Here is a 72,089-nt window from a genome sequence, read left to right on the forward strand (position 1 = left end):
AATCAGTCACTTATTCATAAAGTAACTAAAAAAGAAGAGCACGTATGTTTGAATGTAATTAGTTGTTGTTTTTTTTTAAACACGCATAATACAGCAGATTTGAGTTTGCCAGAGCAGAGATGCAAGTGTAAATGCATGTAGAGGAAATATTATCAGAATATAATCCAGATTCAAAATGCATCAAATAACCAGATGTAAACAGGGTGTCAGACCTCTTTTGAGGCTGGTCATTTCATGCAACTTGAATATGAGGAATATGGATAAGGATGCTTAGACTCCAGCTGTATGAAATGATCAGGGGTAAACTGAGTGTGATATGTCATTCTTTCCTTCCCAATGGCTATGCCTGTATTCACCATGTTATATCTTCTGATATATATGATCTGATATGTTTTGGAGCTCTTGCCTTTAGCTTTACTCACTAATGACTCTTTACTACCAGTAAGTAATTAAATGTGTCAGTTAGACTGGTGTGAATTAAGCAGCCTGTATGTGCATGTGCTAGTCAGACGGATTCATGGTCTAACATGCGATCCTGAGATTAAAGACTCCAGAGTGAAGCAGGGAGGAGCGAGGAAAAGATTAAGGGGGGATTGTGAACATGAGCGCAACACCAAACAACATTAGTGACATGTTCTCACCTTGTCTCACCGCTGATCTGCTGTATGAAGATAGCATACTTTGATATGAAGTCTATTTCATCATATCAGCCAACGTTTAACAGTAAGGAAAAGAATATTCCACAGAGCTGATTCAGTTAAGCTCTTTGACATCTACTGGCTCTATTGCTGACAGCCATATGTTAGATAGACAGGATTGTAAACTCATCTAATATGAGGTCCATGTTAATATCTCTAATTGATAAACCTGAAGGATGACTATCCATGGTGGATCAGACATGGTTCTTGTATAATTCTCTTCTACCTATTGTTTTCTATGTCTTTGTATTCATCTCCATACTTTTGCCCTCTCTCTCTCTCTCTCTCTCTCTGACTGTCCCTCCCCAGTGAGGGACTGCCGAAGTTGAGTCAATTAAAAGCGTGCATCTCTGCCGGAGTGGGAGGAGGGACTCCCTAGGGGGCAGACAGTATGGCTGTGCAGAGAAGCACTCTCCCTCTGTGAAAACGCCTCAGATGGGACTATGACAGCTGTGACCAACCTACAGCTTCAGAGGCGATAACAAGCCTTATTAGACTCTTAGACTCTCACCCATCCTACCCATACCCCCATCTACCCACACCGGTACACAATACAACCTGTACCATATAACGCAGGCCTAATTTTCAACATTCTGCTGTTCGTCTGTGAACTAGCACACAGAGCTGCATGCAAGACCTACTTACATGTAACATTATGCATTATTTACATTTAGTATCATTATGCAGATTATGTACTAACTTTTTTCAATATCTTCCTCTATAGTGTTTTAGTGCTTAAAAATACATTTGCGCTATACACTATACATCCATTTGTGAATGGGTGAAAAATGTAAGCTGCACCATAACATCTATTGTACCAAAAACAAAATGTGAAATGGCCATATACTGTATAATATAAAATATAAATCACATCCCAGGCATGTAAAGAATGATTAACATTTGATTTTATTTGTTTGTCAGTCACCAAATGATGAGATACATTCTCTTAAAAAAAGAAACAATGAAAGAGATATCCTTTTTCATCTTTAAAAACTTATAATACAATATTCTCAATATATAGATTTTTATACAAAATAAAAGGTCATAGAACAGTAAAGAAAGAGTGATCCCTTAAACACACAAAATGAAGGAAGGAGACACATGTAGTTAGTCCTCACTTCCATACAATAACATTATAAGACTGCCGTTATATATTAAATATTTAATATTAGAGCTTACTATTCTGATATCGGCATGAACACGGATTTTTTAAGCATGTATGCTGAGTCAAGATGGCTGGTACTGCAGTGAGAGCTTGCACAAGATTATGATTAATAGGCAAAGCAGAGAAAGCAGTGTGCAGTCTGACATATCAGATGACTGGGACAAATATTAAATAATGACAACAAAAATTGTACTAAGGATATCCCACTGGGTCATGGCTTAGTGTCACAAAAACCGGGCCAATTGAGTAGCTTTATTTGAGTGCAAGGGTTGATGGAGTAAGTTATCCTTGACCTTTTGCCATAATGACGCACCCGATTTCCCTCCTGGCTGCTTTAAGGCGCACAGCCGTGCTTAAGGAGGAAAGGAACAAGTTTAGAATGAGCATAGGGCCGTAGCTATAGAGACCACACACACACACACACACACACACACACACACACACACACACACACACACACACAGAATCAAGAAAGAGGAGTCATTATAGAGAGAATGGTTCTTTCACTGGCATAGCCACTGCCACAAATCACTGCAAGTCCTTTTCCATTTTCATTTTTTCCATTTTTTACTACACATAAAATAAGGCAGAATCCTAGACTATGCTGATGTTTACCTGATTTATTGATTTTTGTCTTTTTCATCCGTGATTACTGACATAAAATCAAAATAATGCTAAAAATGTATAAAATAATGTCTATCTCATAGCACCTCAAAATTAAACATCACATGGAGTTACAATACAACACGTCCCATTTTCGCCACGTACAAGAGAGACCAAACTGCCATTATGGGTTTCTAACAATTCCATAAATGAAAATAATAAGAAACGAATGTGTTGCTCTTTCTGTTATAATTTATTTTCTGTGTATGTCCTATTCTGGACAAGCAGACAGTTCTACTGACTCGCTGTTTATTGGATGACTGTGTTAATCATACCCATCACTCAACATACAGTATGTGAGAGAGAGAAGAGAGACCTAGTGATAGGAGGGGGGTATATTCAATCTGCAGTAATGATGCATCACTGCAGCATCACTTTGGAGATTAAAAACAAGACGCTGAATTTCAATCAAGCCGATAATGGGCCAATGAAGGATGATGGGCCAGTCTGGGCTCGTAGGGGAGCTGAAGCTATCAGTGAGAAAAGGTGAGTGAGATCTAACATAATCTCTCACTGAGAGAATTAGAGGGAGGGGGCCAGGAATCACTGCCTGCTTGTCTTTATTCCAACAGAAGTGATGTCCACAAGGTTTTTCGGAAATGTAACAATCAGAATTTCCACCCAGTTGAAACATTAGGACTTTTCAATTGGTTTATTATGCAAGCTGAATAACTTCTCTATGAGTAAACAATTCTGTGTTATTTTTCTGCATACTGGCCTCATAAGTGTATGAAGCATGCCAGCTACAGCTCCTGCCATCAAGGGGCCAACTCACCATTGTGAGAGTATGTAATGGATTTGTTTTACGCAGATAAAGTGCTCAAGCATTTAGTTTTGACTGGAGAAGAAGGCAATGTTGGGTAACACAGTTGAGATTGTCATCACGGTTCATTCGGGAAGAGCAAAAGGTTAACATTAAGCAGAAAGGGTCTAACAGAGGGCCATTTCAGAAAAAAAAACAGATAGATGAGCAGGCAGAGTAAGACAGAACTTAGAAAATGAAACTATGTTTGTTTTTTTATTTTGATTTTTGTCACGCACAGTGCATCTCCCTGGAAAGGAAGCGGTGCACCCCGCTCTAAGCAGGCCTAAAGGTAGTTTGATCTCTTTTAGTGTCCATAAGAAAGCATGGCATCTTAGCCAGGCACCCAACTCTGGTTACTGTGGCTCTGTTGTGGGCCTGTGAGTCCCATGCTCATGCCCATGCCCATCCCAACACCCATCCCCTGTGCCAGGGAGCAGTCAAAATTAAAGTCTATCTCCTCTGTTGAGTCTATCATATCATGGAGGAGAACAGACTCGACATCACAGTCCAGGCTGTCATGGAAAATGTCCAGATCTAGGTCTGCTGGTAGCCGCTCATGAGGGTAGCCGTGATGGGGGTGGTGGTACCCTTGGTAACCACTGCCTCCTCCCCCCATTCCCTGAGCTTGATGGTATGGTCCATCAGTCATTGCCTGCTGGTGTGGGCCTGGGTATGTGGCGCTGTAGCGGGGATGAGGGTGTGGTGCAGTGGCTAGGTGGCAAGAGTCCTGAGAGATACCCTGCATGCCAGCAGGATTTGGGGGCAGAGTAGTTGAGGCAGGAAGGTGTGCATGGACTGGAGGACTGTACAAATATGGAGCTTTATGGCTGTATGACTGCATGTGGCCACTGATGGGTTGAGCATGGACAGCATGGCTCTGAGTCTGATGATTCTGTCCCAGGCTGTGACTCATGTTGTGATTCATGCTGTGGCTATGATTGGGGTTGTTGGCTATGTTTGAACCAGAGCTGTGGCTGTGTGATTGGTTGAGACTGTGGGTGCTGTTGTGACTGTGAGCAGGGTTATGATCATGTGTGCTATTGTGGGTGTGCCCAGAGTTATGGCTATGACAGTTGCCCACCCTACTGCTAGAAGGAACCATCATGGGCTCATGCTCCTGGCCAAGCATCATGTCCTTAACACAGTACTGTGAGCCTCCAATAAGCAGATTATGTAGGGTATTTGTGCCTGAGTAAGTCTGAATGTTGCCGGAAAAGCTGGAGGCCTTATTTTCCTGGATGGTCTGCAATGGTGTTTGGTGGCACAGCATGCCCATGCCTGCTTGTCCATAGGCAGGGCTACTGTAGGAGCCCTGAACTTTTGACCCAGTGCTGTAGTGGTATGGGGGGCGCTTGTGGCATGGGGGCTGTTGGTGATGGTAACCTTCTTCCAATCTGATGGCTCCAGTGAGGTCCGCTAACTGTGGCAACTCCACAGGTGGGCAATGTGCCACAGGTGAGCGAGTGCTGGAGGGACTGGGGTAGATGTGTGGGGAAGTGGAGCAGGACAACCTACCCTCCTCTGTGTTTTCCAACTCATCCTCTGCCATAATGGGAGACAGACTCAGTGTGGAGGCTACAGAACTAGTCCGAGAGTGGAGATCAGTCCATGCCTCAAACTCCTCCCCAACACCTGTTGCTCCTGTGGCAGGCTTCCCTGTTGGACTAGGCTGCTGTGGGGAGCCATGAAATCCCTGCCCCACTGTCCCCACCACTGCTCTGCCTAGCACCTTCTTGCGGTTTATACGGCCTTTGCACTTCAGGTACTTGGTGCTGTTGTCCATGGAGACAGCCCGTCGCCGGGGAGCTTTCCCAGCCTTACTCCCTTCAGGGTTCAGCATCCACCAGGAGCTCTTCCCTGTGCCTTCATTCTGCACCCGGATGAAGCGGGTGTGGAGTGACAGATTGTGGCGTATGGAGTTCTGTATATGAAAAGACAAAAAAAAAAGCACAGACTATTAACATATTAAAGGAAATATAATTTTTCACTCATTCTGAACATGTAATTTCATAGAAGCAGTCATCCTGAAAGGCTTCATTGCTCAGTTTCTTTGTATTGCGGCTATTGATGATTGTCTGACATGTATTCTGTTTATTGACTGTGGGGGGGTTTCTGTGACTAGGGGATTTCTCCCTCAGACTGGTGTGGATGTCAGCTCATCCATGGTTCAGTGTGCTTAGCTTGGGTTGTGTTTGAAGCCTGTGCCAGCCTGGCCTATCGCCAGCCTCTTCTCCCAGTCTGAGAAAGGAAACAAGTTGAGTTGTGCCAGTGGTGAATGCAAATAATAAAGTCAGACAAATCTGCCTCCCACTCTTGTTCAATCTGCTTTCCTAATCTTATCCTCTCACTACTCCTCTAACCTTTATTTGCCCCAGAGAGGCTCCTCACTCACTCCCATTCAAGTGACTACATTCTATTTTATTACTTCTTTATCCAGAGTCAAATCAGTTGAAAGAATTGCACATGCTGACAAGTCGCTTTGCCAATTCCAAATCAGGTCTCAAGTCTCTGAGCTGAAGTTTGAGTCAAGTCTACTGTCTTTAGTCATGCACTTTATTAAACACACAAATTAATAGGTGCACGTTGCACAAGTAAAACTCTGCTCTATTATATCTAGGGAAATGACTGTGCATGTACTGAAAGAATAAATAAGTATCATATTTTCATTTGCTAGATATGGGGCTAGAGATATAACATGCATGTTATCCCAGTGAACCAACCTGGGAACATTTATGGGTGTGTCTTTTAAAAGATACATTGTCAATGTTTCTTACTTTGATGATGCATTTATTGCACAAATCTGGTAGACGCAGCCTGATATACTGTATAAAAATTGCACCATTTATTTAGTGGAGCATCTTCCATTGGTGATTTTGTTGTTGTTCAAAATAATACTCTTAATTGCTAATCATTTCTATCACAACCCATCTGCTTGTTTCCCACACTGTCATGGGAAGTGACTTAACAATACCAGTTTCAACTTGTAGTGTGTGTAGCCAGAAGGGTACATTTAATGATGTGTTCTTATTGGAAAGTGAATGAGTGATGATATTAAAATCATTTCGAATATGTATCCATGTTTTATTTAAAAATCCCACAGTCTATATGTGGTTGACTGAAAAGACAGACAGACAGACAGACAGACAGACAGATAAAAAAAAATACAACCAGCTTCTCCTGTCAGGTGATCGAAGAATGGCTCCTCAAGGTAGCACCTCCAACTGAGGAGGGTAACCATGGCAACAGGGTAAACGTGAACACAAAGCATGAATCTGTTGTGGGGTTTGCTTATGAGGAGGAGTTGCTTTTTGAAGCTGCAGCTGAGCTCCCCACAGCCTTTCATCAAGTCACCAGGCCTGGTAGTACTTGCTAAGTATGCACAGAACATCAGCAACCAGAAAGTCAAAATATGTTATTCCTGTGTTACTACAGATTAAAGTCCAAGAGTCCGTGTACACAATGCTAATACCATGTCATATTCCATAAACTAATACTCTTTGACTTCAGCACATCTGAACTCAAAATATTTGTCTGTTCTATATTTTCTCTTCTTGGTGATGATGATGCTCTCTATTGTGCCTCAAGTGCTGAAACAAGTATGCTCATTCCGTTTACTCTGACATGTATCTGATATTCTTGCTCTTAAAACTTTCTAATTAATTTTGCTAACTTCTTTCTGTGCACAGATCTGAATGATCCTGAATCAGAAGATGAGTCAGGGTCTGTTTGAGCATCCCAGACCTCTCACACCCCAGAAACTGGCAATCAGCACTAATCCCTACTCCATTCCACATAATCCCAGACAATCACAGTCTAATCCTAGTTGACTCATGGGCACTCCTAAATAGGTGGATACCACTGTGAGGGCAGCAATGAAGGTGGTGCATGGCCCATTACCTTTGTGACTCTGGCCTCTTGCAGAGAATAAACTATATGTGCAGAATGAATGATCTGGTGATATACTCATTTGGCTTTGAAGACATTGTTGGAAGGAAATATTCAGGTTATTTAATGCTTTTAAAATGCTTCATTTTCTATTTATTAAATTTAATAGGCATTAAATTTAACCAGATATATCATTCAGTCTCTGTACAAAGGCCCCCATGGTCCATTTATATCCCTGGGGAGCAGGTGTAAGTGAAGGAGCAGCATTGCTGCCTACTACTATTAGAATGGAGAGCTCACAGTTTATGTCAAGGGCTGTAAAAATCAGAGCCTTCACCTCCTTTCCCACCAATAAAGCACTTCCAGACAGTGTTAATTAACTGTATGCACACATACACACACCATTCTGCATACACCAATGCCTGACAACACAATCAGGAAACAAAGAGACTTGAGGACAGCTCTTGTTTAATTGAAAAAAGAGTCCAACATCCCAGTTGCCCCATTCTGAAAGTGTCTGAACTTGGCTCTTGTTAGGGATTGCAATCCTGATAGTTCTATTAGTGATGCAGCTCCTAACTCCACACCTCCTCACCCGGGTTTTCTTTGTCGTAAGATTAAGAGCTTAAGACCTACTAACCTCCCAGTCTGACAAGTTTGCACTTTTTTCCAAAGCACAGGTGGCCTTGGCACTAAATGGGCTTTTCCAAGAGCATGCATATGTTTAGAGCCAAAGGTCCAGACTTCCTGTTTTAAGAAGCCTCGCTTTGTACCTATTATTAGAAGAGAGAATTAATCTCTCCATGTCTTCTTCTTGTCCTTCCTTTCACCCATTATGTTTCCCCTATTCAAATCGATTCCTGCTCAATGCCACACTCCCACTCGGTTTCATCTAATATTCAGAATGGGAACATCAACACTGAGAACTGATTCAACCAATTTGACAAAGAAATCCAGCTTTTGAGGAGCTCAGGGTCAACACAAATAATCAACCCATGACAACAAGATGGAAAGAGTTGTCAATGGCTGTCCTGAAGGAGACCCACTATCCTGCACTGTTTAATGATTTCCCTAACATACCTTGTCTACATAATCAGTGACTTCATCGTTAGATACTGAGGTTAGAAACAGAAAAAATTAACTATGAAGGGCAGTGAAATCCATGCCATAAGAATAAGGACTGTGGCACGGGCGATTGCTCTAAGACAACGAGGGAGGCTCAGCCTCCTCTAAAAATGACGAACATCGTGTAGGATGAATTGCGCTAGGCTTATGTTATAGCCGACCTTATAACATTGCTATTTCAGATCCAGAATCATAGAAATATATGTGCTCAACCCAACTACAGTGCGAAATCATTCCGTTATAACTTTCCCCAGTTCGCCTAATGTGTGCATGAGTTTTTCCCCCTCATGACAGCGCGATGCAGCCCAGCCTCAGTGGACTTCAATGGCATTTGGGAGCTATGCGCTTTTCAATATCAAAATGCAAGACGGTTATTGGACAAATACTGCGAAAACGCCCACCCACCGGACTCCCAGCCTCACAGTGGGAGGGACATGGCAAAGCTTTCCGCGAGGAGACTGGTGATTGGTGAAAGCGGCCGGATATTTTCTTTGATTGACAGCTCGTTTCAAATATAGACAGGCAGCGGTGAATTTCAGTTCAGTCCCATGCGGATTCGCAAGTGCTGTGGTGTATTGTAAGAGATCAGCTTACATTTCGATTTCATTCATTACATACGGTTTCTACCAGCTTTTTTAGTTTGTATATATTTTCATTGTAAATAAAGTGTAAATATAGTGTTGTCAAGTTTGCTATCTTAGTTCCAGAAATTTCATTTATTTGAGTGACTGAACTTGAACTTGAGGGGGCTAGTCAGCTAGCAAGAAAGCTGCGCACAGATGCCAAGCATTGTTGATTTAATTTTGGCGAAGCCATTTGCCAGTCTTCCTTTCAAGGAAAAAATTAAAATTAAAGAGCAGGGTAGACCAACGCCTCAAATTGACTTGGTGAAAAAGGTAGGGAATAATACTCGTTCCTTTCAGCTCTCCTGGTACGAGAAAGTGAATTGGCTAACAGCAAGTGACCCACATCAACAACAGTAAATAGGCTACTTTAGTAATATGTCATGGATGGACCAAAAATATAGAATCTATTTAAAATGTTTATGCTGAGTATATTATATTGGAATATATATTTTTCTGGATATGAATTAAACACAGCTACAATTTGGAAAACATTTTTAAACAAAAACACAGCCGAGAACATTTCACACTACAGACCTGGATTAAAAGTGAAGGGTTATCAAAATTGTCAATAAAACATTTCTCAGTCAAAATAAGTAAAATATAGGGAAAGTGTCATTGAATGAAATGTGTGGCACCCAGCTCTATGTTTGGCTCCCCAAGGTCAGTGCTTGTGCCTATTCCAGAACACTCTGCTGTTACTGCTGAGGTTCCTGACAAAGAGCTGCTTTCAATAATGATCAATTTTTAAACAACATGCCACAATTTTAAAATATAAAATGTTAAAATATACCCCCCCAACACCACCATCATATATATTGGACAGTAGGCTAATGGGCCAAAAGAACCTGTTATTTCACAGTTTGTGACCCTGCCAACAATCAGCCAGATCAGAGGCAAGAGTATGGGCAAAATTGATGTGTTTTTTCTTTTTTCTTTTAAAATCTGGAAATATCGTAACCGACCAGCCTCCCCTGTTTGAAAGACTACCAGCCGCCACTGGACTGTGGTATGTAAGGAAATCCAGTCACCACTTCCCTTGGTTGTATTCACCCAGAGCCAAGATGGAGCTTCTTGTGATGATCACATCTACTCTGTCAGACCACATGTAGGTTTGCGTTAGATCTGTGACAGACCCCAGTTCACAATCTTGGCTGTGTGCCATCTGCCCTATGCCATGGCTTTTAGGCGAGCATTCAGCCCCTTCAGACTGGCATAGAGGGCAGCTGTGTGGTGGAAGGGTTGGGAATGTGAGGGTGCAGCTTGGGGCCCACTGTGAGAACCATCTAAGTAACACAATGGAGTGCCCATCCACAAATACTGCTCCCTCTCACTTCAATCTGCTACCTCCCACTGTTAACTCAAGTAGGCCCATGAAACAGGTCAAACTATTTAGGCCCAACTTGCTGGGTGTATAATCACAACTAAAAGAACAGCCTGATGGGATTGAGGCTGAAGCACATAACAAAGGAAAGAAACCACTCACCCAGTCCAGATAACTTTACTACACAAAAGAAAGATGCTATACAATAACGCATAGACCAGCATCTGCCAGACAAGATCAGGAATCTTCAACCAGTCATTATTAAGCTATTTCATATGTCAGCAGCCATTATATACTGTCTCTCTACACACCCCATTAGTTTGATAAGCATAAAGTGTGTGTGTGTGTGTGTGTGTGTGTGTGTGTGTGTGTGTGTGTGTGTGTGTGTAAAATATTAACTGCATTTACTATGAAATGTTGTTCTTTTAACGGGGGGAGGGGGGGATTGATGCAAGAGGTTTTGTTCGGCACAGGAATGAGTTTTGTCAGCAAAGCCCGTCTCTAGGCTATTGATGGAAATTAGCAGCGGATAAATATTCACATCCTGTGATTGATGTCACGGCTGGGCTTGTCCCTTTGAAGGAAAATAAAGAATGCAGAGGCACACAGATTAATGGAAACTAGGGGTAAATGTATTCACACATTTCTTACAGGGAGGGGATTCTGACAAGGAGCATAGAAATCCAGTTTGTGCAGTTAGCACAGTAACAGAAGGGGGGAAAAAAGAATTTGGCTGTTCAGTGTACAACACAATACACACAGACCTAATATGTAAATGATGGACCTAATCACTAAAATATTAAATAGTTTAGTTAATTTGCCAAGCATAATTTACAATTTACTATATATTAAGATATGGCTAGGAGAACAGGAAAGGAATTGTCTCTCAAACCAATGTACATGCTAACACATCATCTGGAAATAACACAATACCCACAAAATTCTGTGTGAATGTTGTGTTTAAATGCAAAAATTAAAATAATCTGCCAGCTCTGTGGCCAGAAACTGACAGCCATTCTGCTGCGAGGGTAATGGGGTTGGTGGGTGATTCCTGTCTGGCTGTGTGATAATTGCAGTGCCCAGGCTATGTTTCCTGCAGGCTGGGTGGATGGCGGGTGGCTGGGTGTGGATACAGTCCGGCGTGGGTTGAGTGGATAAAAATAGCAGTGCCAGCTTAGCCGAGCATCTGAGGACTGGACAGGGGATCGGAAAATCCCCCACCCAGCACAAGAGTAGCCATACTTTATCTGTAGAACAGGCCAAGGAGCAACCTGGGATCCTCGCATCTTCCAGCCCAGTCAAAAGCAGCTGGGAGTGCGTCACGAGTGCAGCATGAGGGCAGCTTTTCCAGCACTGGTCTGCCAGATCGCACCAGACCTTCCCTCCACCCCCCAGGGAGTATTCACACAACAGGTGCAGGAGTGGTACACCTGTGGGAGCTCTTGATTGCTCCAACCATGTGCACACACACATACACACGCCCACACACCTTCTTTGTGAACTCGACTCACATTTTCCACAGTGCTTGCCATATACCTTGTTAAGTCGTGCACATTTTTGAACAGGTTTTAACTGCGGGATTTTACAAGAAAAGGCTGTAAGTAAGTATCCGCGCACAGCTCTGTGTATGTGTATATGTGTGTGTATACGGTTGGTCTATTTAATAGCCCACAGGCAGTGTGCAAGGATTTGATTATATTGCAACCTTCATCTGCCATATACACACAAAAAAAATGGACAAGCAACAATAGGACAAATGCAGGCAGTCTTTTTTCCTTCTCTCTCATCATAATCTTATTCATAGTCATAAGAATTTCATTTCCCACATTCTAAAGGTCAGCACACACCTCTGATCAGACTTTAATACAGATCATTCTCTGGGTTTAATTTAATTTCACCAGAGCAGGAAACTCATTTGCAAGACATGTGTTCAGCATGCAAAATTTATACAATCACTGATTTAATTGTTTCAGTTTCAGAGGTTGGGAATATGCCGTTGCAATCAGACGCTTGGACCCCCTACACTTACACACACTCATGCACATGCAATCTATAGTCAAAGGCTCTGGAAGCTAGATGAACTCAAACCCTTATGAATATGCATATGCAATTCATTCTGATGACTTGGGCAGGCAGGTTTAACTCCTTTTAAAATCACCTCCTGAGATATAAAGTAAGCGTGTAAGGAGCAGCACACAGGCATGCTCACACATGCAGCAGATGACCAAGTCATGCATTGGTGAACAGCAAACACTTGCAACACACTCAACGTATACATGCACACACAAGTCTGGCACACGGGGCACTCTTAAAACAGAAGTACCAAGCGACCAGTTGCTAAGGAGACCCATGGGAAAGGGAGGGCTCTTGTTGCCATAGCAGCCAGTTCTCTCCCAGCCAACTATCCCTCCCCAAGGGAGTGACATGGGGGAATTTGGGGGGAAGGGAGGCAGACCAGGGGAGTTTACTGAAGTAAGGGGGGGTGAAAGGTATAGCGAACTACATGATAAATTCACCATCTGTAACAACATACAGTATATCTTAACGTTCAAGTTCATATCTGTGCAAAAATAATTTGTATGAATAATTTAGCAAGCTTTAACCGCAAACAAATATTTCTGATATACTGGTAGAGTATTTTATTTGTGAACCTAAAATTGGAGAATGATCCAGAAAAAAAAGGAAGTGCCAACTGATAATCATGGAATTCTCCCAATAATATCAATTACTGGTTTTAATTTCAGACACTGAAATTAAATAATACCCTGAATAATCTCTGTTTCTCTTCCACATACACACTGCTCACACTGAGAAACAGTTTGAGTTGATCCTGTCTTTGAGCAGTATTCAGCGCAGATCTCTTCAAGCATTCCTATTCTTCTTGAAACAAGACTTCTATAAGTGATCCATGACAATGGCATTATAAAAGCCAAGAATAACTAAAAATGATACTTATTTGAACTATTTCCTTCTGGCGGATGCTACAAAACACTGAGTGCTAAAAGAACCAGCCACAAGAACAGTTCCTTTCCAGTGGCTTTCCAAACTCATGAATGTTCATGGGCCTTCGAGAACATCTTTAAGTTCCAGTACAGAGTCATGTGAACAGCAACAGTCCTGAAACTCCTTCTTTTCTTTCTCTTCCTGTACTATGCAAAATCTTACCTTTATACATAGATTGCACAGTATATGTTAAAGGAACCCTGTTCTGGCACGTTAGTAGGTGGGTTTCCATTAACCTGCTTAATACACAATTTAAAATTATCCTTTTTTATGGCACTCCGATGACAGGGTTCTGTTTCTCTGCCCACATTATTTTTCCATGTAAAATAATTTGAAAAACTGCTTCTTCTTCTTCTTCTTCTTCTTCTTCTTCAGGAATCCAGCCAATGAAGTGTACAAGCCAGTGCATTCTTAGTGCTGGTCCTAAGCCCGGATAAATGGGGAGCACTGCATCAGGAAGGGCATCCGGCATAAAACTCATGCCAAATCAACTACAGTGGTGCTTGAAAGTTTGTGAACCCTTTAGAATTTTCTATATTTCTACATAAATATGACCTAAAACATCATCAGATTTTCACACAAGTCCTAAAAGTAGATAAAGAGACCCCAGTTAAACAAATGAGACAAAAATATTAGACTTGGTCATTTATTTATTGAGGAAAATGATCCAGTATTACATATCTATGAGTGGCAAAAGTATGTGAAACTCTAGGATTAGCAGTTAATTTGAAGGTGAAATTAGAGTCAGGTGTTTTCAATCAATGGGAAGACAATCTGGTGTGAGTGGGCACCCTGTTTTATTTAAAGAACAGGGATCTATCAAAGTCTGATCTTCACAACACATGTTTGTGGAAGTGTATCATGGCATGAACAAAGGAGATTTCCGAGGACCTCAGAAAAAGTGTTGTTGATGCTCATCAGGCTGGAAAAGGTTACAAAACCATCTCGAAAGAGTTTGGACTCAACCAATCCACAGTCAGACAGATTGTGTACAAATGGAGGAAATTCAAGACCATTGTTACCCTCCCCAGGAGTGGTCGACCAACAAAGATCACTCCAAGAGCAAGGCGTGTAATAGTCGGCGAGGTCACAAAGCACAAAGGATCCCAGGGTAACTTCTAAGCAACTGAAGGCCTCTCTCACATTGGCTAATGTTAATGTTCATGAGTCCACCATCAGGAGAACACTGAACAACAATGGTGTGCATGGCAGGGTTGCAAGGAGAAAGCCACTATTCTCCAAAAAGAAAATTGCTGCTCGTCTGCAGTTTGCTAAAGATCACGTGGACAAGCCAGAAGGCTCTTGGAAAAATGTTTTGTGGACAGATGAGACCAAAATAGAACTTTTGGTTTAAATTAGAAGCATTATGTTTGGAGAAAGGAAAAGACTGCATTCCAGCATAACTACCTTATCCCATCTGGGAAACATGGTGGTGGTAGTATCATGGTTTGGGCCTGTTTTGCTGCATCTGGGCCAGGACAGCTTGCCATCACTGATGGAACAATGAATTCTGAATTATACCAGTGAACTCTAAAGGAAAATGTCAGGACATCTGTTCATGAACTGAATCTCAAGAGAAGGTGGGTCATGCAGCAAGACAACAACTCTAAGCACACAAGTCGTTCTACCAAAGAATGGTTAAAAAAGAATGAAGTTAATGTTTTGGAATGGCCAAGTCAAAGTTCTGACCTTAATCCGATCAAAATGTTGTGGAAGGACCTGAAGCGAGCAGTTCATGTGAAGAAACCCACCAACATCCCAGAGTTGAAGCTGTTCTGTACAGAGGAATGGGCTAAAATTCCTCCAAGCCAGTGTGCAGGACTGATCAACAGTTACCGGAAACGTTTAGTTGCAGTTATTGCTGCGCAAGGGGGTCACACCAAATACTGAAAGCAAAGGTTCACATACTTTTGCCACTCACAGATATGTAATATTGGATCATTTTCCTCAATAAATAAATCTCATCTCATTATCTCTAGCCGCTTTATCCTTCTACAGGGTCGCAGGCAAGCTGGAGCCTATCCCAGCTGACTACGGGCGAAAGGCGGGGTACACCCTGGACAAGTCGCCAGGTCATCACAGGGCTGACACATAGACACAGACAACCATTCACACTCACATTCACACCTACGGTCAATTTAGAGTCACCAGTTAACCTAACCTGCATGTCTTTGAACTGTGGGGGAAACCGGAGCACCCGGAGGAAACCCACGCGGACACGGGGAGAACATGCAAACTCCGCACAGAAAGGCCCTCGCCGGCCATGGGGCTCGAACCCGGACCTTCTTATTGTGAGGCGACAGCGCTAACCACTACACCACCGTGCTGCCTCAATAAATAAATGACCAAGTATAATATTTTTGTCTCATTTGTTTAACTGGGTTCTCTTTATCTACCTTTAGGACTTGTGTGAAAATCTGATGATGTTTTAGATCATATTTATGCAGAAATATAGAAAATTCTAAAGGGTTCACAAACTTTCAAGCACCACTGTATGCAGATGATGAAAATGCTCATTATTTATTGAAATAAAAGTAAATTATTAGAACTAAATAATGAGTAATTTTCAAGTCATTTTACACATCAAAATAACGTTGGAGAAATGGAGCACTGTCAAAGGAGTGCCATAAAAAAGACTAAAACTGTAGAAGAATAAGACCTGATAATGGCCAGCATACACATTGATTAAGCAAATCTTCATCCCTCCCCAATTCAAACTGCTATCACATTCACACTGTACAATGCAGGATTCATGTGTGGAGGAACTGACTACTCAGTCTAGGCAGGAAGGCCCACTCAAAGCCAAAGTCAGAAAAAGCAATAGGGAAAAGGAAAAAAATAGGGAAAAAGAGAACAACAATAAGAAAAAGCTATAGGGAGCAGCAAATGCAATAAAAACATTTATTTGCTTCTTCTTTTATTTTTGTTTTTATTTATTACCTCCGGCAACTTTTTTGGAGGAAGTTATGTTTTCACCTCCATTTGTTTGTTTGTTTGTCTGTTCCCAATGTAACTCAAAAAGTAGTGAACAGATTCTGATGAAATTCTGAGGAAAAGTGAGCCATGGGCCATGGAACAATTGATTAAATTTTGATGCAAATCCAGATATGTATGCAGATCAGTGTTGTAGTTGGGTCACTAAACCTCGAGTCCGAGCCCAGTCTCGAGTCTCCATTGTTCAAGTCTGAGTCATAAAAAAAAATTTCGAGTCGAGTCCTAGTCGAGTCCGAGTCCAGTCTGAGAACAAGACTCCAACTGCACCATTTGATGGTAGCTGTTTTAGCACCATTAACATTAGTTTGTTCCTGAACATGACGTATGAACAGGTGACCTTGCATTCTCTTTGTCAGGGAGTGCGAAGTATTCTGTCAGAGATGGTTGGGAGACAGATGTAAGTGCAGAAGGTGTGTTTATTAATACAAGTGAAGACAGGTAAATAATCCAGAATGGCAGGCAAAATCGTAAACCGGTGAAACAGGCAATAGGTCAAGCGAGGCACAAACAGTCTATCGTAGACTAGGCAGGATCAAAGACAAGAAACAGGAAATCAGGAAACCAAACAAGGAAATAAAGCTCAGTAATGTGTCAGCAATGTAACTCAATACTTCGCAAAGAAAGTGTATTTTCACAGTTTTTATATAGGTGCGCTGATTGTGCCTTAATCCTGTGCAGGTGTGAGTCATTTACGGCATGCACAAGAGAATCTGTTTGGTGCACACGCTGCCCAGAGCACGCCCATGCGTCTATCTGATGCACGCGCCAAGACATGCAGGTGTGACACTCTTGCATGAAATTAGTACAAAAATTAATGTAGATATAAATATCTTATGCCAAATTATTATGGTATGTTACAAAAAATAAAGAAAAAATCAGAGTCCTCGTCTCCAATTTACGAGTCCGAATGCAGTTAATGCATGAGTCTGAGTCCAAGTCCGAGTCATCAGTGCTCAAGTCCAAGTCAAGTCACGAGTCCTTAAAATTAGGGCACAAGTCAGACTCAAGTCAGAGTCCTGGAGTACTACAAGTCTGATGCAGATTCAGGATATTTTTTGTCTGTTCCCAATGTAATTTAAAAAGTAGTGAACTGATTTTAATGAAATTTTGAGGAAAAGTGGGCAATGGGCAAAGGAATAACTGATTAGATTTTGATGCAAATTCGAATATGTAGCTTGGTGGAGGTATGCACTCTACTGAGTGCCCTTTTAGTTTTCTTATTCTTTTATTTTTATTTCTGCATTTATTTTCCTATTCTTTATTTTTATACTTTTTCTTTTCCAACATTTATTTTCTTATTCTTTTGCAGATTTATCCTTTATTATGGCACTCCTGTGACTCCATACACATTGGAAGTGGTTACTTCGCTGCTACCAATTTACTATTGTGTTTGTTGTTTGATGGTAACTGTTTACAATTTTAATTAAGTGTGTGCTGTGTGTACGGATGTCATATTCAAATGGATATTGAGAACCAGAGTCATAGTTATTGTGTGCTCAGGCATACTTGGTGAAGGAGGGGGTGGGGAGACTGATTCTAATTCTGAAATAAAATCAAAATAAAATTGTTCTCCAATTTAAAAAATGAAAAAAGTTGGATAAATTGGTGGGTTTTTTAGTTCCTATATCTAATAAAACAATTACATGTCAAAAATATTGTAGTAGACATAACTCCTACTTTTTTCAGACTAATAGTGTGTGATAGTGTGTAGTGGTGTGTTGTGGAGAAGACTCTGATCTTCTTATTCAATGACCCTGTCATTTTGACATTTTTGTCACATTAATAAATCTCATATTCTCAAACACTCAATAAGTATGGCCTAATCAGTTTGTGAAGATATGACAGACTTGGCTGTTAAATCACAGTGATTAGATCAAATTTCAGATTTCAACCAGCTGGTTGCAGAGTTACTGAAGGTTGTGAGAAAGATATAAAAGTGAAGGGATAGGGAGGAGAAAGGAAAGAAAGCAATTATTCTCCATCCCTTTAAAGACAAAAAATGGGGAAATGAAGAGATACCCCTCTTTAGCCATTTCTAGACACAAAAAAGCCCAATTAAGGTACTTTGTGTTAGAGTCTTTTGGTGGGAGTAGAATGAGGGAGAGAATGAGAAAAAGGAAGAGGGGCAAAAGAGTGTGGGACCAGTAAAAAGGGGCCTGTATGATATAGAGGACAGAGATGGAAGATGGGAATGGAACAATGGTGAGAGAATAAGAGAGAGAAAAGCGTGAGTGAGTAGATGCTCTATACTCAAAAAGGGGCAATTGGCTCTCAGCTCCTCAACAGGAGCTACTAAAATATTAATGCATGCTGCGGCCGCAGACTGCTGAGTCCAATGGCTTAAGTAAAACTCTTGCTCTAATGAGAGGGAACGTGAATGGCTAATGGCCCCACAGGAGCGCCTGATGGAGAGGTAAAGGAGATTTGGGTGGTGCTTTCAGAGGGCAGGATTTGGATGTTGAGACATGCTTCAACCTTTTACAGACTCCTGAAAACTTAATAAGGATAGTCTATAGTCCTGTCAGTGTATGCACAATAACCCCTTATCCCAAAACGCTCCTTCTCCTGCCTCCACTGCAAACTTGCACACTGTATTCATGAAGCTTGAATATAAAAAATAATATTGAGGTAGGAAAGAGGTAAGAAAGCATTTATGAAACTTGCAGTAGTCAGTCCTAATATGGTTTAAGAAAGACATGGACACAGAGTGTCACTGATTTGAATCACTGCTCTTACAAATCCCATTTCCAGAAAAGTTGGGATATTTTCCAAAATGCAATAAAAACAAAATCTATGATTTGTTAATTCACGTGAACCTTTATTGAACTGATAAAAGTACAAAGAAAATATTCAATAGTTTTACTGACCAACTTAATTGTATTTCATAGATATAAACAAAGTTAGAATTTGATGCCTGCAACACACTCAAAAAAGTTGGGACAGGCATTATTACCATTGTGTTACATCACCATTCCTTTTAATAACACTTTCTAACTGTATGGGATCTCAGGATACTAATTGTTGCAGTTTTGCAATGGGAATTTTTGGCCATTCTTGCTTGGTACAAGACTTCAGCTGCTCAACAGTTCGAGGTCGCCATTGTCTGATTCTTTTCTGGAAATGGGGTTTGTACATAGTATCCAATCCTAGTGTTCTGTCAGTCTTCATCAATAGGATAAGCAGCTTAAGGCCATAGATTTCTGTTCCAGTCTTCAGTGATGATTGCATCTTTCTTGGTGCTATCGCACTAATGTAGCACAGTGTTACTAATATGACATCTCCCTCCAATAAAACACTATGGATGATGTAAAGTGTTATGCTACACTCAGAGAAAACGTGGCAAAAGCATCAAAGTGACCAGAAGTCTTTCATTTTCTATGTAAGCCAACGTCTGTCAGTAGTGAATAGTAGCATGAATGTTAGCGGCACTTCTTGGGCGGTGGGGCATCAGAATAAAGTTGAAGTCTGGGCAACTTTATGGTTATGAGCTATGACGTAATTCGGCGGCAACCAATTGGAATTTAGAAGTGCTCCAGTCTAGAGAACACAATTGTGCAAATTTTGATTCCATTAAAACTATTCCCAAGTACAATGGAGGAGAAATTAATAATTGTGCTGACGGGTTTCCCCATTATTTATGATGTGACTCTGTTTGCAACACTATTTATAGGCAACATTTTCACTCTAAAACACTTGTTTTTAAGTGGGAATGCAATCCAGTGGCTCAAAACAACACAGATTTGGCCACTTACAGTAATTAGCCACTAAACTTCAAGTGGTAGGTTTCAGAAATATATTTTGCAAATGTATGTACTATTGAGGATTATTATATTAATAGAAAGATAATGATTCAAGTTCAAAACAACCCCATGAGATAAATCATGTCTTTACCAAAGTATAATTCTTAAAGTACAAATGCACAGCCAAAAGAAGAAGAAGAAGAAGAAGAGGAAGAAGAAGAAGCTAGGAACATATATAGAGTTGTCAGTCTTGTCAGCTCTTTAATTATTGGTAAAAATAAAACAGGTCCAGAACAGAATGAAAAAAACCCTTTTTTTAGCAGAATAAATCTGATTAAGTATATTGTGTGATTTTAGACCTAATTGGGGTCAGAGATTCAAGAAAGACAGCTTAAAGTTCACTCAACTGGTGAAAATAAATGTTTGTCAATACTTCAGGGATTTAAATGAAAACTTACAGGGACATTATTAGTAATTTGGTTAAGAGTACAACATATTATTTGATTTTAAATCTCTGCATGGTTTGGCACCAAACTATATCAGTGATCTCCTCTGTTCTCAGTCTACCTCCAGAGCTTTAAGATCTACTTTTAACTTTTCCATGTAACCAGGCTTTTTCATCCGTGGCTCTGAGATTATGGAGCAGCCTACCCTTTTTATAAAGTCATCTTTTACATTAAACATTTTTAATCAAATTTAAAATGTATTTATTCTCCAAGACTTTGGAGTATTCTCTGTAGTAATGAGTCTTCTATTTTGTGCTGTCTTTCAATCTGTGGTTTTGTCTTTTATTATTTTATTTACAACCCCGATTCCAAAAAAGTTGGGACAAAGTACAAATTGTAAATAAAAATGGAATGCAATAATTTACAAATCTCAAAAACTGATATTGTATTCACAATAGAACATAGACAACATATCAAATGTCGAAAGTGAGACATTTTGAAATTTCATGCCAAATATTGGCTCATTTGAAATTTCATGACAGCAACACATCTCAAAAAAGTTGGGACGGGGCAATAAGAGGCTGGAAAAGTTAAAGGTACAAAAAAGGAACAGCTGGAGGACCAAATTGCAACTCATTAGGTCAATTGGCAATAGATCATTAACATGACTAGGTATAAAAAGAGCATCTTGGAGTGGCAGCGGCTCTCAGAAGTAAAGATGGGAAGAGGATCACCAATCCCCCTAATTCTGTGCTGACAAATAGTGGAGCAATATCAGAAAGGAGTTCGACAGTGTAAAATTGCAAAAAGTTTGAACATATCACCATCTACAGTGCATAATATCATCAAAAGATTCAGAGAATCTGGAAGAATCTCTGTGCGTAAGGGTCAAGGCCGGAAAACCATACTGGGTGCCCGTGATCTTCGGGCCCTTAGACGGCACTGCATCACATACAGGCATGCTTCTGTATTGGAAATCACAAAATGGGCTCAGGAATATTTCCAGAGAACATTATCCGTGAACACAATTCACCGTACCATCCACCGTTGCCAGCTAAAACTCTATAGTTCAAAGAAGAAGCCATATCTATACATGATCCAGAAGCGCAGACATCTTCTCTGGGCCAAGGCTCATTTAAAATGGACTGTGGCAAAGTGGAAAACTGTTCTGTGGTCAGACAAATCAAAATTTGAAGTTCTTTATGGAAATTAGGGATGCCGTGTCATTCGGACTAAAGAGGAGAAGGACGACCCAAGTTGTTATCGGCGCTCAGTTCAGAAGCCTGCATCTCTGATGGTATGGGGTTGCATTAGTGCGTGTGGCATGGGCAGCTTACACATCTGGAAAGACACCATCAATGCTGAAAGGTATATCCAGGTTCTAGAGCAACATATGCTCCCATCCAGACAACGTCTCTTTCAGGGAAGACCTTGCATTTTCCAACATGACAATGCCAAACCACATACTGCATCAATTACAGCATCATGGCTGCATAGAAGAAGGGTCCGGGTACTGAACTGGCCAGCCTGCAGTCCAGATCTTTCACTCATAGAAAACATTTGGCGCATCATAAAACAGAAGATATGACAAAAAAGACCTAAGACAGTTGAGCAACTAGAATCCTACATTAGACAAGAATGGGTTAACATTCCTATCCCTAAACTTGAGCAACTTGTCTCCTCAGTCCCCAGACGTTTACAGACTGTTGTAAAGAGAAAAAGGGATGTCTCACAGTGGTAAACATGGCCTTGTCCCAACTTTTTTGAAATGTGTTGTTGTCATGAAATTTAAAATCACCTAATTTTTCTCTTTAAATGATACATTTTCTCAGTTTAAACATTTGATATGTCATCTATGTTCTATTCTGAATAAAATATGGAATTTTGAAACTTCCACATCATTGCATTCCATTTTTATTTACAATTTGTACTTTGTCCCAACTTTTTTGGAATCGGTGTTGTATTTTTATTTTGTTCATTTAATTGGCATTTTATTTCATTGTTGATTTGTCTGTTGTTGTTGTTGTTGTTGTTGTATAGCATGTTGACCAACACTTTTTATCTTTAATTGTGCTGTATAAATAAATGTGACTTGACTTGAATTTGAATTATACTTTTGGACAGTGAGTACTTTTGGAATTTTGAATTATTATTGAAAGTGAACATGTCTAAGATAGTGCTATCTGTGATTAAAAAAATTTTCCCTGAATATGTTGTGTTATAATATGGTGTATATAACATTCACTATGCATGACACAGTTTGACAGATGGCATAATAAAGAGAGTCTAAAGGAAGCTTCGTGAAGAATGACATACTTCCAATTTCCCAGAAGCAAACTGAGCCACGCGTAGGAGGCCTCTGATACATCTGGTCCTAACTGCATAGACAAGGGCAGCAGCAGAGATGGGACATGTGTTGAGGGTGGACTACTCTGGATTATGAATTTGCACATGAAGCATCGGAACATGGGTTGTTTCATCTCGATTGCATCTCTCAATTAGCATGCAGGGCAAAGCAGGATTAGGACACAAGGGCCAATGGATGTGGGGTCCATCCACACGCACAAACATACAGATATACAGACTCAGACACACACACTCATACACTCACACATTCACACACTTGCTGGAGAAAAAGGTTGCCACAAACTAAATCCAAACCTTCTGCTTATCTCCTCAACTGTCATGCAGTTCAGCAGGAACCAAGAGTCTTGCTGTGCCACAGACAGGGAACAGGTGGAGGCCATTACCACCTCTTGGTTATAAATGTACATCACCAAGCAAGATGAATAACATCACGAGAACTGATGCTATGAGACATGCTAATGGAATTGGTTGGTTTAGGGCTGTACATGTAAATTCTGAGCAGGTAACACTGGTCTTACAATATTTCCAAGTGTTGTACCAGAAATTAAAAAATTGTAGTGAATAAAGTCCATGATAGTACATGATCACCATCTTAAAATTGCATAATTAGTCATTTTAAATAAAAGAAAACAGAGGCTCTCTTCCAACAGAGGCTGAAATTTAATGTTTATTTTGTGAAATTCTCTTCACAACAATGCCCAATTTTGTGCCACCAGACACCACAGGCAAAAGGTGATCTTTTGATCTTATTCATAAATGAGCCAAAGAGCCATCCCACAGCCATTCAGGATCATATCTTTAAGACATGATACTAACAATAATGCTTGTATTATTATGGATGGCTTTTCAGATTTTTGAGGCCAAGAGGATCATGTCATGACTCATTGTTACAATGTGTCTCTATTTTACAAGGTTTCTTGCCCACCCTCTATTACAGAAAATATTTTCTTATCATTAATTGCACTCACAGCATTATCAAGTTTGTATTCTAGATTATCCTTTATTGAAATTTCTTCTATTATACATGTGGAGACATTCAAGAAATATTGCTCAGTTTTGCACAAACCAAGTAATGAGAAGAATTCACAAGTTACATAAGTGACTATTAATAAGAAAATTAAGGCTTTAAAACATATCTGGATGGAGTGCTCCTTCATGTGGGTGCAACTTTAACCTTTTATGTATTAACACAAGATGAACTTCTACGAGCACATATGAATAAACATGAAAATTTAGGTGGCTTATTTTTTCACAGACTTGAATTGAATTTAAAGTACGAGAATTTTCTCCAAAAATGCCAGGTCACTGTGCAGCATTTTGATGTGAGAACCACTTCTATAATCACTTTTAATAGGTCAAAGATCTGAGAAGGGATATTTACGAGAACTATTTAACAGTTATTCCACAAACTCGAGTAGCGCCAAGTTGGCTATAAGCCATTTACGTTGAGATTGAGTGGAATAACTGCTTTATTCTATCTACATTCACTGGATTTTGAAAAACAGAGCATTTTTATTTTAATTTTTTGCAAATTCGTTAAATAAAAACTTTATACAAAACGTCTGACAAAATCACTTCCACTAAGAATGTAAACAAATCGGCGAAATGACAGTAGCAATTTGTTAAAAATGCAATAATAATGATAATTCTTGAACATTAAAAAAAGATACATTCCTACCATCAAATACTTTTATTCCATATTTTGTTGCTTTTTTTGTATTTTGGGGGGGTTTTGTTTTCGAGTAGATCTTTTATCTCATCCTTAGTTGGTTCAACAACACATTCCATCATTTTGTTTTTCTCTACTCACAGTATACAAGCTGATAGCCAAGTAGTACAGTAGCCAATCAGAGCATGTGATTGCTCATATCCAGTGAATGTGGATAGAATAAATAATTCTGTCATTCTTATGTAATTGTTAGTGCTGATTCTTGTTATGTGAATTAACAATAACTTATCATTAGGGTATTACAGTTATTTTTGGATAAACATCTGTGATAAAGAAAATTTTGTGAAAATTGTTTAAACAAGGTGAGTTAGCGCCAATTTTACCAGTATAGAGATGCTTCTTTCCACAGACCTGCACTGGCATACATTTAAATCACCTCTTCCAATATGTTGATGTGTCACAGTTTCACAATAGCATCTAATACAGTATCAACTGTATAGTTTTCATATTTCTACAGATGCAACAATATTGTTACTGAGGACCCAGGGAATTAGAATTTTGTGTGTGTGTGTGTGTGTGTGTGTGTGTGTGTGTGTGTGTGTGTGTGTGTGTGTGTGTGTAAGAAACGTCTCCTGGCCAGCAACTGCAATGTTTCCGCTTGAGTGATACTGTCAGTGGGCATCACTCACCCTGGTTGTGTGGCAGGGAGTGTGGATCATTAGTGCAGATGGATAGAGAGCAGAGAGGAGTAGAAGGAGGGAGAAAGAGGGGAAGACAGAGAGAGAGAGAGAGAGAGAGAGAGAGAGAAGGACTGGAGAAGAGGCAAGCTCCTCTGAATATACAACTTGAGAGCATTACACACAGAGCTTTGCACTTTCCTCTCAGTCATGCAATCATCACTCTCCTCCCCTTTCACTTTATACTAGCCTGTCTCCACCACCCATTTCTCTGCATCCCTTTATCCTGTCACATATCGCCATTCTGAGCTTACACCAAATCATAGCTTCCTGTGACTCTCCTCCTCTCCCTCTGTCTCCCTCCTTTCTTTACTGTGCTTTTCTCTGCCTTCTTCTTTGACATATTTTCTCTTCTAACTCACACTCCTAGTCTCACTTTGCTCTTTGTGGTGCTGGGAAAATATCCTAAACTGCACATCTTGTCTTCTATAAATCCACTTTGTTTTCCCTTCTCTCCATGACTATGCTAAATATCAAAATCAATCCAATCAACCATAATGGCTAATAATTTCTAATATTATTAGAACTGTAAAATGAGAAAAGAACAGCCACCACTCACAGTGGTCAGTCCATTTAAAAGGTTTTATTAACTGCATCCAAAATTAAAGTGCTGATGACACGTTTTTGACATCTTTGGCGATGTTTTATAACATAAAAAGTAATTCCCGATGATCCATATATTAATTCATGAAGGCGCCTATTTTACAAGTTATGATAAAAAACGCTGCTATTTGGGCAAATTTGACGGGGCTGCAGCACCCAGGAGACGAAGGAGGAGGAGGAGCTATATGACATCAGCGAAAGAACCTTCCTCCTAACTTACCAGTTTGTTGTTGATGCGACAGGTGTTCAGTTTATCATTATTAGTATTTTTATTAGACATTATATATATATATATATATATATATATATATATATATATATATATATATATATATATATATATATAGTTATTATGCCTTCGCGTTGTGTTGCCGGCTTTTGCTCCAAAACCCACAAGGATGGGGTAAGTTTATTCAAGTTTCCCAGAGATCCCGAGCTGCATGCAAAGTGGGTGAAGCAAGTCAGGCACACTCGTGACAAGTGGGAGCCCTCACCAACATCCGTCCTGTGCTCTGAACACTTCGATTTGGATTGTTTTGACACCCTTCCCAGCTTAAAAGAATCTCTTGGGTGTTCAGTTCAGCACAAACGTGTGTTACTACCATCAGCAGTGCCTACACAGTGTTGCCAGATTGGGAGGTTTCCCGCCCAGTTGGGCGGTTTCAAGTGCATTTTGGTGGGTTTTGAACATATTTTGGGCTGGAAAACTTCAGCAGTATCTGTTGCCAGATACTGCTGAAGTTTTCCAGCCCAAAATATGTTCAAAACCCACCAAAATGCACTTGAAACCGCCCAACTGGGAGGGAAACCTCCCAATCTGGCAACACTGCCAGTATTCCGGAGGGGGTCTACTAGTAGCTATGCCGGATCCAAAGACAGTCCTCCTGTCATAACATGTGTTGTGAAACGACATAAGATAAAGGCACGTAGAGCTATAGATTCTACATGATAATCATAAATGTAATCATAAAGTTGGCGCGATATCAGTCATGTATTTGCTTGTGAAAGCTTGCGGCTTTCATGTAACTGCCGCCTAGCAACGAGAGGCAAAGGGTAAAGAGGGTAGGCTATCAGAGATTCTATTCGGAAGAGATCAACACAATTCTAGACTCCCAGAAGAGGAAGAGCTAGCACTAGAGAGTTCACCGGCGTTTTCATGCGCCATTTAGCCCAAGAGCATTAGCTCAAAATTGAGTCCAACCCGGAACAAATTAGTAACAAGCTGAATTTTTCCGAATATTTTCAGAATACCCTTAGGAATAACATACTAAAAGTCCCCGGGAATCCACCTTGTGCTCTCTGAGAAATTCAAGATGGCGTCCAAAATGGCCGCCGATTGGAGATTTTTCAATATCTCAGGGATAAAACATAATATAAATGCAATTAAAATGTTAAATTATATGTTCTCTCATACAAGCAATGCAACTTCACCATTGTCACACTGTTAAAATTAAAATTAACCAAGATTACAAGGTCATTAATGTGGAAATTACATGGAATTTGATGGCTGACATGATTGACAGATTAGCTTAGTAGGCTACCTACATACATGAACATAATGTAAGACAACAATTAGACATCAATTTCCTTAATATTTAGTGCATCTTTAAGCTTTGATAAAATATTAAAGGGAAATTAAATTTGAGAACTCTATCTTCTAAAACTACAATGGCAAGCTGTTTCAGTACACTTCTTCAACATTCCGGCGACTTTCATGACAAAAAGGTCTGCCTCAATAAAAGCTCTTGCTTATAAACAATGAGTAGACTTAAACACTTCTCAGTGCCTCAGTTGTAATGCTTGGACCTTTGTTGTACCATCAATGAAGTAGGGAATTTATTCAAGCTTGTTTAAGGGTGGAAAAAAATTAATCTTTGAGTTTCTAGCGCCAGTCTTTACTACTAGCAATGCCAGTGTGTTCGGACAAAAAATGACTAAACTCAGCATGACCTTTTAAAAATGACTGAACTCAGCATGACCTTTTAACATGCTATTTTTCATTTTACACCACCAATTTACTTTAATTAATATTAATGAAAATAAGTGCTCCAACCCCTAGTAATTGTGTTTGTTGTTTTGTGAACAGAATAGGATGATACGGAGTGAACGAGTAACCAATGGATCCACACTATACACAAATATACTGTTATAATAATGTGTACATTGTTATTATATAATGTTAATACACAATGTAATTAATACACACATGTTGGAATTTACTCTCCTACCCTACAAAACATATATTCTGACCTTTTAATTGCATTAATATTTTGTTTTGGGCCTGAGATATGGGCAGATCTCCATTTGGCGGCCATTTTGGACGCCATCTTGAATTTCTCAGAGAGCACAAGGGGGATTTCCGGGGACTTTTAGTATGTTATTCCTAAAGGTATTCTGAACATATTCTGAAATTTTCAGCTTGTTACTAATTTGTTCCAGGTATAACCCTATTACTCCTTTGGCTAATTTCCATTGAGTAGAACCAGAGTAGAACAGCCAGTGAACCGCAGCGTGTTCTTCCGCTGACGTCACAACATGGCCGTGAGCCACAGACCCAGTTTTCTTGCGCTGTGCAATTAAAAGTTGGATATTCGCGTAACAACAGCTTCTTTTCACGTAATTATAACAGAAATCTAACATGTTTGCCATGTTGTATAGTTTATTTAAGAAATTGCATAGAGTCATGTTCGTGTCATCAGCCCTTTAAGTCTGAGGCCAGAGTGTATAACTGAACTGTCCCCCATAGTCAGCTGGGATAGGCTCCAGCTTGCCTGTGACCCTGTAGAACAGGATAAGCAGCTACAGATAATGGATGTATATGTGTGTGTGTGTGTGTGTGTGTGTGTGTGCGCGTGTATAAAGCCACCATCCACTTTATTATCAACACCTGTGCAGTTTCCCAGTCAGCCAATCGTGTGGTACCAAAATAATGCATAAAATCAGGCATAACTGGACAGTTAAAGACCTGTAAAAACCAGGTGATTTTTTTTTCTAATTTAAACCTGGTGAGTCTGTGCCCATGATAGCTTCAGTTTCTTGCTCTTGGCTGACAGGATTGTGTCAGAGTGCAGGCACTTACGAATGCAGGTGCAGGGGAGAGTGGGTGTGGTGCAAACTGAAGCTGTAGCCAAATCGTGAGGCAAAAATCATAGTCAGGAAACAAGCGGAGATCGATTGATCAGTAAACAGGGCAATGCAGGAGAGACGAGGAAATGAGGTCGAGAACTAATGAAAACAGTGGTCTTTAACAGGAAGTCAATTCAGGAAAACAAATGGCTCAGTATAGACCCTTTTCAGTCACGTGACCTTCGTAAACGCGACCACCATTTTGGACATGTAGTGGACTTCGGCTCGAATCAGTCTGAATGCGAGGAAGGCGACAAACGAAAAACATAAAAGAAAAAGGAGCGAGATGCAGAAAACACCTTCACTATCCAGCGACGTAGGGCATTTACAGGGCGAGCAGAGGGAGAGGTATTTGCAAAAATTGAGGTTAGCAGGCTTAGAGAACGACGTTTACCTGCTTCCACCAGGATTGTTCACTGACGTACGCTCCGGCTTGCTCCCCCTCAAATTAAGCAGCGCACATCCGGCTTCCAGAGCGTGCTGCTTAATTTGAGGGGGAGCAAGCCGGAGCGCGCTCCGGAACCTCGGCCGGAGCACTCTGGGAGCAAGCCAGAGCTCGCTGCTTAATTTGAGGGGGAGCAAGCCGGAGCGCGCTCCGGAACCTCGGCCGGAGCACTCCGGGAGCAAGCCGGAGCGCGCTCTGGAACCTCGGCCGGAGCACTCCGGGAGCAAGCCGGAGCGCGCTGCTTAATTTGAGGGGGAGCAAGCCGGAGCGCGCTCCGGAACCTCGGACGTTGGCTCTGGCAGCTATTTACACTGGATCCGGTGTAAATAGCTGCCGGATCATAATTACAGTAAACTAGTAAATACAGTAAAGGAAAAACTTGAGACTGAAAGGTTTTAACAGTCATCCAAATGACTGAACGTAAACATTGCTACAGTAACATATGTTGTTGACATTAGCTAGTCAACAATAGCTACTACAGAAGAACAAAGAGGTTACAATGGGTTATTTTAACCTATTTGGTTACACACTCGCCGCCACAGAATGTTAACAGCAATGTAATGCCTTTTCTGGCTAATTTTATTCGTCTTACCTCCAACAAAGTGGTCACTACACAAGCGTTGATATGCCGAGGGCTGCCAATCTTTCCTGTTAATGGCCGCTATCCATCTTCTCCATCGGGATCCGATAAAATGATAAACCTTGCCTTGTTTGTTGATGGTTACTACATCCAGGTGCACAACAATATAGTGGCATGATGGAAGTCTTGCTGAAAGTAAAAACTTTCTTTGCTGCCATTCCTCAATGTTGGCTGTGGTAAACTACTGGTAGTACATGTCCAAAATGGCGGCCGCGTTTGTCGTGACGTCACGTGAAAAGGGTCCATAGTCAGGTATGGGACACAGAACAATACATCATGAGTTATGTTTGTGACTGCTGAGCTTATGTGGGGAAGGTGATAGCAGGATAATTGGAGACAGGTAATGTGGTTAGAACTCTGGTGACGGGGGGGGGGCATCTGTGTGTCATGGGAAGTGTAGTCCGGTGTGGCCATGTTTGGAGGCTGCTCCGAACTCAGGTTTTCAGTCCTGTTACTGACAGAACATCCCCCCCCCCAAGGAGCTTTCTCTGAGAGCAACTTCTTTCCTTGGTCAACCTCTCTTTCTCAGTGCAGGTTTTTCAGGGTGCTGGCTGTGGAACTCTTGAGTGAGCAGGGGGTCTAAGATGTCCCTGGAGCTGACCCAATTTTGTTCCTCAGGGCCGTAGCCTTCTCAGTCGACCAAGTACTCGAGTTGTCCCTGTCTGTGGCAGGAATTGAGGATCTCCTTGACTTGGTAGATTGTTTCACCTTTGGTGTCTGAACCCCCCACTTTGGAGGGGGTTTCTTGGGTGGGTATGTCTGAGGCTAGGGGACCTTGGATAGCAGGTTTGAGGCATGAGATGTGGAATGTTGGCGCTATCTTGCTATGAGGAGGAAGCTCGAGCCTGTACGAGACCTCATTGATTCTGTGTAATATCTTGAACAGACTGATGAATCTGGCTTGTAACTTCTTATAGGAGTTGGGTAATCTGGGTTCCTTTGTGAAAACACATACTCTATCACCTGGTGCATACTTGGGAGTGGCACTCCTTTGCTTGTCGGCATAGTGTTTGTACTTGGCATTGACGTTCTCCATTCTTTGATGTACCTCCTCCCATATCTGTTGGCTCCTCTGGAACCAGGAGTCTATGGCCAGAATTTGTGTAGGGGTGTCATCCCATGGAAAAAATGGAAGTTGGTGTTTGAGTACACACTGGAACGGGGTTAATTGAGTGGCTGAATCTTTGAGAGAGTTTTGTACATACTCGGCCCATGGGAGGAATCGTGCCCAATCCTTCTGGTTTCTCATACAGTATATATGGAGGAAACAGCCCACTTCTTGGTTAGCTTGTTCTGCTTGGCTGTTGGATTGTGGGTGATATCCAGAGGTGAGATGTCAGTGAATAGTAGGTCAGTGGTTTCAAGTGCAGTGGGTAGACCTGGAAGTGGGATGAGTCTGAGTGTCTTTGAGAACCTATCAATGATGACCAGGATGGTGGTGTTGCCTTGTGACTGGGATAGGTCAGTAATGAAATCAAGGAGAGCCGCTGGGGTACCAGGAGAGGACATAGTTTGCCAGTGGGAGGAGCTCTGGCAACCTTGGCTGGGGCACAGACGGAGCATGAGGAGATGTAATGATTAATGTCTGAAATCATGTTTTCCCACCAATACTTGCTTTGGAAGAGCTGGTAGGTGTGATGGCTGCTGGAGTGTCCAGAGGCAGGAGTGCACCCAGGTGATGAGTTTGCCTCTGACTCTAGGTGGAACATGCAAAAGTCCAGGTAGGCAATACTCAGGAGGATTTGTGGGTTGTGCCAGTCTGATCTCTCTGTCTATGTCCCAGGCTATTGCTTGCAGGAAGCATTCAGATGGCAGGATGGTGGTAGGTTCTAACGAGTGTGGTGAGGATGAGTGGATTCAGGATAGAGCATCAGCCTTGGTATTTCGGAAACTGAGATGATAGGAGATGGTAAACTGAAATTGTTTGAAGAACAGGGCCCACCTGGCCTGACGGGGGTTCATACATTTTGCTGTTTTCAAGTACTCGAGGTTCTTACGATCTGTCAGGATCGTGAATGGGTGCACTGCGCCCTCCAACCAGTGCCTCCACTCTTCTAGAGCTAACTTAACCACCAGGAGCTCTCAATTACCAATGTCATAGTTTCTCTTGGCAGGGGTGAGCTTCTTTGAGTAGAATGCTATGGGGTGCAGTTTGGGTCACTCACCAAGGTGCTGTGACAGTACTCCTCCTACACCTGTTTCTGATGCATCCACCTCCATGATGAAGGGTTTGGAAGGGTCGGAGTGCTGCAGTATGGGAGCTGTGTTGAAAGCGGTCTTTAACTGGTTGAAGGCTTGATCCGCAGAAGGATTCCAGTGGAGGTGTTGAGGTCCATTCTTCAGGAGAGCAGTGAGAGGAGCTGCAATGGTATCGAAACCATGGATAAATCAGCGGTAGAAATTGGCAAACCCCAGAAAGCGCTGCAACTCCTTAACTGATGTAGGAGTGGGCCATGATGTCACGGTGGTGACCTTGGCTTGGTCCATGCTCACCCCCTCTGAACTGATAATGTAGCCCAGGAATGAGAGCTGGCAGGCATGAAACTCACACTTCTCTGCTTTAACGTACAGGTGGAGCAGGCGATAAAGCACTGACCTGACGTGCTCATGGTGGGTGTTCTCATCTGAGTAAATCAGGATGTCATCAATGTAGGCAATAACAAACCTCCCCAACATGTCCCTGAGCACGTCATTGATGAGGCACTGAAAGACACTGGGAGCGCAAGAAAGGCCATAAGGCATGACAAGGTATTCGAAGTGGCCTGCAGTGGTGCTTTAGACCATTTTCCAATCGTCACCCTCACGAATCCTGACCAGGTTGTAAGCACTGTGCTGGTCAAGTTTGGAGAATATTTTGGCGGATCTGAGTTGTTCTAGGGCTGAAGGCACCAGTGGGAGTGGATATGGATATATGATATATATTTTACTGTGATCTGGTTCAGGCCCTGATAGTCTACGCATGGCCAGAGACCTTCTCCTTTCTTCTCTCCGAAGAAGAATCCCGCTGAGGCTGGAGATGTAGAGTGTCTGATATACCCCTTTTGCATGTACTCCTCCATGGCTGCTTGTTCCATCAGGGACAAAGAGTAAATACGATTTTGAGGAGGAGTAGTACCTGGGAGGAGGTCGATAGTGCAGTCATAGGAATGGTCAAGAGGCAGACCACAGGCCCTCCCTTTGCTGAATACCTCCTTGAGGCCAGTGTAGCAAGCTGGGACGTTGTCAAGGGAATCAGGCTGAGGGCTCTCCACAGAAATAGACGAGAGAGAGTTGGGGAAGTTTCATGCAGTTCTGAAGACAGAAAGGAGACCACTGTAGAATATCACGTTGTTGCCAGGAAATCAGAGGATCATGAAGCTGGAGCCATGGATAACCCAATATTAGGTTGTGATGTGAGGTAGGAATGATGAGAAGAGATATGCATTCTGTGCGAATCGCTCCTACTTGAATCTCGAGGGGCATCATGCACGTTGAGACCAATCCCTCTCCTGTAGGTCCCCCCGTCAATGGCTTTCAGCTTGATGGGTCTCAGAAGTGCGTGGGTGGTCAGATGGTACTTTTGAACTATCACACTGTTTATGAAATTTCCCTCTGCCCCGAGTCTATGAAAGCAGAGAGCACATGGGTTGAGTCTGGTAGCTTTAATAATACTGGCATTTGGAATGACTGTGAGTTATGAGACGTGTCAGAACTCACTGGGTTAGTTGAGCTGGCAGTCCTGCTTGGCTGGTGGTCTCGTGGGGGTCGAGTAGGGCACTGGGAGATCAGGTGGCCAGCTTCTCCACAGTAAAAGCAAAGGCCCTCTTGCCTTCTTCTCTGTCTTTCAGACCGCTGAAGTTGAGTGCGGGAGACTTCCATTGGGATCACCGTGCTAGTGTTAAGAGAGGGAGTAGGAGGTAGTTCAAGTGAGGGTCATTTGTGGAGGAGATTATCCTGGGACAGAAGCAAAGTACAAGGAACACTGAAGAAGAAATCCTTTACAATGGGACACTTCCCCAGAAAACTGTTCTGTCAGAGGAATATTTTGGGATGTACCGGGAGGAGAGGAGGGGCGTGTGAGGATGGCCTGCGACACCACAGCAGTGAGTTGTGTCATCCTGGTGTTGAGATCGCGTATCATCTGTTGGTGTTCTCCTAATAGTCGCCCCTGTGTGTGGATTGCAGTCTGCTTAGCCTCCTCTGCTGCATCCATGATGGCGAAGTATCCTGTCAGAGTGCAGGCACTTATGGATGCAGGTGTAGGGGAGAGCAGGTGCGGCGCAAATGGCAGCTGTAGCCAAATCATGAGGCAGAAATTGTAGTCAGGAAACAGGCAGAGGTCGATCGATCAGTAAACAGGGTGATGCAGGAGAGACAAGGAAATGAGGTTGAGAATTAACGAAAACAGTGGTCTTTAACAGGAAGTCAGTCAGGAAAACAAACAGCTTGGTATAGTCAGGTACAGGGCACAGAATCGTACTTCGCAAGGTGTGTTTGTGACTGCTGAGCTTATGTAGGGAAGGTGACTGTGGGATAACTGGAGACAGGTGATGTGGTTAGAACTCTGGTGATGAGGGGCACTGTGTATCATGGGAAGTGTAGTCTGGAGCAGCCATGTTTGGAGGCTGCTCGGAACTCAGGTTTTCAGTGCTGTTACTGACAGAGAGGAACCTGATGCAGCCTGTTGCATCCCATCCACCTCAAAGTTTGATGTGTTGTATGTTCTGAGATCCTTTTCTGGTCAGAACAATTGTAACGAATGCTTCTTTGAGTTTTTATATATATTTCCTGTCAGCTCAGACCAGGCTAGTCATTCTCCTCTGATCTCTCTCTTGTTTCAGCCTGCAGACCCTCTGCTCACAGGATGTTTTTTGTTTGTCACACTGTTCTATGTAAGCTCTAGAAACTGTTGTGTGTGACATTCCCAGGAGATCAGCAGTTTCTGAAATACTCAAACCAGCTCATCTGACACCAAGAACCATGCCATGGTTAAAAGTTAAAGAGATCACTAATTTTCCCCCATTCTGATGTTTGATATGAACATTAACTGAAGCTTTTGAGCTGTATCTGCATAAGTTTTTTTGCATTGCGCTGCATGATGATTGGCTGATTAGATAACTGCATGTACGAGTAGGTGTACAGGCGTTACTCACACAGCTTCCAGATAAATCTGTGCCTCACATGTACTGTTCCCAGTTCCTGGCAACACAATACTGGTCCTGTCCCTATTCCATGCCCTCTTGTGCTATAGGCTATCTTTCTATTCTCATCATCTTTCATACACGAAAGAAAGAGCACAGACACAAACACACAAAGCAAACACACAATTAAATGATCCTCTTATCTGAAGACTCGCCACTTCACAAGCCTTTCTTATGAAAACTATTTTGCTCATTAGCATTTTCCTTTGAATCATGTGTGAGAATTGGAGAATGACTTCACTAACCTGATTGCTAAGGGAAGATAGATTAATGTTGTGCAAATGCATGCTGCCATTCTCAAGCTTTGGTCTTCCCTACATAATGGAGATTGTGCATTCCCAAAATACCACTCTTCCTTACAGCTCCATCATTTCATGCCAATCACCCATTTTGTGCTTAATCGAGAGGCCTTCCTCTTATGAGCTGTTATTGCATTCATCTAATTATTGATTTATACCGGAAGCTTAGCAGTTTGGTTGTCTGGTGTCCAAACCATGTACATTTCAGCCAGTGGGTGGGTGCTTGATGGGAGAAAGTGTATAGATGTGCCATAATGTGTGTGTGTGTGTGTGTGTGTGTGTGTGTGTGTGTGTGTGTGTGTGTGTGTGTGTGTGTGTGTGCGTGCGTGTGTGTGCGTGCGTGCACGTGCACTAATGGATACACACTTGATTTGGAGTGTTCTATTTCCCTCCTTCTACCCCACCTGCAACTCTATCCACAATCCTCTCTTTCCATTTCTTCTCACTCCACTTTTCTCTCAACAGGCAAATGTGGCAGGAGCAATATGTAAACCTCAGCTAGAACCCTGCTCCAAAGCAGCAGTCAAATTCTGGTAGAGTGGAGGTTGAAACGACTCCAGCCCTGACCTTTCTCAATCACTGAAAACCTGAGCACAGTAGCAGGCTGCAGCCAGAATCCCTGAGCCTGCAACACATGCTTGTTCTGTCACTGTGCTCTACCAGGTCACCAACACGTCCTATCTAGACATAAACTGAGGTGAGTCTCAGGGGTAAAGAGAGAGAGGGGGAGTACTGAAGACTCTGCACTCTGTCAGAAGCTGTCCATAAGTGTCACTCATGAAAAGAGGTGTAGGCACACCGAGACAGTTGCAGCACAGTAGGTGCAAGGGGTGTCATGGTTGTACACTAACCATCAGACAGTGAGAAGACAAAGAAAGCACTGGAGTGAGACTGAGAGAAACAGAGCGAGAACTGTAAGGAATGAAGGAGATGAATGAGTCAGGGATTTATCGATTCTTAGAATGCGCAGAAATAGCAAGAGGAATGCTAAACAAGAGGGAGAAGCAAACATAAAGATGAAGATTGGGAGACAGAAAAGTGTGGGAGAAAAAAAATTATGGGAGACTACAAGCCTAAGAAAGTGAGGGAGAGAGGAAACAGAGGGATAGGTTCATGATGGGTTGTCTGCTGTCTCAGAGTTTAGTGTTCACATGGTCAGAATATTAAACATATGCTCTGATCCTGACCTACTTTCATCCACACTGACACACAAATCCACCTAGGACTGCCACGTCTCAGCCATCTGACTCACCGCTATGTCCCCCCAGTAACTCCACCATCACCCTGGCCAAATAGTGACCTACTGCTTAAGCAACACTCTCCTGCTACCTAGTGACCACATTAGGTCCATAAGAAGCAAACTCTATAAAATAGTGAAACCACATTTGAGTCACTTCCAGTGCATTACACCTCCTATGCCAAAAGCTGCCCCACTCATAGTAGGTCTGACATTGGTTCCTACTATGCTCCCTTACCAAAGTCTGACCACATGCCACATCCACAACCCACTAGTCCTGCTAAATTTTGCTCCTACACATCCATAAAACAAAATCAAACTGCTTGCTACACAGAATAGAGCAGACTTTAGAAATACCATTTAGGGAGTTTTGACGTTGTGGGCAATAGCAATTTTACAGAAGTCACCAGAATAGTAAATCTTGGTATAGATATGTGGGCTCTTGGATTGAGTAGCTTGATTTATTGTTAGTATTCAACATATGGCCACCTTAAAGCAATCATGAAAGTTCAGTGAATATTTACCAAATGCTTGGATTAGCTGACCAGGAAAGTGAATAGCTTGTGGACCAGACACTTGAACCAGACACTCTATTTTGGTTACTCTAAATGTGTTCCAAGCTAACTATTTTTAGTTATATGCTTACTTAACACACGAGTGCTCTATACAGCAAGAGTCAGAACTTTTTTATACACTAGAAGAGGTCCAGAATTATCCAGTAGTTCTTGTGTCCTTCCATGCACATATTATCTTCAACCCAGGAGAAAGACCAACATGAACCCAGAGTCAGCAGATGACAAGGCTAAGCAGTTCTCGTATTAACCACAACCAATATGCCCTCCCTTGGCCTGCCCTCTACTGTAGAGACTGACATTGAGATGTCACATTTCATATTCCTCTCCCACTCCTGCAACTGGAGTACAAGATCTGAACTTAGGGACTATTTCTGCTCCAGTTAAGCTACTATGCACGTAATGAATGATGCAATGATGCCTGAATAGATGGCGTCATAACTGAGCCTACAACTAGATCAAAGCTTCACTTCTGGGATACTTATGAACCCAGGCTCAAAACTTCACATAATATAGGAGAGTTGCACATCACCTTGGCGAGTGTGTCTAGCCTTCCTAAGCCTGTCAGTATGCTTCAGCTGGAAAAAAGAACAGTGTGAGAGATGGCACTCTTCAAGACATAACTCACCTCAGGTTCCTCACAAGACACATTAATAGCCATCAATCAGCACTCAACAGCAGCAGCCTACGAGTGAAAGCCATATCGCTGGGTCTGAATCAATCCACACATCTCAGCGCGCTCCCAAAAGCATGCTGTCAAGTTGCTACAATTATTTCACACTTTCTCAGCTTTCTACATTCTTTCCCTGATACACAAGAGTTCATGTGAGTATTAACATGCTGATAATTAGAACCTAGCTGGCACCGGGTACAGAGAAGCTCAATAATGTTATGTGTGGAATCTGAACTTTGGTAGAATCTCAACCCTTGTGATTGAACTTGGGATGCACTTGGACATAGTTTTGACAACACTGCATCTTGTGCAAATTTTATGCCTGGAATGCAGAGGATGAAAAATACTGTGGATTAGAATGGCAGGTAATTTCACAACTACATGAGTAGTTGGACTGATTAGCATTTTGTGGAAATCTGGGAAGAAAGAATGGGAGTCATTCCATCATTTTGTCTTTGTAAGAAGACAGAAAAAGCTGAAAGAAAAAAACAAGTTGTGATTATCTCAAGTCTGACTGAACTAAAAGTAGTACACAGAAATATGCATGTTCCATATGTGAGTCAATGTGGAAAAACTTTCTACATGTAGCTTTTGAATTAGTGTCTATGTGTTCAGCCCTGTGATGACCTGGCGACTTGTCCGGGGTGTACCCCGCCTTTCGCCCGTAGTCAGCTGGGATAGGCTCCAGCTCGCCTGCGACCCTGTAGAAGGATAATGAGATTTAAAAAAGGCAAAATAATAAATATTTTGAATAAAATTATGTTTTTTCTGTTGTAGGCAACATACTTATGCTGTCTAAATTTGGCTAGGTCAGTTTTAGAAGATAATAAATATTATTGTACATTATAATTATAATAATTATAGAGTATTTTAAGAGTAAATTTGCAACAAAGTATTAGAACTAGAATTTTCAATGTTTAAATAATTTTTGAAAGAGTAAATCTGTATATGTTGGGCCTTTTACCACTTTTAAATTCAGGTATTGAACATTCAGATGTAAACAATTAGGAATTAGTAGTACAATTGGTAGAAAGTACAGGTCAAAATTAATATAGAACATTTTATTCACATGCTTGTGAATTCGTTTTGTAAAAAAAAAAAAGGTTATGGGATTTAACTGTCCACCTATCATGTATGCCATGTTTGATTGCCATGTTTGATTGAAGTTTGTAAGCTAATATCCACATCAGTTACGTTAGTTGCATTTCACTAAAATGACTCAAATGAATTATAAAATATATTACGTCAATTGCTACTAGATACGATCAGTGAATGTTTGTAACTTGTGGGGAACAGATTTCAAATCTCAGTCTCAGGGAAGTTTTATTTTAGAATTACATATAAATGAAAAGGTCCAAATTTTACCATGTGAAATGTTTGTAGGCGGCACGGTGGTGTAGTGGTTAGTGCTGTCGCCTCACAGCAAGAAGGTCCGGGTTCGAGCCCCGTGGCCGGCGAGGGCCTTTCTGTGCGGAGTTTGCATGTTCTCCCCGTGTCCGCGTGGGTTTCCTCCGAGTGCTCCAGTTTCCCCCACAGTCCAAAGACATGCAGGTTAGGTTAACTGGTGACTCTAAATTGACCGTAGGTGTGAATGTGAGTGTGAATGGTTGTCTGTGTCTATGTGTCAGCCCTGTGATGACCTGGCGACTTGTCCAGGGTGTACCCCGCCTTTCACCCGTAGTCAGCTGGGATAGGCTCCAGCTTGCCTGCGACCCTGTAGAACAGGATAAAGCGGCTAGAGATAATGAGATGAGAATGTTTGCATTGGCTACCATACATGGGCTTGAGCTACAAGATAAGGATCATCATTAGTTCATGTCCATGAGAGCAAATGAAAGTTCTGAAGTTCTGAATGAAGCTTCTGAATGAAGGCTTTATATATCGTGCATGCTGTTTGCTCTCTGCAAAACATCCATTCCTGCAGACTAAAATCACGCAAATGAATTATACAGTATATTATGTCAATTGCTACTATAGATACAATCAGTGAATGTTTGTAACTTGTGGGGGACAAACTTCAAATCTCAGTCTCAGAGAAGTTTTTATTTTAGAAGTTTTATGAGGCAGAAAAATAGCTAAAATATAAGGTTTTTCCAAAAGCTTGGTGATACAGGTATGATTGAAAATAAAATTGTCTCATTTGTGACTGACAAAGACAGCAGCAGGATAAATTCTCAAGTGTATAAAAGCACCTAAACTGTTCAAAATTTAGTACTGAAAGTGTTGTGCTATAGAGTGATCTGGAACATAGTGCTGAAAGGGAGGGGACCTTGAACACTGTTAAGCATGTATTCTACTTCAGATTCTACTGAAGACTCAAGGTTATGAAACCCAGAAACAAGCCAAAAATTGCTCCATTCCAGGTCTGGAAGAGCATCGCCAGAAAAGATATGAAGCATCTGGTAATCCTCATGAGTCACAGATTTTAGGCAGTTATTGATTAGAATCACAACCAATTACTAAACAGAACCATTTTATTTAATGCTAATTTTTTAATTACTAATGACATCATAATCACACACATCACACACACATTATCTCTAGCCGCTTTATCCTTCTACAGGGTCGCAGGCAAGCTGGAGCCTATCCCAGCTGACTACGGGCGAAAGGCGGGGTACACCCTGGACAAGTCGCCAGGTCATCACAGGGCTGACACATAGTGACATCATAATAATAGTCATATATTAAAAGGACTGTGATCCTTATATACATCTACAATAATATAGATACCCTCCAATTAGAAATTACACTGTTCATTTTATCCTCATAGGCTTACATTCCAAATCTGCACATATGTATATACATTTGAGTGTGTTCAATGAGAAAGAGGTAGAGAGAGAGTGGGTGAGAGTGAAGGAGAGAAAGTGAGGGAGCACAGCGTGACTACAGACTGCCTGAGTGGAGCAGGCTGCCTGCAATTAAGGTGAAATCAGGGAGAAATCTGCACTGCCTAGATAATGAGCCTCATCTGAATTATTAACGAGAGTTATTCCCCCAGGACCCAATCTCCCACTGAGCCCATCAACACACACACGCACACATGCACTTATGCACGCACACACACACATACACGCACACGAATGCAAGTGCACACACACACACACACATGTACTCAGTGTCTCTCTCTCTCTCTCTCTCTCTCACACACACACACACACACATACACACATCGAGAATGGTAACACAGCATACCCAGTGGACTGACAATATCTCCAGAATTTTAGTGTGAAAACTAAACTGTGTGAAAGGTCATGAAAAAAATCACAGACAGAGAGATGGGAACCACAGAAACATTTCAATGGTTCATGATTTGGATAGATAGATAGATAGATAGATAGATAGATAGATAGATAGATAGATAGATAGATAGATAGATACGAGTGTTTTATTGGAAAATACGCCATTCATATTTTTCATGCGAACTACATCCGGGATATTCAGTAACATGTTTTTTAATATCCTCACCAATGAGGATATTGATGAACTGTTTTGATAAATTTGAGTACTTTTTGTTTGTGAATGTGTCTATATAATAAAAAGAAAATCATGTTGACTTGAAGTTGTGAAGTTTAACTTCTCGAGTTGAAAAGCTCGTATTTTTCATATGAAATACATCGTTGATCTGAGTGACATATTTCCCGATATTTCACTCCGATCATGTCACTCTCAGTGTTTTCCTGCTGACTAGACATACGTTGTCAAAATGGCAAACTGGTTCAAGATTGAAATTCTTTTGATTAATTTGCGTATTTTTTGTGAATGTGTCCATATAACATAAAGAACATTACACGGTGGTGCAAAGATATGAAGTTTATCTTCTTGTGTTAAAAAATAAATCACTCACTCACTCGTGATATATACATTCACCACTCAAAGATAAACGATAAACTTCATATGTTTACACAACTATACATATATATGTGTGTGTGTGTATAAACATACACACACACACACACACACACACACACACACACTAAAAACGCTTGCCTAATATTGTGTAGGTCCCCCTTGTGCCACTAATACAGCTCTGATCTGTTGAGGCATGAACTCCACAAGACCTCTGGAGGTGTGTTGTGGTATCTGGCACTCAAACGTTAGTAACAGCTCCTTTAAGTCCTGTAAGTTTGGATCAGTACATCTCACAGATGCTTGATCGGACTGAGATCTGAGGAGTTTGGAGGCCAAGTCAACACCTTTAACTCTTGAATGGAATACCGTTGCCATGAAGGGGTGTACTTGGTCTGCAACAATGTTTAAATAGGTGATACATGTCAAAGTCACATCCACATGAATTCAGGGCCCAAAGTTTCCCAGCAGAACATTGCTCAGGGCATCACAACACTGCCTCTGCCAGCTTACCTAATTCCCATAGTATATCCTGGTGCCATCTCTTCCCCAGGTAAGTGAAGCACATGTTCCCAGCCATCCATATGATGTAAAAGAAAATGTGATTCATCAGACCAGGCCACCTTCTCTCTATGGTCCCATTCCGATGCTCACATTTCCATTTTAGATGTTTTCAGTGGTGAACAGGGCTCGGTATGTGCACTCTGACCGATCTGTGGCTACGGAGCAAGCTGTGATGCACTGTGTGTTCTGACACCTTTCTATCATAGCCAGCATTAACTTTTTCAGCAATTTGTGCTACAGTAGCGCTTCTGTGGGACTGGAGCAGATGGGCTAGCCTTCACTCCCCTTGTGCATCAATGAGACTTGGGCACCAATGCCCTCATCGCCAGTTCACCAGTTGTCCTTCCTTAGAAAATTTTTGGAAGGTTCTAACCACTGCGTACCAGGAACACCCCACAAGACCTGCCGTTTTGGAAATGCTCTGATTCAGTCAGCCATCACAACTGTCCCTTGTCAAAGTAACTCAGATCCTTACCCTTGCCCATTTCTCCTGCTTCCAACACATCACAGGACCTGACTGTTCACTTGCTGCCTAATATATCCCACCTCCCTTAACAGGTGTCATTGTAATGAGATAATCAAAGTTATTCACTTCACCTCTCAGTGGTTTTAAAGTTATGGATGATCAGTGTGTGTATATATATATATATATATATATATATATATATATATATATATATATATATATATATATATATATGCCTTTCTTTAGATTTCTAAATACATATTTCACTGTAATCCATATTGTACCCAAATTCCTTTAAGTAGTACCTAGTCTGAACATACACCGAGGAGCAAATTAAGGCTTTATTGAAATCATCCACCTTCATAGGCAGGACAGCTTGTCCTTGGTTCTTATCCAGTTGAAAACATTTCCTGACCTTCATGGCACCTGGCCACAGAATCCTTTTAAAAAGTTTACTGAAATCAGAAGGTGAAGAGCACATGGCTTTTTATAAGACGTTTGGAATCATCAGGGTTGGACTGATGGTTTGGATAACTGGACAGATCTTTCCAAACCATTCTGAAGCGCCACATAATTTCTTCTCTTTGATGTCTCACACACTCCTACCTGCATGTGAGCAAGGTAAAAGGCAGATCTTGGGAAAATAATGTTAGGTGCTAAGAGGCGAGCTGCTCTCAAGGCCTACACTTATAGCTCTGTGACTCCGGTGTACCTCAGGGGTCTGTGTGCAACCATCTGGTTGGCACACACCCACACATTTTTCTGTTTGTTGGTCTCTTGGAATTTGTGCATAATGCAGTTTATTCTCCTCACACATTATAACACTTCATATACAGCAAGTGAACAAAGACAACTATGGCCAAAACAGTCATTCCAACTTCAGCACCCTCTCCAAGTTCAGCCCTCTCTGACTGCCTGCTTTCCTTCTCTCAGTTACTAGTATGGCTGCACTCTAAGTTTGGCATAGACATGTGTTACTCCATCCACTTTGTGCTCATAAAGTCCTGGGGCACTAGTCCAATTCAAAGAGCCGGAAAAAAGCACCAAATCTGAGGCAACGCATCAAAACCATACAACACACACCCTCCAGAGCAATAATTAAAAATGAAGAAAGAAGCAGCAGTTTAAAAAAACAGCAAATCCTGATCAAACAATCTGAAAATCATGATCCTGGATAATTTTTGACATTGCATGTCTTAGTGTTTGCATCAATATTTAAATTTTTAATTAATTAAATCTAATAAGTTAAGCTTAACCAGAGAACGGTGCATTTTATAGAGAAAAGTCTAGTCTACACTCATCCAGTCAAATTGCTCACAGATGAAATATGCATAAGCAACTCAAATATTCTATGACTACAGAGAACAGGGACTTGAGTCTGAGATCTGCTCTGGCTCTGCAACATCCTGTGTAATCTGCACACCATGTGTGGCTCTGAAGACTAGTGAGAAGCCACGTGAAGCCAAGGGCTATGTGTCATGGCTTAAATGAGTCCAGCGCAGCCACTGATGTTCCCATTTGAGCAAGGTACATAACCTCAGTAGATAACATAATCTCAATATAAATATACTCACCAGAAAATATATATTTCTGTGTCTCGCTGTGTTGCTTCATCTTCATCATTTGTCAGCTCTTCTCACTAGCACTAATAAAATATGAATAAGAACCTCAGGTTACTTTCTAGCTTTTATTTTTGATTCATGCCCTGAAGGATGAGCTCCAGTGCTTATAGTTTCACTCACGCACACAGTGTAACCACTTCAGAGTGCTAAGAGTCCATTTACAAGGACTGCATTTTATATGACTCGTAAATACTACACCATAAAAGCATGGACTTCAGGTTATGGTAGGCCAACATGGCAAAAGCAAAATCTGCCCAAACACTGAAAAACAATAATATAGCTCTTATATATTTCTTTCGATCATGTCTTTCTGGATTGTGTCTTTAGAATCATAACGGTACCAATTAATATATACTAATGTATAAATAATAAAATGATTGGAATATTTAGAATAGACTCCTTATTCCACCTCAGTGTTTCCTTCTCCTTCTCTCACAGTCTTTCTTTTCTCACTGATTTGCTTGTTTTCATTTTGACAGTCTGCATGCAGTGGCAGGCGGCTGACCCTTTGCACTGCTGGCCTGTGCTTTACTCGTACCTAAAGACATGTTATAAATAACGCTCTCGTCACTTCAGATTAGAGCATCTGACTGACTGCTTGGCACACGCTTTGACCTGACTTGCAATCCCCTGGCACCAGAACACCAGCGGTCAGACACTCATACACTCTATCACTTGCTCTCTCTCTCTCTCTCTCTCTCTCTCTCTCTCATATACACACTTCAGACAATAATTTCAGATATTTGCAAAGAAATAAACCATAGCACACTGCAGCAAAAGCAATTAGCTAATCTGACACTTGCTTTCTCACAAAAATCAAGATGTACTTTCTTTCTTTTAAATACAGTACGCTCCTTCATAAATGCCCTGGTCCACACACACAAAAAAAATCTGAGCAGCACATAATCCGCAGCGATATCATGCTGTCACACTGACCAGAGGGTCCCCCTACACACCCATCTACAAAATATGACATTGCTTCCTCAGCAGTGTCAGTAGGACTCAACCAACACATGGTCAACATAATTACACCACCACAACCAGAATAGTAGTGGCTCAGTGGTTGACGTTCTGTACCAGTGATCCAAAGGTTCTGCGATCAAATCTCAGGCATTCCAGAGAGCCATTTTTGGCTGTCAAGAGAGCTTTGCTAACGTGCATGTTTGCATTGTCTCAAACTGTGTAAATGTAAAACAAACAAACAAACCGAAAACATGCAAATCTGATGAGGCGTGATTACTGGTAATTATACACATAAAATACACCTGACCTCCGAAACCAGAACACAAGCACAAAGGTCAAGCTGAATGATGAAATTATTTAACACTGTTGTTTTTGAGGGGGGGGTTCCCACAGAAGCAATGCTGTAATATATACTTGTTCACTCGGAGGGTCCACAATGTCAAATAAAGTAATCTAGAACCTTATTAGACTTGTTGTTCTCAGAATGGCTTGTTATAATGCTATTTGAATGCTGCTTTTAAAGATATTTTTTGAAGTGTTCTTCTTATGATGAATATGTTCCACTGCCTCTTGAATGCTAATTGTACATAAGCTGAAAAAGAAGGCGTTTGTTGAGTAATTTGGTGTTATTTACCTAAGATAGATTATCACCGATAAATCCCCAATGAGGTACTCATCACAAAAAGGGAGCACGTTAGTCAACACTACTTAGGAAATGTCAGTTTGAGCGGTTCCTACAGTATGCAGCCTATATGGCTGTGTTTAGGGTATATTTTTGAAACACTATTTATATTGTTTCTCCTGGAAGCAGGGTCACATCTATAAACGAGCACAAGCGTGCTTTTAAAAGCATGCCTAATCACCTTCATTACCTGGGCTCAGGCTATGTCTGGACAAGCTCTAAATACTGCTGCAGTAGTAGACTCACAGTGCTTGTGGTAAACCCCTTAATTTGCCCTTACGCAAGCCTGCACTGGGACAGTAGTGCTAAAGATATGGAGGCCACTCTGTGGTTGAGTAGCACAGTGTCTTGTCACAGTGAAGGGATAATGGAGCTCAGACACCTGTAGACACACCTCAGCACACATTGTTTAAATTAGGTAACCATGCATCAGTCACAAGTGCCTAGGCCAAGGTAAACTAGGAGTCCATTGAACACTTATGGGTTTGGATTTATGCTGGGTTTTTTTTTTTCCTTCCCACAGCCCAGAGTGGTGAGCCACAGTGCTGTGGTCATGGTTGGGTCTTCAATGTGCATTTGTCTCCCATCAGTGGACATTTTCAGAACAGTCAACCTATCACTACTGACAGTGGCACTACTTAGGAAATGTCAGTTTGAATGGTCTGAAATGGAAGTCTGGTCTCACTGTATATGAATGTCTCAACTGGAGTAATGGAACAGATAACATGCTTATTGCAAAGCAACAGCCACCTAAAATCTTTTATATTTTATACCAAATGCTTTATATTATCAGCGATGTTCTTCATAAATGGTGAACAGACAGAACCTTGTCAGCATGATAGTGCATGAGTGTGGCCTAGGTGTCTGAAGTAGTCAGGTGTTCTCTGGAATGTCCCAAGGTTCATTTATCACTGAACTTCCTTGATCCGATTTACATTAAGATCAGTTCCATACAAACTGGCAATGAAACATGGATTTAGCGATGTCCAAAAGAACAGATAAAGTATATGATTTTTTAAAAAATTAAGGATTAGTAAGTAAAAATAAGGACACTGCAAATTCTGAATAAATCCAAAAGCAGTTGTAGATGAGCTTGGTAACTCGATCATGGTGTAATTAAAGTTTTCAAATGAGTGCGAAGGAATATTTGACTGTACAGCACTGAAAATGTGTTATTTGATACAGGCTGCATGCCTTTATACATGCCTTTGTTGTTGTTTTGTTAATGGATGGCTTGTCTAATTCTTAGTATACTGCTTAATAAGTCACCTGCTATAGTTGGCTCTGGAAAGCAAAATGTATTAACATGTGATCTGCTGCCACTTCATTACATGTTGTATCCTCGTTTGTGCTAAAAAAAAATAATAATGATGATGACTACTTTTTTGTAGTGTAGAGCTGGACCTCTGAAACTAATTAACAAGACAAAAAAACTGCATATAATTGATTGTGTACTGCTGAGAATATGTGCTTATATAATTGGTCTGATCAGGAATGCATTCAATAATGTGGTTTGTGGACATATAGGAATGACTACTAATGGTACTACACTACAGTGAGGATTCTCAGGCAGGAGTCTCAAGTACTTCTGACACTATCATTTGATGCATGTCTACAAAATAGTCTGGATCCTTGAGCTTTGCAGTAATGTTCGAAAAGAAACAAGAGACCAACTTCTAGTGTTCTTTATGTTGGATGTTGGAGTGGCCTGTAAAAACTGTAGGCGAACTCTCTTAATAGACTAAGGGCGTAGGGAACAAAATTCAATCGAGATACAAGCCATAAAAAGTAGAATTTAGGAATGACGTGTGCCTGTTTCATAAAGCCATAAAGCCTGGTGAATGTGCGTATACGCGTGCACGTGCGTCTTACCTTCCATCCGGCCGAGCTGTTGCTGTCTCCTTTATCCTTGAAATAAGGTACGAATCGCACCATCCAATCGTATATCTGCGACAGGGTGAGCCTTTTCTCGGGTGTGCTCTCGATGGCGCGGGTGATCAAGTCCGCGTATGACAGGTTCCCCCATGCGTTCCGGCGTGATGACTTGGCTTTGCGCAGCTGCCCGGAGACCTCGAGCGCAGCGCCGGTCAGACATGGCAATGGCGCGGCTCCGGCTTCGCGCTTCACCTCGGCGAGGTTCGCACTCTTCCTCCCTGATCTGCACGGCGGCCCGATCTCGGCTTCCGTCTTCAGCAGTGGACAAGGAGCCCCGTTGAGTTCTGTGGCCGCGGGGAAGTCCTCGGGACACGGCGGCGGCGGCCAGGTGCACGAGCGCGGGCGGCTGCGCGGCTCCAAGTCCGCGTCCAGCTCAAGTGCACGCGCATCCAGCTCCTCGTCCTCCACCATCATCGTCCACAGGAATAAATTCGATGGAAGCGTGACTCCGCGGTATCCACACTATCCGTCACCTGAGCCCAAATGTCTACTTCAGTGGGAGGACAGTGAACCGGCAAGCAAAGAAACACGGCATCTCGGATTGACAGCTTTCAGAAACCCCCACGTAGAAACGATCTTCGATTAGACAATATTAGACATCCCCCCCCCCTTTTTTTTCCCTGCTAAAATGGCAATACGAACAGTTAAAATAATCCACCAAGCACATTCACGCTACAGTCAGTCCAGATTAAATGCACTCTTTAGTGATGTGCAATCTGCTCTGGCTTTTAATTAAACCGGCTGCAGCAACAGATGATATCTAGGATGCGACTAGGCTGTGATTTTATCCTAAGCGCTGTGAAAAGTTGCATCTTTACTTTCTATTAAGAAGGTCAAGGGGTGGAAAAGTCCTCGATGGATCATAATGCCATTGCCAACTGAATAGAGCGAAATCCCTTCATTAGAAATTCTCCAGTCTGAGTGGAGTATGCACTGCACAGTCATGCGTTCATTATTAGCCTGGATGGAGACAACTGCATGGTTCAAATGAAGTCCAGATTCCTCTTAGTTTAAAAGCTCAGTGCTTTACTCTTGATCGCCTGAGCAGGTTTTCTTCTGTTCGCTGGATCACTTTTGGTCCGGTGAGATCCCGTTCACGCGCCGCTACGCTCGACCCTTTTGGCGGTTGTAAGAGGATGACGCACCGGCGGTGTGGAGTTGAAGAAACGCAGCTCGCCCATAATTGGCCAGTGAGGAGGGTGCGAGGCCATGCCCACCTATTGCGATGGAGGAGATTAACGTTGAACAAATGCCTTAAGATGTTTCAATCGATGATGGTCTGTCCATCTTCGTCAAACAAATCCCAGATTTACACTCATGAGCTTTGGGTGATGGAAGTTTCCACAGACGTCTCATCCAAGGTCTTTATATTCACACGAAGAGCATTCATGCCTTGAGTGTTTCCACTGAGAAGGCTTAAAGGCTTCCTTTCAAACTGCTTGCAGTCGTAGGCTACGTGTCATATATAAATCAAATTAATATGTCCCATTGTATGCCTACATTTTCAGAAAAAAAAAATTACTAAACTGTGGTGGGTTTCCCTAAAGCCTCTTAATGCTAAGAGCATCTTAACTAGGAGAGAGAGAGTGTTCATTGTGCTGCTCGCTCTTCCATTTAACGATTATCTTTGTGCTACGATGCTTTTGGGAAACTCGGCACTGTACTGTACCTTTCTTTGTCCCTGGAGTGGTATCTTCAAATGTACATAAACTATACCTTTAATATGTCTAAATTATTTAAGTTATACATCTCATCTCATTCATCTCATTATCTCTAGCCGCTTTATCCTTCTACAGGGTCGCAGGCAAGCTGGAGCCTATCCCAGCTGACTACGGGCGAAAGGCGGGGTACACCCTGGACAAGTCGCCATCAGGTCATCACAGGGCTGACACATAGACACAGACAACATTCACATTCACACCTACGGTCAATTTAGAGTCACCAGTTAACCTAACCTGCATGTCTTTGGACTGTGGGGGAAACCGGAGCACCCGGAGGAAACCCACGCGGACACGGGGAGAACATGCAAACTCCGCACAGAAAGGCCATCGCCGACCCCGGGGCTCGAACCCAGGACCTTCTTGCTGTGAGGCGACAGCGCTAACCACTACACCACCGTGCCGCCCTAAGTTATACATATAGACTGTAATTAGTTTTAGGGGTAAAGCATTAAACATATACATGACTTTCACCAGGGCGGCACGGTGGTGTAGTGGTTAGCGCTGTCGCCTCACAGCAAGAAGGTCCGGGTTCGAGCCCCGTGGCCGACGAGGGCCTTTCTGTGCGGAGTTTGCATGTTCTCCCCGTGTCCGCGTGGGTTTCCTCCGGGTGCTCCGGTTTCCCCCACAGTCCAAAGACATGCAGGTTAGGTTAACTGGTGACTCTAAATTGACCGTAGGTGTGAATGTGAGTGTGAATGTGTCTGTGTCTATGTGTCAGCCCTGTGATGACCTGGCGACTTGTCCAGGGTGTACCCCGCCTTTCGTCTACAGTCAGCTGGAATAGGCTCCAGCTTGCCTGCGACCCTGTAGAACAGGATAAAGCGGCTAGAGATAATGAGATGAGATGAGATGACATGAGATGAGATGACTTTCACCTATACACAGGTAAGTTACAAAATGTGTGCCCTTGAGGGCCCCAATGCATTGATAAGGAAAGATACAGTTTGGTAGCCTTTTTTCTGAGATTGTATAGAGGAAATTGCACCAGTTACTATAAGTCTATATCCTGTAGGATCAAACCGTGCCTGTGCTTGCTAACCATCAGCCACATTACAAAACAGCAATTTTATTTGAGTCCATCTGGAAAATTAGAAAAATGAAACGGCAGTCGAGTTCATTCAGTACATTGGCTGTGTATCAAATCTTGGTCTGTTCTGTTCACTCATGTGGAGAGAGGGTACAGTGAGCTCACCACAATTCAGGATATTTCACCAGGATATAGTCAAGTTTGTCACTTACAGATGTAAGTGAGATCATCGTAGATTAGTTAACACCAGAGTCTGATCTGATATAGGGAGTGTCAGGGTAAAATATGAATTGTTCCTGTTGAGATTTTGAGACTTTCAGAAAATGTGTTTATGTGGTAATGGACCACTACCAATGAAACAAGCATCTTACATCATTCACTATTACAGTAACTTTACAGCCAAACACAGATCCCAAATACCACTGCCACTTAGGATAAACTCAGTTAGTTGTGGACCAAGTCACGTCTCTATATTCAAATTCACATCTTACATCTCTTTAATTTCTCTTTAATATTCTCTATAGAGCATACAGGTATTTGATTTAAGCAAATGCACAAATGACCACTGTTACACCATTAAATAAAGTATCCTATACAAAGAAAAGATTAACCTTAACATTTATCACAAATAATTTAACTAACTACAGTTGTGTTATCTGTTGTCAGCTTTCCTTGTTGTTTGTTGTTGTTGCTGCTCTTGTTTTTTCATTGTGGCATCAGAATAATATCAAGATACAGTGGTGCTTGAAAGTTTGCGAACCCTTTAGAATTTTCTATATTTCTGCATAAATATGACCAAAAACATCATCAGATTTTCACACAAGTCCTAAAAGTAGATGAAGAGAACCAAGTTAAACAAATGAAAATATTATACTTGGTCCTTTATTTATTGAGGAAAATGATCCAATATTACATATCTGTGAGTGGCAAAAGTATGTGAACCTTTGCTTTCAGTATCTGGTGTGACCCCCTTGTGCAGCAATAACTGCAACTAAACGTTTCCGGTAACTGTTGATCAGTCCTGCACACCGGCTTGGAGGAATTTTAGCCCATTCCTCCGTACAGAACAGCTTCAACTCTGGGATGTTGGTGGGTTTCCTCACATGAACTGCTCCCTTCAGGTCCTTCCACAACATTTCAATTGGATTAAGGTCAGGACTTTGACTTGGCCATTCCAAAACATTAACTTTATTCTTCTTTAACCATTCTTTAGTAGAACAACTTGTGTGCTTAGGGTCATTGTCTTGCTGCATGACCCACCTTCTCTTGAGATTCAGTTCATGGACAGATATCCTGACATTTTCCTTTAGAATTCACTGGTATAATTCAGAATTCATTGTTCCATCAATGATGGCAAGCTGTCCTGGCCCAGATGCAGCAAAACAGGCCCAAACCATGATACTACCACCACCATGCTTCACAGATGGGATAAGGTTCTTATGCTGGAATGCAGTGTTTTCCTTTCTCCAAACATAATGCTTCTCATTTAAACCAAAAAGTTCTATTTTGTTCTCATCCGTCCACAAAACATTTTTCCAATAGCCTTCTTGCTTGTCCACATGATCTTTAGCAAACTGCAGAGGAGCAGCAATGTTCTTTTTGGAGAGCAGTGGCTTTCTTCTTGCAACCCTGCCATGCACACCATTGTTGTTCAGTGTTCTCCTGACGGTGGACTCATGAACATTAGCCAATGTGAGAGAGGCCTTCAGTTGCTTAGAAGTTACCCTGGGGTCCTTTGTGACCTCGCCGACTATTACACGTCTTGCTCTTGGAGTGATCTTTGTTGGTCGACCACTCCTGGGGAGGGTAAGAATGGTCTTGAATTTCCTCCATTTATACACAATCTGTCTGACTGTGGATTGGTGGAGTCCAAACTCTTTTGAGATGGTTTTGTAACCTTTTCCAGCCTAATGAGCATCAACAACGCTTTTTCTGAGGTCCTCAGAAATCTCTTTTGTTCGTGCCATGATACACTTCCACAAATGTGTTGTGAAGATCAGACTTTGATAGATCCCTGTTCTTTAAATAAAACAGGGTGCACACTCACACCTGATTGTCATCCCATTGATTGAAAACACCTGACTCTAATTTCACCTTCAAATTAACTGCTAATCCTAGAGGTTTACATACTTTTGCAACTCACAGATATGTAATATAGAATCATTTTCCTCAATAAATAAATTGCCAACTATAATATTTTTGTCTCATTTGTTTAACTCTTTATCTACTTTTAGGACTTGTGTGAAAATCTGATGATGTTTTAGGTCATATTTATGCAGAAATATAGAAAATTCTCAAGGGTTCACAAACTTTCAAGCACCACTGTATTTTTTCATTCTTTTTTGGCATACAGATGACAAGTAAATAAGTTTTAACATAATGATAACAGTTAATTAAATAACAGTTATTATTATTATTATTATTATTATTATTATTATTATTATTAAAAATTATTACACACAGATACACTGCCTGCCAAAAAAAAAGTCATACACTAATATTTGGTTGGACCGCCTTTAGCTTTGATTACAGCATGCATTCACCATGGCATTGTTTCAATAAGCTTATGCAATGTCACAACGTTTATTTCAGTCCAGAGTTGTATGCATTTTTCACCAAGATTTTGTGTTGAGGATGGGAGAGTCAAACCACTGCAGAACGTCTTCTCCAGCACATCCCAAAGATTCTCAGTGGGGTTAAGGATTCTGTCATGGCTAATTCATGTGTAAAATGATTCCTCATGCTCCCTGAACCACTCTTTCACAATCTGAGCCCTAATTTTATGCTCGTGTCTAGCCTGGGCCCGCCCATCCTAAGCGTGACGCAACACGAGTGCCTGTTGCGAGCTTAGTCTGGCCAGGCAAGCTATCTACAGCTCTTCCAAGCTCCCGAAAAATCGGGAACCAATCAACTTTGAGTATCTCCAACGGCCCTGGGTAGAGGCGTGTTCAAGGCAGTGACGTAGTAGAACTGCGACCGGAAGCCATAGATTGTTTACAGAATCTATGCCGGAAGCGCTTCATTCACGCTTCTGCATCTATTACGCATAGATGCTGTATTGAAAGCATTCAACGGGAAGTTCTCATTGAAAACGGAGCAAAGAGCAGCCCTGGAGGTATTTATTGAAAGGAAGGACGTTTTCGCCTTGCTCCCGACCGGCTTCGGTAAGAGTTTAATCTACCAGTTAGCCCCGTCGCGTCGCATACGTCAGAGGAAAGAGTGATGTGGTTGGTTTAAGCTTCGTCACAGCCTTTTCTGGCTTCGACCAGTCGCAAACTGAGGCATTTCAGGGAGGCAGGTCAACCACGGGCTCTGGGAAACGGTTGGGCTTAATATCTTGGCCAGACCAATAGCTCGGAGAGCTTTGAAGTCGCGTTAGCCAGGCTAGCTCGTGTAATCAGGGAAGAAAAAAAATCCATTGATGTGATAACCTGGTCATTCAGTACATTCAGGTCATTAGCTGACATCATTTTATTGCCCCATAACATTCCTGACCAACTGAAGCAATCCCAGATCATAACACTGCTTCCAGAGGCTTGTACATTGGTCACTATGCAGGATGGATGCATCACTTCATGCACTTCCTTTTCACTCAGGAATAGGGTAAATCTGGACTTATCAAACCACATGACCTTTTCTCATTGCTCCAGAATCCAATCTTTATGCTCCCTAGCAAATTGAAGCCTTTTCTCCTGATTAGCCTCACTAACAAGTGGCCACACAGCTATTCAGTACCAATCCTGTGAGTTCTCACCACATTGTGCACGTGGAAATGCTCTTAATTTCACTATTAAACAGATGTGAGTTCTACTGTCTTTTTTTTATGATTCAACTTCACCAAGCATTTAAGTGATCTCTGATCATGGTCAGTCAGGATCTTTTTTCCAACCACATTTTTTCCATGAAGTTGACTGTTCAAGTTCTATCCTTCCAGGTTTTAATTATGTGTTGGTCAGTTCTTCACCCAATTCCAGTCATTTCAGCAATCTCCTTAGTTGTTGTCTCTGTTTGATGCAGAACAATAATTTGACCCTTCTGAAACACAGTAATATCTCCTCCATGAGCATAGGATACATCTTCCAAAGTTTGTTTAAGAAATGAGAAGCTATGCACTGCATCAGTTATGTTTTTTTTTTTGTTTGTTTCTGGTTGAGAGAACGCTGTGCGCATTCTGGCTGCTACTTCTCACTGCAGCATTTTATTTTATTTTTCCTTTTGTTTTTCTTTTTTGTGTAGTTTGATGTTTGTTGTTTTTGTTTGAGTGTTTTGTCCACCGGTTATGGTGTAGCTCCAGACCCAGTTTTGGGCTTCGGTTACCTCCAGGCCTTGGTTCGCCATTGGTGATGCCTGTGCTCCTAGCTATGGCCTACAGTGAGTTCTTTGCTCTTTTAACATCAGGATTGTCCAGTGCTCTGTGCAGCAGTGCTTTCGTACTCGGTGGTGTCGCGACAGCGACATACCAGCGCTCTGTGTGGTGGTGCTTCTGTGCTCACTTTGTGGATCCACTTTTACGGTGTTCCAAGCGATGTTGCCCGGCCGCAGCACAGTGGCTGTGCAGGCGGTGTGGGACTTGTTTTCATGCGCCTTTTGGTGGGACTGTGGTAGCTACACAATTGGAATGACATCCTGGCCTTCTTTTGGTGGACTTCTTTTTTTTGGTCCTTAATTGTAAAGTGACCTTGGGTATGAGAAAGGCGTTATATAAATTCAACTAATTATTATTATTATAAGCATTGCTGCCAGGTGAAACACAGTCACTGCAGTAATTATCCAATCAAAGGCTCTTATGAATTTACTTATTTAAATCCAAGTGGTGACTTTTTTTTGGCCAGGCAATGTACACTATATACTGTATACACACTCACTAAGCATTTTATTAGGATCACCTGTACACCTACTTGTTCATCTAAAATCAGCCAATCATGTGGCAGCATTGCAATGCATGAAATCAGGCAGATACAGGCCAACAGCTTTGGGTAACGTTCACATCAACCATCAGAATTGGGCGCGAAAAAAGGTCATCCAAGTGATTTGGCGGTGACATAATTGCTGGTGCCAGATTGGCTGGTTTGAGTATTTCTATACTTGCTGATCTCTTGGGATTTACACACAACAGTCTCTAGAGTGTAGTCAGAATTGTACAATAAAGAAAAAGAACATCCAGTGAGCAGCAGTTCTGCAGACAGAAGCACCTTGCTGTTGAGAGAAGTCAATAGAGAATGGCCAGACTGATTCAAGCTTACAGAAATGTTACAGTAACTGAGATAATCACTCTGTACAATTGTGGTGAGCAGAAAAGTATCTCAGAATGCTCAACACATTGAACCTTGAGGCAGACGGGCTACAACAACAGAAGACCACATCGAGTTCCACTTCTGTCAGCCAAGAACAAAAAGCTGAGGCTGCAGTGGGCACAGGCTCAGCAAAACTACACAGTTCAAGACTGGAAAAATGTAGCCCGGTCTGTTAAATCTTGATCTCTGCTAAAGGACACAGATGGTAGGGTCAGAATTTGGCAGCAATATCATGAATCCATGATATGATCCAACCTGCTTTGTGTTAATAGTCCAGACTGGTGGTGGTAATGTAAGGGTGTGGGGAATGTTTTCTTGGCACACTTTGCGTTTATTAAACCAATCATCGATTAAATGCCACAGCCTGTTTGAGTAATGTTTCTGACATGCGCCACAATTTACCTGCCTTCTAATGGCTACTTCCAGCATGACAATGCACAATGTCACAAAGCAAAAATTGTCTCAAACTGGTTTCATGAACGATGAGATCAGTGTTCTTCAGTAACCTTCCCAGTCACCAAATCTGAATCCAATAAAACACCTTTGTGATGTGTTAGAACAGCAGATTCACAGCAGGAAGGTCTCATCTCATCTCATTATCTCTAGCCGCTTTATCCTTCTACAGGGTCGCAGGCAAGCTGGATCCTATCCCAGCTGACTACGGGCGAAAGGCGGGGTACACCCTGGACAAGTCGCCAGGTCATCACAGGGCTGACACATAGACACAGACAACCATTCACAACTACGGTCAATTTTAGAGTCACCAGTTAACCTAACCTGCATGTCTTTGGACTGTGGGGGAAACCGGAGCACCCGGAGGAAACCCACGCGGACACGGGGAGAACATGCAAACTCCACACAGAAAGGCCCTCGCCGGCCCCGGGGCTCAAACCCAGGACCTTCTTGCTGTGAGGCGACAGCGCTAACCACTACACCACCGTGCCGCCCCGGCAGGAAGGTGCACCTGAAAAATCTGCAGGAACTGCATGATGCAATCATATCAACATGTTATGGAATCTAGCCTCAATTCTTTGTGGCATATTTTAAGAGAAAAGGGAAGCCCTACCCCTTATTATAATTATTATTTTCCTAATAAAGTGCTCTGCAAGTGCGTATAGCTCCACATGCCTTTCATGTAATACACAATTTAAATACACTAAATTTGAATGCACAATCTTCTGTTTAATGTTTGATGAAAGCCGAGCCACAAAATATTACATAGTCTACGGAAATTATTTGCAAACTATTTTTTGGGGGTGGGTTTGAAACACACCATTGTATGCAAAATTTCACCTTTCTTTATAGGATACATACTGCAAATTTTATTAATAAAAATAAACATTTAAAAATTTGGTAAGGTGGTAAATGTATTCCTTGAGATACAATGAAAGGGCTGTCTTGAGGATAACACGATGCACATGGACATTCTACAAGTGACAAAAGTTACCACTTCCTAAATTCACAAATCACGTCCATACACAAGCATGAATTCTTACCCATCCCCACCCAACACACCTATGATTTGGACACACTCAGTTGCACAATACACCCACTGAATTTTCAATGTGTGGTGCCATTTACTTAGGAAATTACAACCGTTATTGCTCATGCTAAACATAGAACAGGTATGAGGTGTTCTGAGTCATATGCAACCTGGAATTCAGTACTCTCTTGGGATTTGGGTACCAAGGATTTAGCACACCACAATCTATAGTTCACATAACATACCAAACAAAAGAATCTTTATTTGCTGCTGATTAGAAAAGGTACTTTTACCATGGCGTGTACCGAGATATGCAGAACAAGTATTGGAGTAGACCCTTTCAAGATAGAGATAAGAATCAACTATATGCATTTACTAAACTGAACTGGTTTCTTGATTATTGAACAAAACAAATGCATAAAGTGAACACCCAAGTCCAAAAGAGCAGTGCACTCCTTGTGGGGGGCTGAAGACCAGGGCTGTGAGTGTGAGCATCACAGCATCACCAGGAATACTGCTTCACACACTCCTTACCAGACATTCCAGCAGTTTGGGTGCTAATACTAGAACAGTATACTAGTATACCATACTGCTACAGTGGCAAAGTTAGGCTTCATTTGACACATCAGCTTCTAGTTATGAAAACTTATTTTAATTACATCTGCCTACAACATGCACAATGTTACATAAAGCTCCCTGTGACTGGACCTGCAACACTCAGCTAATCATGCCACCAATATGGGAATTGATTACTCTCAACATTCACAAAAATCTCAGAGATGAAAGATATGCCGGGGGGGGTGTCCAATTAAGACAGGGCATCAAGTTTAAAAAGAGCTGACTGCTGGGTTTTTTTTTTTAAACCCTCTCCACATATAAGGCACTAAGAAAGTTTAACTCGGGATACACTCACCACTTATTACATTCACAAACACGAGCAGTGATCATGCTTCCAAGGGAGGAGGAAAATTGGAATGATACCATTTTCCCATATGTTCACAGGTAACAGGGGAATTTTTGGTCCCGGTGCAATATTAATTTCCATTCTGGCAACATAAAGTTAAAGATGCAGCATATGGAAAATGGGCTCCATAGGGACTACTGATAATCCAGGAAATGTTATGAAGGGTGAAAAGTAAGAGTACAACTTAAGATAAATGTATTCAATCTTTGTAATAGAGAGGATTTTTCTTTAAAATTGTACTACTCCCCCCCCACACACACACACACTTTTTTTTTTTTTTTTTTGAGGGGGGGGACCTTGTCTCTCTCTTATGCCGCTCATGACTGTTAGGTTGTATGAAACTGAATAACAAGACAGCACAGGGCCAACAGGATTCTGCAGTACCAGACATACTACATACCCGATCTACCCCTTTAGAACAGGAAGTCAACATCAATTCAATTCATCCGAGACAAACTCGAGCACTCCAGTAATTCCTCTCTCCATTCAAACAAGTCTGTGTACTAAAACAGAAATTAATGGAAATTCTCTCATACATTTTAAATAGTGGGATCCCAGTCGGAGCACCGGAAGACTAATGGCCTCATCTCTAGCTGCCATCTCTGGTGTCAGCTCTCATGAGTTAATAGTGGATATGAGAACAGATAAGGGGGGAAAAAAATCTGCACTTTTCTGACAGGGAAGAAAGGAGAGCTTTCACAGGTCCATGTATCATTAAGCAATTGAGAAAGCTAATTAGAGATACTGGTGGTGGGGGTGGGGTGCAGCTCTCATGTCTAATTATTGCCATAGCAACTGCATCTCTCACTTGTGAGGTATAAAAGATATGCCACTCAGTGAGGAAACAGGAAAAGCATCAAACAGGGTTAGAGAGCCACCTAGTGCAAAAACAGTGTAAAAACCAGACATAGAAAATGACATCTGTAAGAGAAACATGCAATGCTAAATGAGGCATTTTTTATTCTTAAAATAGCATTTACACACTTGTAGTCAAACATTTGACAAGACTAAATAGCACACTGATATCCAAAGTTGCATCTCTTTTATTCATAGAAAATAAATTGTTTACAAAAATAGGGTCCTGTTGGCATAGACAAATTATTCAGCTGCAAATTAAGCACATTGTAATTGAGCTCAGTTTACTATTTCCAGACTTGATATTTCAGGGTGATGCCCCTTTCTTCCAAATAATTCAAAGCTGACACTTCAAGTTCAGTCAGGATGGCTTTGGGCACCTACATGAGCCTTTTGGGGTCGATTTTCTCCAAGTGTACCAGTGGCTTAAGCTGTTCTGCAAAGCTACGCATGTCCTCAGACACTGTGTCCTGTCCAGCTGGTGCCAACACACTAAGTTCCACTAAGTAGGACAGAGACAGAGGTTCGGTATTGTCTGTGTTGCCTGGCACAAGAACTCGAGACAGTTTGCTCACAACCACCTTGAGAGCCCCTTTGCGGAAAATATGCCCTTTGGCTACAAACTCATGATCCATTCGGAAACCCATCTCATTGAGGAAGTCAGGCAGACTGTGTGAGGCTGCAACATCCACACAGTTCCGTACCAAGGCATGACGACTCTTATCACCCACCTCTGGCTGCCCAAGGTAACGGAGATGCCAGGGAGCAGTAGGGTGAGCTAGTGACCGTCTGGCACGCAGGATGAATGGATTTCCCTGCTGACCTTTCAGAAGGTAAACAAGCTCATGATCAGCAAAGCTTTCTGGCTCGATGTTGTCACATAAACCTCTAAGCCGATGGAGCAGACTGTCCAAGGACTGGTCCAGTACGCTACCTGTGAAAAAAAAAGGTGGCAAGTATTACATATAAACATATATATTATTAAGAAGTGCCCTAGCATTTGTGGCTTTTGAACCTACAGTAATACAGAACACATGAAATCTTTTCTGCTATTTCGGCTAAAACAGTCATCAGCTGAACAAAATGTATAAATTTCACCTGGTGGAAAAGCCCATTCATTTAAGGTAAGAGAACGCAGAACAGGACAGATGCATTTGTATTAGCTTGTGGTTCTTCTCACTTTGCTTCAACTTTACCTTGTTCAACCCTGTACTCTTACAAAATGATCTTTTTTGATCCTCATTCACAAAACTTTAACCTTATATACTCTGCAAAATCACATCCACCAAAACCAACATACTGCTGATCCATGCAACTCAACACGATCATGTACTACCATAAAACCACCAGTCTAGCTGATCTGAGTGGGAATATTCAAATGGGTAAACTCCATGTAAAAGGGTGGCATGTGCTTATTCAGGTTGTATTTATAATAAAAAAAAAAAAATAAAGGGTACTGGACATATCTACAAGGTGTCCAAAAAGTCAGGAACCGATGAGGGTAAAAACTATATATATATTGAATTCTGTATTTATCATTTGCAACACATGTTCTACATGCTGCATGCTAGACGTTTTCTCAGCTGCTGCTTTTTGCTTTTCCTGGAATTTGCTCAGCATATTTCTCTTAGTTCCTCACTTTCAGAGGCCCAATATAATCAACAGACAGGTAATTCAATAATAAAAGCACAGGGTAGGATGTCCCGTGTCTCCATTTAATTTTTTCTTCATTTTATATTTTTTATATTAAGTATTTTTGTTTTATGTTTGGACAGACTAGTTATTTCGTCTATCCTTTCCATTCACATCAATAATAGAAGCAGAAAGACTAATTTTATACTGTATTGATATTCAGATCTACAAATATGTTGAACAGTAAATATCTTTCACTACAGTTGACAGTTTATTATAACGTGCAACATAAGACAGACATGAACCAGACTGCAGGCCAGACATTTCATTTTGGGTTGCAGGAATGCTGGAGTCAATCCCAGCTGACATCGGGCAAGAGGTGGGGTACACCCCAGACGGGTCACCAATCAATCACAGAGAGACATGCAGCTATTCACACCCTCATACACACCTACGGGAAATTTAGAGTAGGCCAGACATGCACTTATGTTAATTTTGCAATGATTGTACACAAAGTGTAAACACTCAGCTGTGTTTAGAACAACAACCTTTCCTGCATATATGACAGTGAAAGCTGAGTTCAACCGCTACATGTGGTATAAATTTATGCCACAGGTTCCCAACCCTGGTACTTCAGTGCCCCCTCTAATGTACATCTTAGTGTTTGACCTGCTCAATATAAAAATAATTAGGCTTATCTGAGTTGAAGTGAGTGCACTGGAGCAGAGAAACACTAAATGTGCAGGATGAGCGACTCCAGGGCCGGTGTCACGGTCTGATCGTGCGCAGACCTATTTTTTCCCCCGGTCAACTTCCGGGAAGTCTAAATTTACCATTTCTTGCTGCGATTTTGTACCGAGCGGACTAATAGAACGCGAATTGTGACTACAGTTGTGAGATTTGATTATCAGTAGACAAGCTGTTGAATATGGATGAGGAAAATCATTTCCCAGTCACAAAATGAAGATCAGCAAAACACACAGTCCAAAGAGGCACGAGACCAGCGATTCGCCATTTTCAAAAGAAAGATGACCCAACTTACCTTCTTCCTACAAACTGGATATACTTAAACAAATCAATATTCATGAAGATAAAGTTCATCATTCCTGGCTGCTGGCTGGTCCTGATCAGCCTACTTGGTGCATAAACTGGAACTAAAACACGGGTCATTCATTCATCAAGATAAAGTGAAAATAATTTATTTGTGGATCAAGTATGATCATAAATCTATCATATTGGGCTGGTAAATTCTAACTAGGCCCAATGACAGCAGTCTAATTATACCAAGTTGGTAAATTTGAGAGAATAACTAAATTATTATAATCATGAGGAGTCTTACTTAAACAAATCAATATTCATCAAGATAAAGTGTAAATAATTAAAGTATGAACATAAATCTCATATTAGGCTGGTAAATTCAGACTAGGCCCAATTATACCAAGTGGGTAAATTTATACTACGGTAAGGTTAGACCGTGGCTGCTACAGTATAAATTTACCTGGTAAATTCAGACTGGTGGTAAATTCAGACCGTGACACCGGGATGGGGAATCTGAAATTTATTAAACATGCCATGTCGATCATGCCTATAAACTTGGGGTTTTGTGTTTATTAAAAAAAAAAAAAGTTAAAAAAAAAAAGAAAAAAAGACAGACCTATCCCCCTCTCGGTCTATTAGGATTTTCTTGTTAATGTTGGCAACTGTGTATTCCAGTAGGTCGAGGTTCCCAAAACCGGTCTAGAACTAATGCAGAACAGGATCAGATATCCTAGGGGCAGCACGGTACTGTAGTGGTTAGCACGGTCGCATCACAGCAAGAAGGTTCTGGGTTCGAACCCCGCGGCCGGTGGGGGCCTTTCTGCGCGGATTTTGCATGTTCTCCGGTTTCCCCCACAGGTCAAATACATGCAGTTAGCTTAACATGGGACGGCTTTGGCACCCAACTGCGGGTGCTGTTAGCATGGCTGCCCACTGCTTCAGATGGCTTAAGTGCAGAGAGGAATTTCACAAGCGTGTGATGAAGTTCTTTTAAGAAATATTTGGGAAGGAAAATCACGGCCGTGACACTCCGACGCTTCAGATACTGTGGCTGATCATTTTTTTTTAAAAATCAGTTTAGTTTAAAAAAAATTTGAAACTTACCTTGTAACAAATACTCCATCATATTAATGGTGCCCCCTGTAACAGGCATGACGGTGACTGGAGGAGCCTCCATCGCTCAGCTATTCAATGCAGAAATGTAAACAACCCGGTGAGGATGTGTATGTGGTCCGACTCCGCTAACTCAGAGAAGCTGACAAGTTCACCGCTTACGTTTAAGAGTCAGCCAACAATGCTTATTTACGAGCTTTAGTGACAAAACAAAGGCACGGGTATTTCATTTTATTTGTATTTGTTCCGGAAGAGTCCTCTGACAGACCCACAGTGCGGTGACCTGCAGTATGACGGCGTCTAATCCGCCAAGCGCTCAAATCCACACCGAGGATGAAAAGGCCGCGTCGCCTCCAGTGAAGAGAAACAAGCCACGATAATCACCAACCACTACGGAGGACTTTTAAAAAACTCTAGTATTTAAAAGCATTAACGTACACTAAAGTTTAATATTTTAATGTATTTTTAAGACATATGTAACTCGTTACATTAATTCATCTGCTTACAATAACCACCTCTGGGTTAATTTTAGCGGCCTTTGTAATGCGCATGCTCAGTTGACATCCATCAGGGTTGCCAGGTCTTCTTCTTCTGTCAAGTTTTATGGCAGTTTACAAGCAAAGTGTATTACTGCCATCTACTGGACTAAGGTGCAATCAAATGGATGTCATTTCAAAGAAAAATTGAATAAAAAGGAAAAACACCACAAAACAAACTAAATCTCATCTCATCTCATTATCTCTAGCTGCTTTATCCTGTTCTACAGGGTCGCAGGCAAGCTGGAGCCTATCCCAGCTGACTACGGGCGAAAGGCGGGGTACACCCTGGACAAGTCGCCAGGTCATCACAGGGCTGACACGATTTTATTTAGGTTTTCCACATGTACATTTACAATAAAGTACACATTTAATTATTGTAAAGACATGTAAAAAAAAACCGAGGATGACACAAAAAAGTCTAATAAAATGACTTATTTCCATTGTGGTCCTCATAAAAAAATTACAAAATGGTGACAATATGATAGAGGACAAAAATTACAAAAATGTATAAGTAAACAAAGTGTATAAAAATAACATTAATAATATTAATAAATAAATTTAAGAAATATAACTATCACATTTTATATATCACAAAATATCACAATTGTTATCACAGAAATTGAATAACAATTTACAAACATATTAAAAGTACATGAGAGTGTCCATTTTTAATGATTCTAATAAAAACCTTTTGACTTGTTTCTTAAACATTTGTTTATTGGTGAGCGTTTGAACACTTGCGGGTAGGCTATTCCAGTCTGCAGCTCCCGTGTACCTGAATGTACTCTTACCCAGTGTGGTCTTAAACCTGGGTAAGGCCAGTGACCCGACACTTGCTCGAGTTCGGATGTTATGGACTTGGCTGACATTGGTACAAAACGAAGAGACATAAGAAGGGGAGGTATTATTTACAATTTGATGAACATGATTTAGCTTTAGTTGGACAACACGTTTTTCTATTGGTAACCAATTAAGTTGAATAAAGTGGGCAGGAGTAATGTGGGTACGAGGATGGAGTTTTAATACAACACGAATTAACTTATTTTGACACGTTTGAAGTTTGTGCTTAGTTTTTTTTTTAGTAAGACCACTGTACCAAGAAGAACACGAATAGTCGAAGTGACACTGAGCCAGAGCGGTAGCCAATAACTTCATCGTCTCGCCATCCAGGTATTTTGATTTACAAGCCAGATATTTGGTCCTGGAGCTGACCTTGTGAATAACTGATTGGGCCATATCTTCGCCAGAAATGTAATTATCAATGATTGCACCAAGATATATATATTTTTTTTCCAAGGTTTCTTTATTGATTTTTCCAAGAGTAAATACAAAGGTATAAGATATGTCCAAAGCACAATAAGTGATGCAATTTGTGGAGCTGACATTAGGAATGATACCACACCTTGATTATAAAGCAGCAGATCAATGATAAAAGAACAAACCCTACCTTGCCCCACCACCCCCCACCCACCAACCATATATGGTACACAGTTTAACACAAAATAACCAAAACATGACATGAATAAATTAATAATAATAATAATAATAATAATAATAAAAAATCTATAATAAAACCTAGATAAAATAAATAATAATAAAAAAAACACAAAAAAACAAAAAAAAACAGCAATAACAAGTACATACACAAAGCCTGCAACCTTGAAACTATATTACCACAGTAGTCTATTGTCTGTAAAGTGTACTCACAGTTCTAGTCTGTCACAGAGGGGAGGTTCAACTCGTCAATGTAGTCAGACAAATATCCCCACGTTTTAGTGAACTTGCGGGTAGAGCCCTTCATGCTCCATCTTATTTTTTCTATTTTCATAAAATAAAGGATATCTTTAATCAGGGAACTGAATGAAGGGGTGTTAGGAGACTTCCACCTCAGCAGAATTAGACGCCTTGCTACTAGAGTGATAAATGCAACAAAATCAGCTTTATATGAGGATAGGGAGATTGTAGAGGGAAGAACACCAAACAACGCAGTAAATGGAGAAGGAGGAATTGTTTGTTCGAATACGTATGACAGGATATCAAATACCTTGGACCAGTATTCAAATAGTTTGGGACAGAACCAGAGTGTATGTGCCAGTGTCGCAGGTGCTGAGTGACACCGCTCACATGTGGGGTCAATGTCAGGAAAAAAACGGTTCAATTTAACCCTAGTCCAGTGAACCCGGTGGACAATCTTACATTGAATGACGCCATGTTTAGCACATATTGATGATGAATGTACTCGTTGCAAGATTAATTCCCATTCGACATCTGGGATCTCCTCTCCAAGATCCTCCTCCCATTGAGTCTTAATTGGATTGAGAGTGACAGGTCGTAAGGCATACATTCTATTATAAATAGAGGATATCATTCCCCTCGCATTAGGAAGAGGTATTACAAGGGAGTCAATGGGGTTAGCAGATGGCACATTAGGGAAATTGGGATATAAGGATTTCACAAAGCTGCGTATCTGTAAATATCTAAAGAAATGTGATGAAGGTAAGGAATATTTTTCAGACAATTGTTGAAATGATGCAAATACCCCATCTATATACAGATCCTTTAAAGATTTGATACTTAACCTAGACCATAAGGACCATGCTCCATCAATCAGTGAAGGTGGAAAAACTAAATTTGAAGTGAGAGGAGAGAGGATGGAAATATCACACAGATTGAAATGCTTTCTGAACTGGTTCCAAATTCTCATTGAGGTTTTAACACAAATATTTTTAGTGTATGGAGACAGAGAAAATCTGAGAGGGGAGTACAATAAGGCCTTCAAAGAAGTGGGTTTACATGATAAAGCTTCCATCTGAAGCCAGGTAGGCTGTGGACTGAGAGTGTCTAAATGCAACCAGAAGTGCAAGGTTCTAATATTGGCAGCCCAATAATAGTACTGTAAATTAGGCAATGCCATGCCTCCAAGTCTCTTAGGCCTTTGGAGGAGCGCTTTACGAATTCTGGGTGTTTTTCCGTTCCAGATAAATTCTGTTATTACGTTCTCAATCTTACGAAAAAATGTTTGCGGGAGGAATATGGGGATGGTCTGGAAAAGATAGGAGAACTTAGGTAGGGTGTTCATTTTAACAGAATTAATTCTAGCTGGCAGTGATAGGGGTAAAATTGACCACCGTTCAAAGTCATTTTGTACATGGGATAGCAAACTTGCAAAATTAAACTTAAACAAGTCCTGAAACTTTTCTGTGACCTGCACTCCCAGATAAGTAAATCTGTGATTTGCTATCTTAAATGGAAAAGTGTGAGTAGGATATGCTCGAGCTGCAGCATTTATAGGGAAAAACTCACTCTTACTAAGATTTAATTTGTAGCCTGATATAGAGCCGAATGCTGTGAGGGATTGAAGTGCAGCAGGTATGGATGTGGAGATGTTTGACACATAAAGCAGAAGATCGTCAGCATAAAGTGACACCTTATGTTCTATACCTGATCTAGACACGCCCGCAATATCTTGGTTGGATCTAAGGAGGATAGCCAGAGGTTCAATTGCTATAGCGAATAAAAGTGGGCTTAAAGGGCATCCTTGTCGAGTGGAACGGTGTAGGCGGAAGTATTCAGAGAAGTTATTATTAGTCCTGACAGAGGCCTTTGGAGCAGAGTATAACAACTGAACCCAGGTGGTAAATTTTTGTCCAAGACCAAATTGTTGCAAAGTGTGAAACAGGTACGGCCAGCCCACTCTGTCGAATGCTTTCAGAGCATCAAGAGAAATCAGGGCTTCGGTGGTGGTGGATGAGGGTTGACTATAAATAATATTATAAAGGCGCCTCAGATTGTAAAATGAATGCCTATGTCCTAATAAACCCTGTCTGATCTGGGGATATGATGGTCGGCAGTATAGGGTCTAAGCAAAGTGCTAACAGTTTAGAAAGTAGCTTTAGGTCCACATTCAACAAGCTGATGGGCCGATATGAGGCACAGTCCAGTGGGTCTTTGTTTTTTTTAAGAATCAAAGATATAGTGGCATGATTGAGAGTGGGTGGGAGAATATGGTTTTCAAAAGATTCATTGTACATATCGAGAAGCAAAGGGGCCAATAATGGAAAAAATGCTCTATAAAATTCTACTGGGTAGCCGTCAGGCCCTGGACATTTACCGCCCTGCATTGAAGCCATTGCAATCTTAAGTTCTTCCACAGATAGAGGTTGGTCCAAACTACTGGCCGCCTCCTCATCCACCTTTGGAATGTCCAAGGAATCAAAAAAGAGATCAAATTCAGAAGAATCTGGTGTGTGCTCTGGAGTATATAGCAAGCTGTAGTAATCCTTAAAGCAATCATTAATTTCTTTTGGGTCCGTTGTTGGCCCTATAGGGGTCCTAATTTGGAGTATTTGGTGGGAAGATGCTTCTTTTTTGAGTTGGTGCGCAAGCAGCCGTCCCGCCTTATCACCCTGTTCATAATACTTACATTTAGACCTAAATAGCATTTCTTCCTCCCTCTGTGTAGAACAAATGTCAAAGTTTGCTTGTAAGGTAAGGCGTTCTTTATATAAATCAGGGGAAGGATTGGCTGCATATAGCCTGTCAATTACCCCAATTTTCGCTATCAGCTTAGACAGTTCGTCCTCTCTTGTTCTCCTCTCAAATGCAGTATATGAAATAATATTCCCTCTGAGATATGCTTTCAATGTCTCCCAAAGAGTGGATGCAGAGATATCAGGAGTTTTATTAATTTCTACAAACATTTTAATCTGTGCAGATATAAACTGGAGAAATTTTTCACTAGATAACAAGCGTGTGTTTAATCGCTAAGGAGGACGAGTAGAGTTAAGTCCCTGAAAGGCTACTGTTAAAGAAATTGGTGCATGGTCTGATATTACTATGGGATTGTAGGTTACAGATTTGACAGAGGGCAGTAAATTATTTTGTATTAAAAAGTAGTCAATACGTGTAAATGTCCGGTGGACAGGAGAGAAAAATGAACATTGTTTACTATTTGGATACAGAAAGCGCCATGGATCAGATATGTGAAGTTCCTCCATAATGGATTTAATTAATTGTGCAGATCTGGATGAGGAGTATTTTTTGGTTGAGGATCTATCAAGGGCTGGGTTGATCCAGCAGTTAAAGTCCCCTCCAAGAATGAGAGAATGCGTTGCAACATCTGTGAGCTTAGAGAAATAAGTTTTGAAAAAATTATGATCGTCCCAATTAGGCCCATAAATATTTGCAAGGATAAGTGGAGTATTATGTATTTTGCCAGTGACAATAACATACCTCCCATTTGGATCTGCTAGAACATTAGAACAGATAAAAGGGACTGACTTGTGTATGAGAATAGCTGTACCCCTCGCCTTGGCCTGAAATTTTGAGTGATATATTTGACCTATCCATTTTTTTCTCAATCTAATATGGTCCACCACTTTTAGATGTGTCTCTTGTAAATAAACTATATGTGCCCCTAATTTACGAAGATGACCCAGAACTTTGTTACGTTTCATTGATGCATTTAGACCCCTGCAATTCCAGCTGACAAAATTAAGCTCATTCCTATTGAACTGTTGCATATGACATGTTTGATAAGGCATTGAAAAGTAGGCTACTGCAGGTTGTCAACATAAGTGAAAAAATATTTAAGCAGGCATAAAGAAAAACAAAAACACACAAGATTAAAGAATAAAGGAAAACACAAACAAAAAATGTTAAAATACACCCCTCCCTTGCTAAAGCGTCAACTGAACATGACGCGCGCTTACCCCCCCTTAAACTCGACGAACACACTGAAGTAGCACAATTGCTCATGCTCACTCCAGGGCCGCCTACGTGCCGTAGAGGCCAGTGACTTCACTTAAATGGGTAATTCAAACAAGTGGCAAATAAGAACCATAACAGCATTTCAGTATATAGACTGAGTTATGACATAAACCAGATAACTTAAATAAATTAACCTGTCGCATATATTGGAAGAAGAAAATAGTTCACTCGGTTATTTCCTCACCATCGGCAGTATTATCTGTGTCGGGTAGTCCAAGGGGTTTAATGGACTTGATAAACTCCTCCGCGGCCGAGGGGTCGTCGAATTTGTGCAAAGTTCCATCAGGCAGCGTTATTTTCAGCAGGGCTGGAAACACCAGCCTGAATTTCACCTCCTTGATGGAACGAAGCAGGCGTTTTGCCTCCCTGGACTCTCCGCGTTTGCTGGCCACAGCAGCTGTGTAGTCAGGGAAAAGCAACACTCTCCTGTCTTGGTAGACGACTGGGGAAAGCTCTCCGGCCCTGCGTAGAATCCGGTCCCGATCTTGATAGTAGTGTAGACGAATGATGAACAGTCTGGGAGGATCATCTTTCTTGGGCTTCTGGCGTAAACTGCGGTGCGCTCTGTCCACGATAGGTTTATGGTCGAGTTTGAAAATATCCTCTAACAGTCCAGAGACAAATTCGGTCGGGTTTGGGCCCTCCACATTCTCCGGTATTCCAACCAGTCTAACATTATTTCTTCTCGAACGCCCCTCCAGATCCTCGCATTTAGCAGTCAGCTGCGGCACTTGCGTTTTCAGAGTTTGCACGACATTCTCCAACTCGCTTAAGCGATTACCCTGGTCTGAAGCAGCATGTTCCAACTCCCTGATAGTGCCCTTGTGTGTGTCCACTTTTTGTTGCAATGGTGTTATCGCACTTCTCAGTTCGGTTCTTACTGTTGCAATCTCCGATCTCAGTTCAGTGGACAGCGAGTCGATTTTACCACATATGTCGTCCCTGATAGCATTCATCATCTCCTGTAGCGAGCTAGTATCCGCCTCCCCGACTTGTGAAGGGCTCTTTTTGGATTTCCCCGAATCTTTCTGTCGTGAAGTAGCCATAACTCAGTCGAGTGATCTCTAAACTTGTTAATAATACGATAGAAATAGCTGTACAGTCGAATATTCTGCCGAAATAAGTTACAAATAGGTCACATAGCCTCAGAGCACTGAAGCACACGTCCTACATGTTCTGTGTCCACGTGCGCCCCCATATTTTATTTTGAGTTTTGAAATAACTTGTTTACTATTACATTGTATATTTAAATTTTGAATTTTATTGATTTTTGGTTTTGAGCCAAAAAGGAGTGATTCCGTTTTAGGGCAATTCCATGTAAATGTCAACCTCACCATGCAAAAATAAAGCAACATGTAATACATCAAAACCACTCCCAGAGATATCACCTAGGCCTGTATTTTACAGATGTGAATAAGTTGAACCAATTTGTAACCAACCTAATATGTCACTGTCAGTCTTTCTTTCTTATAATGTAAACCCCAAGCTAAAATCAACTTTGATCATGTACAATTCTATATTATTGCCACAAGCCACAGAAATGTATGCTAAAATCCACAAAACAGCAAAACAATAGCCATCCTAAATATTATTTAAGAACTTTGATAGTTTTAGCTGATATTTAGAGAGTTTTTCAAAGGGTTATGGTGGTTAAATTGCTGATTTTCTAAACATATGCCATGTCTATTTCAGACGCGTCACATCCATAACGGAATTTCGTCACATCCATAACGCTGACTTTTCCTTCCGAAACCCTGCATGAAATATACAATATTTTAAACAAAGATTTTTTTAATATTCACCTTGGACCCCTCTATCAAATGGATATCTCCATTTCGACATTAGGTTTACAATTTCACAGAGTCTGATAAAAATGTACAGTCACCCAAGAAAAGTGATACTTTTTCTGTCACATCCATAACGCATCTTTTATTGGCATTTTCTGGCATGCCCTAGATGTACTATGGGAATTGTTCTTGTTCTATCACTTCTCCAGTATGGTACAGCCTTAAAATATGCAACACCTGTTTAAATACTGGGAGACAATAAAACATGCACTGGGTCATTTGTTGCCATTTTGAGTTCAAGTGTCACATCCATAACGCTGGAATTGCTCTTTACCTAGATGGAGAGACAATTTGTTATCGACTAACCACTCGTACACATTGGATAGCTCAGTACTCAGAGATTGTTCGATGACCTGTACATCTTTGTCTGACACCAAAAGAGCAGAATCATCTGCGTATAAAAGTAACTCACAGTTGACAGCTGATTTCATGTCATTGACAGAGTAAAAACAACAATGGACCGAGAGTACTACCCTGAGGTACACCACAGGTTATAGCTGCCGTTTCTGACAAAACACCATTTACAGACACTCTTTGTTCTCGACCAGTTAAATATGAACGCATCCATGCAACGACGCTATCACAGCTTCCGACTGCCTTTAGTTTGTACAACAAAATCTCATGATTAACCGTATCAAATGCTTTTTGTAGGTCTAAAAGAACCATACCACAGTATCTACCTTGATCAATCTCACCTTTAAGGTAGTCTG

General features: G+C 41.3%; 2 protein-coding genes across 2 annotated transcripts; both read right to left on the bottom strand.

Moving 5' to 3' along the window:
• Window positions 1-3,662: 3,662 nt before the first annotated feature.
• On the bottom strand, window positions 3,663-48,511 carry foxo6a (forkhead box O6 a). The gene is made up of 2 exons (XM_060920635.1): window positions 48,035-48,511; window positions 3,663-5,252 (listed from the first exon to the last, which is right to left on the bottom strand). The coding sequence occupies exons 1-2, from the start codon at window positions 48,509-48,511 to the stop codon at window positions 3,663-3,665; spliced, it is 2,067 nt and encodes a 688-aa protein (XP_060776618.1).
• An 11,095-nt stretch (window positions 48,512-59,606) lies between these two features.
• Window positions 59,607-63,806, bottom strand: med18 (mediator of RNA polymerase II transcription, subunit 18 homolog (yeast)). Its single transcript, XM_060922154.1, has 2 exons — window positions 63,216-63,806; window positions 59,607-60,375 (listed from the first exon to the last, which is right to left on the bottom strand). Exons 1-2 carry the CDS (start codon window positions 63,286-63,288, stop codon window positions 59,822-59,824), a joined length of 627 nt encoding a protein of 208 aa, XP_060778137.1. The 5' UTR covers window positions 63,289-63,806; the 3' UTR covers window positions 59,607-59,821.
• Between the last annotated feature and the right edge of the window lie 8,283 nt (window positions 63,807-72,089).

Source organism: Neoarius graeffei, chromosome 5 (genome assembly GCF_027579695.1).
Source record: "Neoarius graeffei isolate fNeoGra1 chromosome 5, fNeoGra1.pri, whole genome shotgun sequence".
In the NCBI taxonomy this organism is placed as follows: Eukaryota; Metazoa; Chordata; class Actinopteri; order Siluriformes; family Ariidae; genus Neoarius; species Neoarius graeffei.

Excerpts from the sequence above, each read along its gene's own strand:
- med18 (XM_060922154.1), bottom strand. The coding sequence starts at position 63,288 with ATGGAGGCTCCTCCAGTCACCGTCATGCCTGTTACAGGGGGCACCATT. Across the intron at positions 60,376-63,215 it reads GATGGAGTATTTGTTACAAG|GTAGCGTACTGGACCAGTCC; the intron begins GTAAGTTTCAAA and ends TTTTTTTCACAG.
- foxo6a (XM_060920635.1), bottom strand. The coding sequence starts at position 48,511 with ATGATGGTGGAGGACGAGGAGCTGGATGCGCGTGCACTTGAGCTGGAC. Across the intron at positions 5,253-48,034 it reads ACAGCTCGGCCGGATGGAAG|AACTCCATACGCCACAATCT; the intron begins GTAAGACGCACG and ends TTTCATATACAG.